General features: G+C 51.1%; 2 protein-coding genes and 1 long non-coding RNA gene across 7 annotated transcripts; all 3 read right to left on the bottom strand.

Moving 5' to 3' along the window:
* Nucleotides 1-1,150: 1,150 nt before the first annotated feature.
* FAM174C (family with sequence similarity 174 member C) lies at nucleotides 1,151-9,671 on the bottom strand. The gene is made up of 3 exons (XM_005302338.4): nucleotides 9,326-9,671; nucleotides 7,482-7,598; nucleotides 1,151-5,386 (listed from the first exon to the last, which is right to left on the bottom strand). Exons 1-3 carry the CDS (start codon nucleotides 9,589-9,591, stop codon nucleotides 5,383-5,385), a joined length of 387 nt encoding a protein of 128 aa, XP_005302395.2. The 5' UTR covers nucleotides 9,592-9,671; the 3' UTR covers nucleotides 1,151-5,382.
* A 9,095-nt stretch (nucleotides 9,672-18,766) lies between these two features.
* On the bottom strand, nucleotides 18,767-37,977 carry CIRBP (cold inducible RNA binding protein). Of its 5 annotated transcripts, XR_006177183.2 has the most exons (10): nucleotides 37,564-37,977; nucleotides 27,344-27,490; nucleotides 24,140-24,456; nucleotides 22,863-22,971; nucleotides 22,673-22,779; nucleotides 22,062-22,203; nucleotides 21,888-21,972; nucleotides 21,627-21,691; nucleotides 19,170-19,255; nucleotides 18,767-18,918 (listed from the first exon to the last, which is right to left on the bottom strand). XR_006177183.2 is itself a non-coding variant. In XM_024101028.3 (9 exons), exons 4-9 carry the CDS (start codon nucleotides 22,963-22,965, stop codon nucleotides 21,181-21,183), a joined length of 519 nt encoding a protein of 172 aa, XP_023956796.1. In that variant the 5' UTR covers nucleotides 22,966-22,971; nucleotides 24,140-24,456; nucleotides 27,344-27,490; nucleotides 37,564-37,702; the 3' UTR covers nucleotides 20,452-21,180. The 5 variants fall into 5 exon arrangements, 2 of the variants coding, with proteins under 2 accessions (XP_023956796.1, XP_005302393.1); XM_024101028.3 differs by lacking the exons at nucleotides 18,767-18,918; nucleotides 19,170-19,255 and adding an exon at nucleotides 20,452-21,197 and having other exon boundaries at nucleotides 37,564-37,702; XR_006177181.2 differs by lacking the exons at nucleotides 27,344-27,490; nucleotides 37,564-37,977 and having other exon boundaries at nucleotides 21,627-21,694; nucleotides 24,140-24,275.
* A 1,390-nt stretch (nucleotides 37,978-39,367) lies between these two features.
* Nucleotides 39,368-41,284, bottom strand: LOC135977423 (uncharacterized). The gene is made up of 2 exons (XR_010594908.1): nucleotides 40,685-41,284; nucleotides 39,368-39,681 (listed from the first exon to the last, which is right to left on the bottom strand). It is a non-coding gene; the product is annotated as an uncharacterized LOC135977423 (long non-coding RNA).
* Between the last annotated feature and the right edge of the window lie 19,664 nt (nucleotides 41,285-60,948).

The following is a 60,948-nucleotide window of genomic DNA, read 5'->3' as shown; positions in this document are numbered from 1 at the left end:
AAAACCGGCGGCTCCTTGCTGAGCTGATGGAACACAAAAGTGGTCTAAGAAATAAAGTTGGCACAAGGAGAGCCATGAGGCCTCTCTTACCCGGAGAGGGGATTAGATAGGCATGAAGGGGGGAGTGGGAGAAAAGAGGTAAATGATAATTGAGGAACAGAAAAACAAGGTGCAATGTGGGAGTGAGGATCTTTATAATGTGGAAAAGGTTAAGTTGAGATGTGCAAGGAAATTCCATTAGTGGAGAGGACCAATGGGCAAGATAGAGCAGGGAGTAAGCAACAGGGTCTGCATGAGGGACACTGATAAAGGCAGAGCACAGAGCAACGAGTTGTAGTAAAAGGATGCTTGGTAAAATCATAGCAAGCAAAATACATCTATAGCCTTTATACCATTTTTGGTGGCTAAAAGGCTCCTGGGGATAGGAAGGATAATCTAGGGCAGTGGTTCTCAATCTTTTTGGGCTCAGGACCCATTTGCAAGTGTTTATGGTCTGTCATGACCCAGTAAATAGGGAAAGGAGCTGCCACACGACCCTCAAACATTCTGGCAACCCAATTTTGGATCCTGACCCTCAGGTTGAGAAACCCTGATCTAGTGGATAGGAACTTGGAACACCTAGCTCGGCTGGTGTGGTGCTGGTGCGACTTTGGGTATGTCACTTAATCTACCCTGTGCCTCAGTCCCCCATATCTAATGGGGATATGGTTCCATACTTCTTGGGGTGACACATGGACAAAATCGATGTGTGATTGGGAGGTGTCATGTCATGCTATGGAGATGACAGCTAGTAGCTAGACAAAACAGCAGTGCTCTCCCCTGCTTTAACACGTCACTCACTCTTACACCAACATCCCTAGGCCGTCTCGCTTGCAAGACATCTTTTAGCCTTAGAGTAGTCAAGCAGAGAGAGAGTTTGAGAACAGAGCCCCTGGTGGATCAGCCCAGCACTGGGCCCGGTGTACTGGGCAGTCTTTCAGAATAACCACGGTCACAGTCACCGTCGCTACAAAGGAGGAATCTGTTGAAATGGAATGTTTTATTTTATTTGTTTGACGATACGAGGGGTGGAGAAAAGTGGTGACCAAAAGGAAAATGAACGATCAATACAGGATTGGCTGCTGTTTAAAAATAAACACAATCCAAGGGGGAGGGAAAACACTATGCACTAGAGTGCTTTTTTATTGACTACCTAGCAATCTGTTCAGACCACAGGTCCATCTCTCAGCACTTCAATGCTACAGATCACATTCAAGTCATGTGCAAATGAAATAAAACAGGAGTACAGCATTAACAGTAGTGCACTCCAGCCCAGTATCACTTTGAATCAATCTCATTAACCGCAGCAGAAGCCCCAGACAATTCGCCTATTAGTTCAGCGGTGAGTAGTTCGATGCCAGTACTGGATAACTCGATACAAACCCCCAAACAGATTAGAGAGAATTATGTAAACTTTGTTAATTAGCCTTTGGCTTAAACAACCCTAACAGTTTCAAGCAGACTCTACAGTGGTTAGCTGGAGCATACGCTGGTCCATGTCTGCGTGAACGTTATGGAGGATCACACAATCTTGGTTCTGATCATCCTCAACTCACGTCGACTTCCGTAGTGCTCGGTGTCCGGAGAATCAGGCCCTCTGTCAACATCCAAGTCAGCATCTGAAGCTCCAGGGTCTGGAGGGAGCAGACTGGGCAGACCAATGGCAAGAGGCAGCAGCCAGAGCGAGTGGCCGCTCACATTCACACCCAGAACAGGAAGTCGGACACACACCAGATCCGTTTTTCAGAAGAGGAGGTGTTACCAGTGGCACTCTAGGAGGGCCGCGAAAGCTTTGCCTGAGGCATACTGCAGAGTAATCTACCAGGGTGTCCATCCGGAACCGAAAACATGCTTTAAAAAAAAAAATCATTCACATAACCGTTGAAGGCGCCTCCCAGCGTGAGCGCCTCTCTTTGGGGGAAATAAAAGCCAGGATTTAAAAGCCACCATTATTAGCAATAGCCCTACCAGGGCAGCGCTGGTCTCACTCCAACTGTCCATGGCCAAGCCGTTTCCACCGCTCTCAGAAGCGGCTCTCGCCGCAGTGCTGACTCTCCCGTGCTTCTTACGGGTAGGCTGGGGGAGGCACAAGGCCACATGGAGCAATAGATCTGCACTGAAAGGAGTCTTACATTTTTGTCGTCATCAATTTTACTTCCTCCCGCAAGGTATGTGAACAATAATTTAGAGCAATCAAAAGCCCAAGAGCAGGAATGTGAGGAGAAAATCTTGGCTTGTGACGTGCAAAGCCAGACTGATGTACTAACTCCAAGACACAGAATTTAAGGTGTATTACCCATCCTTAAGTGGAAAAATAGCCTCCACAGGTCAGCTTTTAATATGGAATCAGCTAGAGGTCAGATCTGTCTCCAGTCAGAACAGACTCAAATCAAAAAGAGACTTTTGAGACTTTTCCTAGCTAGCAAGCGTCCCCTTTACACCCACAGAAATATTGCTTCTATTCTCCAGGGGGCAAAATTCACCCTTGCACAACTTATTTTGAGGGTTTAAAGTGGGGCATAGGCATCATGCCAGCCCTCTGCAGTGGGGTAAATTTAGGCACCTACTCCACCTACTTAATTTACTCCACCTACTTAATACCAGCAGAATTGGCATCTCACAGATTACATGCTACAGTGCTATCCCCACCTAGATTTTTAATTACTACTAAGGGGACATCAAACTCCACTTAGAACATTTTCATAATAGGCCCCTAGTTTGTACCTGAATAATTGAAAATATATATATATACAAAAATAAAATAGGTCCCATTTTCTTTCACCAGAATTATTAAACCGTTAACACATTAAAATCAATACTGTCTTAGAACCGTTCATTCCAACAGACCCAAGAAAATCAAAGATTGCAAACTCACTCTGTCCAACAGAGAAGCAGAACTTAAGGGATGAAAAAATAACTTGCCTCAGCTAATGCAAGGCCGATGAACATTAAGTCAAAGAGCTGAGCCAAACAGTTAATTAACTGGACCGCGATGCAGCGTCTGACTTAAGTGACTTGTGAATGATGCTTTACAGGAAAAGAGGTGTGATGGGAGCTGGAGGGTTAAGGCAAGCGTTACCAAGTGTGTTTATGGAGTACCACCCTAGAAGGGATGAAGGCAACACCATTCTAATGAATCAAAACAAGCTAACTCTCTGCATCACCCAAGGGCAGCAGTGGCCAAACTCAGCCATTACAGCTGTGCTCAGGTAACACGGAAAGCACAGTCATCTCTCCATCAGTTAAACACAAAGGTACTAAAATGGACATTAACAGACACAAATGAGATGAAATCCGTGACTATCAAGATGCTGTTTGATCATAGGGAAGTCGTCCTTTCAAAAATATTTTGTTTTTCAATCTTAAACAAGGACGCACCTCTTTCAGCAGGCTGGGGAGCCTACAGCTAAGAGCTAAGGTATCTGGGGTGGTAGAGGAAATCAACACTTCTAATCAGGACACCTTGGTATCAAGAAATACTGCCTGTTGCCTAGATGACCCCAAGGGACATGATGCTCTCTACATTGGTTTGGTTCAGGACTTCAAAGCTCAGGACAGCTCAACTCCCAGAAATCACTTCTACTGCCTGGCTGGTAGCAAACGCATTTAAGCATTGTCAATTTTTATCACTCTCCTTCCCGCTCTTTTTGTAACAGGTCAGTTTCTCCCTCGTTAACAAGACCGAATTCATTTCCGAGAGAAAGGAGCTGCTATCCCATATTTCCCTCCCAAAGCCGCTTCACGTAGTGTCCAATCTGCATCGAGAACAACACAGTCCTGCAGCCTTAAAGCTGCACCTCTCCAGTAGGAGATTTTCTAGCTTACAGGGTGACTGTGCTGGGATTCTTGTAGCAATGGCTCCCCCCCCACCCCCAAGGAGAGGGGGGGATCTTCAGGACTGCAGAGCTGTATGGCCCTTAATTTGCAAATAAACTGCACCCTGCATCTGCACTGTGGCTGAAGCCACATGCTTGCAAGAAGTGTGCTTTAATCAGGATTGTTGCTAGCACAGTTTCCACCAAAATACAAGCGGGGTCTGTACCTGATGAGGGTGCAGGGAAGGAGATATTTGCTGCACACTCCTAGTACATTCACATATGGCCCCTACACCACGGTTCACTGACCATCAACACAACCAGGCTACACCGGGACTTTTCTGCGGCTCACTGGGCTTATTCCATGGCACAGCCCAGAGCACTAATGCATGAACTGAAACTGCTCCCCCCACGCAAGAAGAGTTATTTTTGAACCAGCACTTCCTCAGCTTAAGATTTGCAGTCGATAGGGATCCGGCTTCAACTCCTCTTCAAGGTTATTCCGCTTTTTCCAGCCAACAGTTGTTCTTGGATGCGTTGCACTGGGGACAAGCACTTCCGATTTTCTACGCCTGGCGACCTTGGACAGCAATGCCATCTGTACTGAATCTAATAGCTTGGTAGATATTAAACAGCTCTGCGGTGAAGGGATCTTTTGCAGGTACTTTGGTTTGCAACTATACAAGAGAGTAGAATCTGAACATGCGTTGATCCCACAGTCTAGCCAAACAAGTTATTACGACTTCAGCCTCTCCTCCTGCCTCAGTGATCTCTCTTAGCTGTAAACACATTTCTTCATTCTCTAAGTCAGGCAATGACTTGTATTGTCACGGTGTCACGTCCATCTTTGGGTTGCGGCATTAGCACTAATAGCAACTGCAAGAATACTGATGCACTTAACCCGCTCCCTCCACCCCACAGCCGTTCTCCAGCGGGCTGAACTAACGTAATACAGTACAGATCCATTACCTAACGCAAAGGATAGCTCCAGACCTCAGAGACTGATATCGCTTATGTGGAGTCAGTTATAAAGGCAATTAGTAAAAAGTAATCCTATATCAACACTGCAAGAGCATTGTGTGGGCTACAAGAGAATCCAACTGCCTGATACCACTTCAGTTTCATTGCAGTAATTGCTAGAGAGTGGGATATAAACATATACAGGATATTGACTAGATTTCGTAGGCAGACTGACATGGCTGCAATACTTCAGTCCATCACTAGGAATGTTAGAAACCGAAAGCCCGCCTTAGATAGTCTCATTTTCATTATCAAGAGAGTTACAAAGCTTCCTGCGTGAGCGATACCACCTAGTGCAGTAGGACTTGTCATTTCATCACTCCGCCTTCTCCTACATAAGGGAAACCGGTTTAGATCCCTCCCCCACACACCTGTAAAACTGTGTGCTGTTAACTAGCAGTCATCTTAAGCAGTTAGAAAAAATAAACCCAAGAACTGGTGAGGCGATTCTGCTGGTGAACTTGCACCTTCTCGGTCAGTCTGTGCAGTTGGAGCCATTGGTCCCACATCACCTGGAAAATAGAAGACATCCAAGCACCAGAATGAGCGTTTACGGTTTGACAGATCTTTAGCATGCCTTGAAATAGCTGGGGGGGGGGGGAGAGGAGGGGAGATGGAGTGAGGGGGAGATGAAGGAGGGGCATGGGCATGTGATTCTCCTCCTCTTTGAAAATACTTTGAAGGAATCAAACCCACTTATCAAGACTTCACTGCAGAAAAGTATGCACTAAAATTAACATGTGTCCTAATGGGATAAAGACAGCTATGAATTAGGACACCATTGGTTCCTCCACATAAGACTGAGAAAGCTTTTAGAATCTCTAGGGGAAGCAAATATACTGTACACGTTTCTGACTCTCTGAAGGAAGTGTGTGTTTGGGCTATCTGACTACTAACGGCTTCCAGTCCGTAAGGAGGGAGCGTGGAACTCAGGAGACCTAGCTTATTCCCCGCTCTGCTAGGAAAGTCACTTCACCTCTGTGTCCTTATTTCCCCATCTGTAAAATGGGGATGATACTGGCTTTCCTTGTAAAGTGCTTAGAGCTACTGATAAAAAGCTAGGTATTATTATTACTACCCTGTATGGGATCAGAAGAAAACATAACAAAGGGAAAGCGATATCTGAACGAAGATAGAGGTGCTCATGTGCCTCCAAATGTAGAATTGTACAGAGCTGAGTTCAGTGTTAAAAGCCAAGTTTGCTTTATTAGGTGTTCAGTCAGCCATATTCGTCTACCCGGCAAAATTCCAAGTACCAGAATAACACTTAACTTCAAAGTGCTTTACAGACATTAGCTGATTAAATGCAAAGGAGTCTGAAATGTTTAATTTAGATGCAGCAAAAAGATTGCTGGGTTCTCAGAACAGGGAAGGTAGGAGGCAAAATGAACAGCAGATTCCTTGATGTGGAAGGCGATTGGAAGACAATGCAGAGACGCCAGGAGGGTAGGGAAGATGATTTTAGGACATGCAATGCCAGAGCTGTGCAGGGAGAAGCTCACACGCAATCCACCCACAATATGCCTGCCTCTAGCCACTGTTCTCAATCTCCCGCTTTCAGGAGCTATAACGTTAAACCAGAGACAGAGAACATGCAGCACTCTTTGCTCTCTTACATATTCTTGTACAGGAAACAACACCTGCACTCCAGACACTTCTTAAATACTGCCCAAACTTCCGGGCGATCAGTCCCTTCATCTCCTTTACTGTGTGTGTCTTTCACTGTGTTCCACATGCTTGGAACGGAATCTGAGAGACGTGCGCACCAAACTCCTTCCCTTTTCCTTCTTTATAAAGGACCGTTCTATGATAAATTCCGTTCTAAGTGACCCTGGGTCGTTGTGTTTGTTCTGAATTGCAACCTCTCTAGGAGAGCAACATAACTATTTGACACAGATCACCTATTGTACTGCACTGTGTCCATTGCAGAAATAACCATAATAAAAATTATTACAGAAGAGACAATTCAGTTTTGCAGAGTGGAAGGAGGCAGAATTAGAATAACTATGAGATGCAGAGTAAAGGGAATTATCACATCAAAAATAATTTGAAAGTCTTATCTTATAAAAAGCCTTTAGTAGATTCTTAAAACAAAGGATTTGAAATCTGTTTACTATTTGTGTTTCACTCAGTCCCAGGAAGAAAATAACCTTGACAGTTTCATTTAGGGAAGGTGTTAGTATGCTTCTATTCAGTTTCACTTGCTGGTTTTCATGCACTAGCACCATGCTACAAAGCCGAGGCAAACAATAGGAGAAACCTTGTTACAAAAAAACATCCCCCTCCCCTTCCCTCCCCAAATTAAACAAATAAATATTTCTATTGATCTCAGGTTTTGTAAAAGCTAATTTTTAATTCATGTCTCTAATAAATTCACATGTATAAAGGCCCTTTAGTATCCCAAGCAAGACCATCTATGCAAGGTTGTTCTCTTGAGACTGTTAGCATTAATGGAACCCAACGGCCTGACACTGCAACCGGATCCACACAGTTGGACCCTTGCACCTGCACAGAGTTTCAACTGTGTGGATCCAATTACAGGATCTGTGCCCAAGCTTCAAGCATCTTTTCAAAGAGATATTTAGCCATTTGTAAACATCCACCTACCGTCTCAGATTTCTTGTTTCAAACACTGTGTCTTCATCGCTGTCGAGAGAACCCAACTCCATATTTTCATCATAGTTTGAAAGGAGACCATATTTCTTCCGCTGAGGTTTCTTCAACCTGAAATCAGTTTTGAGCTCATTCACAGGTTCTTCTGATCTAGAAATTTCATTCACAGACCCTGATGTATGCTCCCTTTTGCATACAATGGCATGAGCTCATAAGGACAGGAGGGGCCTGCTTAGCAGAAAGGGCAAAGTGAACAAAAATAGGGGATTGGGATGTTTTGTCTGTGGACTATTACATACTCTCAGGTTTGCTGCTGGATAGCACATAGTTTGGCTTCAGTGGTCATCACCTGTAGAGTAGCTCAAAAATATCACCCCTAAGTCTGCATACCACTGCCAATGGGAGATATTAGTCAGAAAGATTGTATCGGAAAATTTCTTTGGTGCTTTCTAAGGAGTGAATTTTGACCAAAATAGTTATACTAGTGTAACTCCCTGTGCATGTACTCTTATTCTGAATTCAGAGTGCCTTTTTTTCAATTCAGTTTCCATGTCACTTTGGCCAGGTCTACGCTTAGGACTTTTGCTGGCACAGTAATGCCAGTTAGGGGTGTGATTTTTTTATGACATTTCTATACCAGTAAAAGCCATAGTGTAGGCAATCATAACAGAAAAATGTGCTTTTATGGGTATATGCTGTGTCTACATCAGTAGGGCTTGCTAACAAAGCTATATCAGCATAGCTATACCAGCAGATCTCTTCTAATACAGGCAGCCATCCAAAAAGGGGCTTAAGCTAAACCAAAAAAAGCCACTCTCATTCCAGGATAAGAATGTCCATATAGGCAGTTAGACTGGTAAAACTTTCCTGTGTGGACAAGCCCTAAAACAGGAAAGGATTTCACCTGCTTCAGAGAGGCAACTGTATGAGGATAAAAAATGTTACAACTCGTTGGGATAACCGGGTGGAATGCTGGACTCCGTCTCTCACCTCAGGGCCTGAGGCACAAAGGACAACCAGTCTGTCCCTGCTACACCAGTGTGGGGCTAAAGAATATCTCCAGAGAAGGGGATGGCAGAGTCTCAGGGGACATTTTCCCCAGACTCCTCTCAGCTTTTACAGCAGAAATACAGAGCTACCTTCACTGAGCCCACACTCATCAGAAGACAGTGGGGTTTTGGAAAAGCCGCTTTCTCATTAATTACGGGATGTCTTAAGCAACAGGAGAAAGATGTCAGAGTTCCCAAGAGAAACAGAAGAATGTAGGCATGTTTAAGGGCATGGCGTAATCTTTCTAGGGATTGCAAAAGGCTCCAGCATTTCCTCACCCTGACTAAAGCGTCCAAAGGGAAAACAGAAAATCCACAAAGGATGACATATGCATGGGAGAGTTATGGCTCTCCCAGAAGCCTTCCTATGGGTGTGTGTGTGTTTATTTAAGGGAAAAGTGAGTCTAGGATGTTCCCAAGTCTGTTTCCCAGGAACATGGGGTGGGGAGAGGAGCCACGGAGGTTCCCAAGCCTACCTCCTGGGGAGACAGCGATAAGGACCCCACCCCTGTTCATATCCCCCCAAAGACACTCCATGGGGTGAAGGAGGTGCTCCAGGGGATGGGGGTCTAGGGGACCCCATAGACGGTCCCTTGGAATATAGGGGGGAAAGAAGAGACGGTCTCATGACCAGTTTCCTTCCACTGGGATGGGTCCCTAATATGGGGAGCTCCATGTCTGCCGCCCGGGGCCGCCCCAGCCCCCCGCCAGCCTCGCCCCCCGGGTGCGCCCCAGCCCCGCCCCCCGGGTGCGCCCCAGCCCCGCCCCCCGGGTGCGCGCCCCACTCACCGCAGCGCCCGCACCAGGAAGTAGAGCGCGGCCAGCGCGCAGAGGCCGGTGAGCACGTAGAAGCCCCGTTGTACCGCGGGGAACCGCCCGCCCAGCAGGTCCAGGCCTCGGATCCCGCTGTCGCTGTGGTTCCCGGCCGGCCCCGTCCCGTTGGCGGCGGTGCCCGGGGGCGGCGAGGTCCCCGCCGGCCCGGGGGAGCTGGACACCGCGCAGGCGCCGAGCAGGCAGAGCAGGAGGAGGAGGCAACCGAGCTCCCGCGGGACCATGGCGGGCGCACGGCAACTACCGGGACACGCGCACTTCAGACTCAGAACGAGGCCAACCCACCGGAAATGGCCCGGTCCGGCGCAGCGCTGGCTGGGGTCCGGCCGGGGACTATGGAGCCCGCACACGGGGTTCCGGGAACGCTGGGTTCCGGGTAGGGTACAGAGTAGGGTAGGGGTGTCGGAGCAGTGGGATTCCAGGGTGCAGAGGGGAACAGGGGGAAACAGGGTGCAGAGGGGAGAAGGGTATGGAGCCAAAGGGGGAGCAGAGAGTATCAGGAAGCAGAAAGGAGGTGCAAAGGGATTCCAGGGTGCAGAGGGAAACAGGGGGAAACAGGGTGCAGAGGGGAGAAGGGTATGGAGCCAAAGGGGGAGCAGGGAGTATCAGGAAGCAGAAGGGAGGTGCAAAGGGACTCCAGGGTGCAGAGGGGTATGGGGCCATGGGGGAGCAGTAGGGTTGCCAAGTTTCTGGTTTTTTACTGAAATGCCCAGTCGAAAAGGGACTCTAGCGGCTCCGCTGGGTGGCGCAGCGGGGGGCCGGGGCTGGGGCTAGCGCCGCACGACTCCCAGAAGCTGCCGCCAGATCCCACAGCCTCCACTGGTCGCGGTTCCTGGCCAATGGGAGCTGTGGAGCTGGCACTTGGAGCAAGGGCAGCGCACAGAGCCTCCCTGGCCGCCAATACGCCTAGGGGCTGCAGGGCATTTGAAAGAATGGACCACGGGTATCTCCTGGGCACTCTGCAGGCGTTCGGCTTGTGGCCCCAATTTGTGGGTTTTCTCCAGGTGCTATACACCTCCGCGGAGTGTTTGGCTAGGCTCAACAGGACCCTGACGGAGCCACTCAGCTTCGGGCGGGGGTGGGGGGGGAGCAGGGTGCATCAGGGGTGTCCACTGTCGGGCCAGCTGTATAATCTGGCAGTCGAGCCCTTCCTCTATCTCCTCCATCGGAGGTTGACGGGGTTGGTGCTCCGTGAGCCGGAGTTGCAGCTGGTCCTGTCGGTGTACGTCGATGATGTGCTCCTCATGGTCCAGGACCCGGGCGATCTGATGCGGGTGGAGGCCCGCCAGGCAATCTACTTGGCGGCCTCCTGTGCCCAGATCAACTGCGTCAAGACCTCTGGCCTGATGGTCGGGGATGGGTAGCAGACGAGCTCCCTCCCACCCGCGCTTCAAGCCATTCAGTGGAGCACAGGTCCACTGCTCTATCTCGGCGTTTACCTTTCCGCCACACATCCTTCTCCACCGGAGAACTGGCAGGATTTGGAGGCCAGGGTAGGTCAGCGGCTGTGGAGATCGACAGGGCTCCTCCGGTGCCTCTCCCTGTGGGGGAGGGCACTGGTGCTGAACCAGTTAGTTCTGTCCATGCTCTGGCACCAGCTCAAGACCCTGCGCCCGGCCCCAGGGCTCCCTGCCTGGCTCCAGAGGGTAGCTCTGGAGTTCTTCTGGCCAGGACTGCACTGGGTCTCTGCAGGGGTCCTGAGTCTTCCCCTGGAGGAGGGAGGACAGGGCTTGGTCTGCCTCCACAGCCAGGTCCATGTCTTCTGCCTCCAGGCCCTGCAGAGACTCCTTTATGCTGCAGGTAGTCCGGCATGGAGCACTTTGGTGCATGCCTTCCTCCACCACCTTCAAGGGCTCCAATACGCCAGGCAGCTCTTTTTTCTCCACCTGGGGGGTCTTCCACAAGACCTCTCCAAGCTGCCGGTCTTCTACCAGGACATCCTCCAGACCTGGAAGCAGTTCTCAGCGACCGGGTCCGTTGTGGCCACCGACAGGGCAGACCTCCTCGCAGAACCCCCTGCTACACAACCCCCACCTCTGTGTGCAAGTGGTGGAGTTCCCCTTGGTGCGCCGGTGGTTGTCCTGGCAGAAACCACCAGAATCAGAGTCCTCCTGGAGTACGACTGGGGGGACCCCTGAACACTTGGTCGGCGCATGGGGCTCTCCACCCTTCTGACCCCTCCCCCCCCGCATGTACTTCAGGAGGTGGGGGCAGCCTTGTTGCCCTCCTCTCAGGTTTTCCTTGAGTGGGTACTGCGAGAGGGTGCTCCCCGCCCACCCCTCACCCTCTGAACCTTTTCATCGGGTCCCTGTCCCGTGAGCTCTCCCGGCCCCCTCCCTTCCACAATCCGAGCCAGCTGCATGCCCTGCGGCCAGTTCGCTTCCGAACCACGCCAAGTAAACACCTCTACACGCTCATGCTCCACACGTTTTACTTCCTCACCCTCGTGTCCCACCCTGATACCAAATGGCAGGACTATTTATCACCTGTGGAGGTGAGGAACCCTGGTGGGCCAGCCTCTATTCCACCCTGGTCCCACGGCCCACCAGGGATATCGGTTGGCGGCTCCTTCATGGATCCATGAGCACGGGCATTGTACCTGGCGTTGTTCACCCCATCCCTGACGCCTGCCCCTTTTGAGCCATTAGGGAGAACCTGGCGCACGCTTAGCTTGAATGCGCCAGGTTGTAGACCTTCTTCTGGCTCCTCCAGAACCTCCTGTTGAGGTTCTGTCTGTGCTTTTCCCCACACCTGTTTATATTTGCACACCCTGACCGTGGCCCCACGAAGTCGCAAGACCTCCTCATCAACCTCCTCCTGGCCCTGGCTAAAGTGACCATCTTCAACGCCGGGAGGAGGATGCAAGACGAGGGGGTGCTCTGCGACTGTGGGGCCTATTGCCGCTCCTCCCTGGTCTCACGCATCCGGGCAGAGTTCCTCTGGGTGGCGTCTGCTGGCTCCCTAGACACCTTTGAGGAACAGTGGGCGCTGTCCAGGGTTCTCTGCTCGGTGTCCCCCTCTGGATCCCTAGTTTTGCACCTTTGACCTTCACTCCTGATTCTGTTATTTCTTAGTTGTCACCTGAACTCATTTGGATCCCGGGTCCAGTGGTCCCTCCTGCAAGGCTGGGGGAGGGGTCTTTAGAAGCAGACGGGCTTGTGCCTGCCCGTCTCTCGGAGCTTTCCAATAAGGCCTAGGGGCTGCAGGGACTTGGCAGCCACTTCCTGGGAGCTGCGGTAAGCGCCACCAGGACCCTGCACCCTAATCCTCCGCCCCAGGCCCTTTCCCGCACCCAAACTCCCACAGCCCACACCCCGAACCCTGCACCCCCAGCTGGAGCCCTCACCCTCCTTCCGCACCCCAGCCCAGTGTGAGCGAGCAACGAGGGAGGGGGGATGGAGTGAATGGGGGCGGGGCCTTGGGAAAGGGGCAGGGCAGGGATGTTCGGTTTTGTGCCATTAGAAAGTACGTAACCCTAGGGGGAGCAGGAAGCAGAGACGAGGTGCACAGGGACTCTAGGGTACAGGGGAGCACTGAGATAAGGAACAAGGACCGGGGGAGATCGGCCACAATTCCTGGAGACCTCAGGGCAATCCTGGAGGGTTGGCAACTCTAATTAGGACCCCCATCCAGACCACTGGGATTACTCACATGCTTAAAATTAAGCACATGACTAAGTGTTTGCAAGACAGGGAGACATTCTACTCCCATGTTTTAACCATTCTCAGCAGAGCAATCTCTGACCTCCTGGTGCAGTGACTGGAATCACGCTCCTTTCTGCCTAACCTCAGGTCTCATTTTCACTCTTTAAAAATCATTCCTGATTATGCAGGTCAGAAAGGGCGACCGTCTGTCATTGGAAGATTTCCTGTCAGCTGGATCTTCCCCTTCCAGTTATGATTCAAAACTTTTTCCATACTGTGGCCCCTGTTACACAAAGTTTCATGATTCCCCCCTCCCTTCTAGCCAAAAAGAAAGGGAAGGTTTGTACACATCCCTTGGACCTGTTAGCAATCTCCAGGTGGAGAAGCAAGGCTTTGCAACATTACAATACTTGTTAAACATCAAATGTTCTCCACATATTTTTGAATGTAATGTGTGATTTTAAAACACACAAATATGAAAACCTCTCCATATTTCCCTGGAATTCTGTCACTACTGCTTAAAGAACTCTCAGAGGATTCGTTTGTCTCTTTAGAACCAGTAAATATTTACTAACCAGGAATAAACATTCTGGTTTCCCATGTGTGTGCCCATGACATTGGAACTTCTCTAGGCCACTGGTCTGAATTTGACCAAGACCGGACTAATTAAAAGTTGTTACCAACGACAGCTTAAAGGGGTTGGCAGGCTCAGCTCAGCTTCTGCTGAACAAGCCACCACATCACAAAAGCCACCACTTCAATCTACGTGAGGCACCGGCAGATCCCAAGATGGCATCAACTGTCATAGTTCCATTGTGCGGCTATGTCAGTTTACACAAGCTAAGGATCTGCCAACTGGTTTTCCAAATAGCTCAGCACATGCGGTCGGTGCTAGATTTTGAAAATTGCTCAGCCGGTTAAGATGCAGGTGTCTTGGACATCTGGGTTTGTCATGATGGGGCGCTGTTTAGTGCCAAGCTCTTTTGGAAAATCTGGCCCTAATTGTTTTATTGGAAATCTCAGTGAAGTCCATTGAATGAAAAAATGTTTCACTTTAGCAGTGTTTCCCCCCAGTAATTTTTAAGAGATTTTGCTGGCTGGTGTTGGTAACATTGTGTTGTCAATAGTAAACCTTTAAAGGACACACACTTCAAAAGAGTGGAACTTCTGAAGATTACAGAGTGCTCTTTCAAAATGCCCTAATTCAAGATTTCTCTGGGGAAGTTTCTGCCACTTTTATTAGTCTCCTTTTCACACTGGCCATTAGGTGTCACTATAGTTCCACATCTCAAAACCACTGCCTGGGAGTCCTTTGAATAGGGGATTCTCTATTAAGTCTGTTCATCCCAAACTGATTCTGGGAATCATTTCGTTAATCCGTTCGCTGTAATCTGTGAAACCAGTAATGCCTTAGATCAAATTTAGTCAGGCCTCCAGTTTTGCATTTACAATTATTTGCATAAGTAATTTAGGGCACAAAGGCCTCATCATATCAGGAACTTGTCAGGTTTTTCATATCATACTTTGTGTGTGTGCATTTACTTCATTTTAACTTCTGAGATGGTATTTACCATTAAGGGTTCATATGCTGCACTGCGCTCAGTGGGCATGCAGAACACCCACTATCACCAACAGAGAAATTATTAAATACATCAGGCAACATTCTGATTGAAGGTTTGTTTTGTTTAACTCTCGTTGGGGTCAATGAGTTTGATGGGGGTACAAGATAAGTAGACTTCAGGATTTCCCTGCTGTGTATACACATAAATCCTTTCATTGTTCCTGTAAGTTTTCATAGCTGTCCAAGATGCAGACATAGAAAAGTGACTTTCCCAAGGTCAGACAGCAGATCAGTGGTACATTCAAGAATAGAAACTATAGCTCCTGGCTCCTAGTCTAGTGACCTATTCACTAGCCCATCATGTTGCAAACTCTTGCACACTTTCTTGGAAAGGCTGATCTTCAATGGGGTTTAATAACTGGCAGTACCATAAATTCATAATAGAGAGATAGATGAGGCAGCATGTAAAGAAAGGCTGGGATATGATCAAATGCATTTTGTTTATTAATATGAGACAGGGAAGGGGGTTTCCTTGTTAGCACCTTTGTAAATCTGGTGTACATAGGGAATTCAGGAACCCTCTTCCTTCAATTATCACCTGCGCACAGCATTCTGCTCCCTTTGTCAAGTCTCAGAAACCTACTTGGCAGCTGTAAACTTACAGAGCTACATGGTTTTTTGAGAGTTAAACAAGGAGCCCAGGGCCTGATTTTCAGTGTGGAGTAACCCCAGAACCAACTGAAGCCAATTTGATAGGTGCTCAGCACACCTAAAAAAATCAGTCCCCCTGGCTACTGAAAAGGCATTTGAAGTCCATATATAGCAGAATGAAATTCTAACTCAGGGATATTTCAAGAGTATGGAAAGTGCACAGCATAAGGCTGCTTCAGATCAATATGGGTAAAACTGCATTTCTTTATTTCCAGCTGTTTGCTCTCAGCTTTAGTTCTCATTTACAACTTTTAAGCATGACAAGGCACTGGTGTAACATATCAATGATGACAGCCACAAGGGCAGAGACTTAGGGGAAGTCTGAATTACAGAGGGATGTATTGGAAACATTCACAGCCAGTTATTGGATATCAAAGTTCTTGAAACCAGATGACATCTCCTTGTTTCAGTGAAATGAGACAATGAGGTAAGCCAATAGTTGATGGAAAGGAGGCTTTGATTGAGGGGTAGAAGTATCTTAGAGCAAGAAATAATAAACTAAGAATTTAACTAAAGGAAGGGATTAAACAAGGCACCTGACTTCATTAAGTTAATTAGCAGGGCTATATTAATACAGTGGAAGAAAGTAAGAGGGGAACAAAAGCAGAAGTATGCGCTCTATGCCCAGACTGCTAAGAGCGAAGTAAGGGAAATGAAGACAATGTGGCTAAATGACAGGATAATTTTCTTAGCAAAAGTTTCTGAAGCCTGCCTCCGGACATCACATTGTAAAGGCGGACTTGTCTCGTCAAGTTGGTTTGATCTAGAAACTGAGCAAGGGAGTTTGGATCCACTTATATTTGAAAAAAATAGTATGACGAGATGAGTCAGATCCTATGAAACTAAGGCAATTAAATCTACTTGAGGCAACTTTCGTCAAATGGTTGGCAGCCAGTTGCAGATTAGAAAGTGTAATGACAGTCTCTGGTCAGAGTGCCCAATGTTAGGTTAAGTATGGGACTGAAGATTTCAGATGTTGGGGCGTTCAACTCCAATGCTCTGCACTGTGCGTTGTCACTCACACCTGTGCAAGGTGGGTGAAAACTATCAATTCTGAGCTGGTAGCTTTTCACATCCACTTTGCACTGCTGTAAATAACTGCACAAGGTGCAAGGCACTGGTAAATCAGAGTCAGTAAGCACCAGTGTAAGTTCTTCAAGGATGAGGAACAATGTACAGAGCAAGCTACAAACTGGAGGATTCACTTAAGTTTCAGTTAGGGAAACCACACTTGAACCCAAGTTCTCAGAGCAGCACCAGCAAGATGAAGCTACAAGGGAGAGAATAAGTTGGAGTTATGTTCATGCAGCAGAAGTAAATGACTTTAGCATGCAGATCAAATGACAGCAAGGCTATGGTTTTTACCCCCACAGGGCTTTAATTTTGACCTTGCTATATAAACAAGTACAAAGAAACAAAACCAATGAGTGCATAAGGTAGCCATTACATGGAATTTGGGAAAGATGTATAGGAGACACCTTTATAGAATAGCACAAAGCTGGTAAGATGAGAAGTTGAGTCAACACATTCGAGGAAAGATAGGTAGGTATTGCGTTGGCTGACTTTAGGAGCTGGAGTCAAAATTTTCAATATTTTGTTCAAGATGGTGTTTATTATTGGCTGTAGCCAATGTATTCCTTTTGATCCTATTTTGAGATACTTTTAGACAAATGTTTCTAAAGCACTTGTACATGCCAAGTATGAAAACTGATGCACTCATAAAAGCTTTGAGAGAAATGGATAGTTAAGCCAAATCCTAGCTATTTCTCCCACAAACCTTCAGGCTTTTGGGGGAGCCACCTCTTATGCATGGAATGTCCTCCTGGAATGCTCCTTTAGGAAGCCATTAAAACCCACTTCTATGCCATCTATGGCAAGCTGGTAGAAGGCAACTGCCAAGGTGGCCACTGGCATCTTTTCATTTATACATTTCAAACAGTTGTAAACCATTTTTCCTCACCCTTCTCCTCTCCTAGCTGTAGCATTTGGTCATCCCTTAAGCTGGTCTAGTTTTTCTACAACTTTATTTAGATAAGGGAATTGCACTGAGTAAAATAAACTTTTATCTATACATGGTATGTGTCTGTTTTCATAACAGTAACTACAACTGCATTAGGTTGTACTCATGAATAGTACAAAAACTAGATTAGTACCTATTCTAAACTTTTGTACAAAACTAGGCATTTGTACAGCACCAAAACTAGGGGGCTTCAAAGTAACTGAGGCTTCTGCGCACTATTGTAATAAAAGTCTTCTCCAACATTAAAGTATCTCTGAAAAGCTTGTCTGACTGCAGTACTTAAATGCAAGTTAATGGGTCATTATTGCTTCAACATACTAGTTTCATTATTAAGTCAGGACTCTATAAAGCAGCTAGTTCAGTACCAGGCAATTGCCCCAATAGACAATTTCATATTGTGGATATAGAGGATTGGCAGAAAAGGTTTTGCTAGAGCTGAGTCACCTTCAGCAGCGCAACTGCTAAATGATGATTTACACAATAGGGTTAGGAGAGATCTCTCTGAGCATAAACTCAAGTTAGAAATATTTAATCAAACCCAAATGTGAATGTTTTTCTCATAACAGTATGAGAAGTCTCAAACAGCCATTTATGGTAAGCTGCAAAGAAACATTCCTTTTACAGTTGAGAAATCTAAAAGCAATAGGCGCTACTTAGGTAGAACTTTTTTTGGTGCTGGGAATTGGTAAATGGCAAAAAATTAGTTGCAGAATAGTGAGCTCCGATTTGCCACCCAATATGGAGGTTTTGTAGAAAAGCTTTTAAAAAACTATTTAGTGTAATTTTGACACTTTTCCCTAGCATTGTTTTAACATTTATCAGCAGAGGGTGCAAACCAATTATACCTGTAGACTAATGTACATGAACCTTAATCTAGAAGACAAATTTCAATATGTAAATTTGATTGCTAAAATTCCAAGTTTTATTAGTCTAATAGGTTTGGAACAGATAATGTTTTCACCCCTCAGCTCATAGAGAGCTGACTGACCACTAGTGTTTATGTAGTTGCTCAAATGACCATAGTGCCCCTTCAAACTCAGTCATCAGAAGGTAGTAACATTTGTGAATGCAAAATAGGTAGAATACCCAAATACAAGCTTCCAATGGTGTTTCAGTGACTTTAGGCTGTATTTTTTTGAACTTGGACTTGGTCATGAAGGGGTAAAACCACCAAATCATTACCCGCTCAACAGCCATTAAAATGGCAAGATCCTAAAGTATTTTAGAAAGACAGCCTTCATTCCCTCCAGTCAAACAAACCTCTTAGAATCCTACACAGGGGCTCACTCAATGATCTTTAACCCTTTACTGATCAACTGGACCTTCATAAGTAGGGACAGATTTCCAGTGCTAACGCTTTAAATTATATTGGGTTATGCATCAAATAACCCCAAATCTATCAAATCGTGCCTTGACTACATCCATCTTTCTTGCATTTATTTATAGAATTAAAAAATCATTGCTTTTTCCAGTCCAATTATTTATTCTATAAGTTATAACCGTTACAAGTCAGATTGTTCACTTGATCTACATCAGATATTATACACTGCTCAAAGCTCTTGAACTCCATTGCTCAGTCAACAGCTGTATCAATCCTCTTCAATGCAGCTCACTGCTGAAATAAAACAAGACAATGAGTTCTACAAATAGCAGATCCATACGTACATTAAATTATCTAAAACTGCAACTACTGATCAAGAGTTAGTCAAGTTATCAACACACACTTATTTCTCACAGGATATTAGCACAAGGCAAAACGTTAATTCTGGTACATGTACATATGCCAAACCTAAAATCAAATTTCTCCAAAAAGAGCTCTGTTCTACTCCAGTAATTTCTTACAAGGGAATGCACTGTAGATGGTACCTGCTTAGAAAGTTGATTGTTGGTACTGCTTTCATGAAATGCTCAGGAATGCTGTTTCAGGCTCAAATGTCCATCTTCTCTTCAACCTGGTAAAGCAAATGTGTGTTACTAGCCATATCCAACCAAGGTGTTTACACTGCCACCCACCTCCCCAAACACAAGTCACATCATATACAAGGGTTTCACAAGCCATTCGCTGAACCCTATCACATCACAGAAGCACAGTCTGGGAAATTCCAGGGCTGGCTGATGCCTTTGATATACCAGCCAATATATATCATTTGATCCTTAAGCAGAGACAGTTAACCACTTTGACATGGCTGCTTAGGAACAGTGTGGGCTAGGGGAGAAAGTTAATGGCAACAAGTAAGATGGTAAAGAAAGCTACAATTAAGTGACTTAATGAGTCTAGGAAGAGTCTCAATAGATGAACACAAATCAAGTCAGGGAATTCTGTTTCCCATCTTGCTTCCATACCTACTAGGCAAGACATGACTGTATGCCCAACTCTGACCTGTGGAACTGAAGTTGTGCCACAAACCAAAGATTGCATAGGCATGGATTTAAAATTTTTCCATTAGTTGACCAAAACTGTCAGAGGAATATTTCACAGGTACATTAGACTTTCAAATGAGCTCTCAACAAGAGGAAGGATGCGGACATGAGCAAAAGGAGTTACCTCGAATTACAGGACTATTTCCACATATGAACTAGCCCAGAAAGCAGCTTTCGTCTCAGAGGTTTCTGTTGGAGGCACAACACTTCTTTTCTCCAAGGACACTGCAGTTTCCATACGCTAGCAGAGAATTCTTAGAACTTGTAAGGCAATGACAAAGCTAGCTAATTAAGTCAATTTGTCTACCTTGGAACACTGTGTCAAACCAGTAACTACTCGTTCTCAAAAGACTGATTCAGACTACAAATTTCAATGTCTGCTTATTTTATGAAAATCCTGAACTGTCCTCTGACTAAACTGGCCAGCTAGTTTTTTCCCTCCACTTTTGCTGATCTAAATATAACAAGTTAGTCATTACAATTCCCTAGAGTATACTTTTAGTAGTCTGCCACTAGATAATTTGACTATTTTTGTGAAAACATCTCAACAGTATTCACATGTCAAGACCAGTTAAGATTACATTCTCTCCAATGGTCAGTAAGTCTAGCTTGCTTTAATACCCCTATCACTAGGCTCTCTTCTCTAGAGTCCTCCTTATTACTTGGTTTGTTCACAAGATCTTCAAGGACTGTGTTGTGCAATGAAATGTAAATGTCAAGAGCAGAGTTCATTTCAGACGGTCTTTTAATAGGCTTCGTAAAGCCAAAGAAAACTGTATACAAGAATCCTTTACCACTTCAAATACAATATCAATGGAATATGCATATTTCTTCCAGTAAAAAAAGGACAATATAAATAAACATTTTCAAGAACCTCTTTTATGGTAAGTTTGCGAGAGTCTATTTCTGGGTAATTTACATCATACAGTAAAAATACCGTTATGCAGGTTGAACATACAAGCAAGTTTCTCTTTAAGTATATCAAGGTGGTTTGCCTTCCAATTTACACCCAGGCTGCATGCCTACCTTGCTACACTAAAGGAATGTTACAAGAGACGAAGGTAATGCACTTTAAAAAAAATATAAAGTCCACAGCTTGTTCAGCTTCCAGTGAACATTGAATTAAAGGTCCTTTTCTATCTCAAAAAACTGAATTAGGGCCCCAACTTCACAACTTTTAAAAAAACACCTTGGCTTATCACAGAGGATAAAATAAAATCCGTAGTGCTTTCAAAAAAGATTAAAAACACTTGGAAACAGAGCTTTCTTAAAGAAAAGTCTAATCAGACCATCTTATATCAGAAGCTGTCAGGCTGTGTTTGACAAGATCAGAACTGATAATACTACAAAAGTGAAAATACAAGTAGATGTACTACACAATAACGATTTCAGCGAAGCTCCAAAAATCTTTATAAATACAGCCATTGGAAGGACGATCTTGAGTCAGGAAGGATTTTTACTCGTTGTGTGTAGCTGAGGACAAGAAGCAGGCACAATTGTAAAGGCACCGAAGCATAGACAAGTTCCAGCATTTTACTCCCTGTATTATTTCAGAGGCTAGTGCTAGTTCACTAGAGCTTAAGAGAACTTCCCCCACCCTTGATTAAAGTTTGTTAGAGGGCATTTGGAGTTTTGCTTAATTCTCGAACTTCAAGTATGTGAGTATTTACTACTTGCTTGCCTTAAGATCCAAGCAAGTCCTACACATGCATTAAAATTAGGAATTTAAGTGGCAAACATTTCCAAGGCCTGGTTGCAAATAGACTGGTTCTTATGGGCAAGAACAAAGAGTGTGATACGGTCCAACTGAGCCTTACAGTATTTCCAGACTTCAACAGGTCAATCGATTTAGAGAGCTCCCAAGGCAGTGTATTCTTCGTTCCCTTTTGAACTAAAACTTACCGTAACTGTCATAGTTGTCTCTGTAGGACCCTCCTGAAGACCTGTCACCATAGCCACCTTGATTCCTGCTGGTAAAAATAACAAATGTTTGTTTTATGAAACATGCTGCGATCGATACGCATTACACTTTTGCTGTGCTATTGTGACTGAGCCAATTTACATCCCAGTCAAGTTGTTAACCGAGTTATTTCAGGGCTGGTGTGACAAAAACCTCAACCGTCAGCAGTCTGAACTCTTACAGTCTACTTTCATTGTGTTTACCTGCTGCTATAGTAGTCTCTAGACCCATTATATCCACCACTTCTGGAATCGAATCTGCTTCCTCCATAGCCTCTGTCTCCACCTCCTTGAATGGACACAATAAAGGACCAATTAACACATTGAAAAATTTCTCAGTGTCAAGTCAGTTATTGAAAACCAGTTACACTAACTCACCTCTAGAGAAGCCACGGCCCCCCCGACCTCTGCCTCCACGGAAAAAGCCTCTGCCACCTGATGAACCCCCTCTGTATCCACGGGATCTGTTTTCGGATGATTTACCTGCCTGGTCAACTCTAATCTGACGCCCATCAACAGACTAAAAACAAAACAGGAAAAAAAAATGAACTGTACCAGTATTTACGTGCTTTTAAAACTTAACAGCAGTTGCCAAATAAGCTGTCCAAACTTAAGGTACAAATTGGAAAAAGTTAGTTTTAGTCATTTGTGTCCATAATGGTTTGCCCCCATATCCAAAATTACAATCAAGTCACCACCATTAAATAATATTTACAGAGCATTCAAAAATAAAAATATTGCTCGAAATAAGAAAAATGTCAAGTCTGCCTATCTAGGTTTCCTTCATAGTTGTAGACTTGCACATTACTTTAACTGCTCCTAAAAATTTTAATATTCCATTATGTTGCCAAAATATTTTAATTCTAAACCCCCAATGGTTAATTCTGCTTAATAGAAAAACAGAATATTACTACTCCGGAGATCATAGTATCATGATTCTGCAGCTCTGTACACAGTCTCTGAAAAAATGGAACACAGGATCGCCTTACCTTTCCATTCATAGCCATCATTGCATCTTTAGCATCATCTATGTTCTCAAAAGTGACAAACCCAAAGCCTCTGGACCTCTGGGTCTCTCTGTCTTTCACCACAACCACTGAAAAGCAAAGACACTATTGGCACATATCCACTCTATCAGAAAAAGATAAAACTCATCACAACCACTTAATTTGTTCTTACCTTCAGATATCTGTCCGTATTTAGAAAAGACTTGCTCCAGTGACTGTTCATTGGTATCAAAACTCAGTCCACCAACAAAGAGCTTTCCCTCATCTGATGCCATTTTGTTCTGTAAACAAAGACATTACATCAACTGTTAAATCCCACATGAAACGTTCTTTTTGTTGCTTCAGTATATCAGAATCACACAGGACCAAGGGATTAATTCACTAGACCGGTGTCACCAGGACCATAATTCTTGTATATCAATACCACAGCTGCTAGTACTAAGCTGCCATGTGCAATTCACAGAAGAGAACCACAGCTTTGTACCTAGAGATGTCCATTTGATAGTCAGCCTCCATGTAAACACAAAGTTGATTCAAAGTGGTTATTTCAAGAAATTAGCCAGATTTCAGAAATGAGGAGACCACAGAGAATGTAATTTATCCAGCAGCATGATTTATCCCTGCAGCCAAGCAATATCCACCCCCCCCAGACCAGAACCCCTATGTGTGTACGCCAATACACAGTATCACAGCAGGCCTGGCGCTATCACCCAGATCCATCTGCATGGTCCATTTCCTTACTCTCCATCCATAGAGAACAAGCACCAGTGGGTCCCTATCAGGCACCGCCCTTCCCACCCCGTTCAGGCTCTGAATAGCGATCATCAGGCCAGAGAGCAACCGGCTGCCGTAGTGTGTGGTAACATCGCCCAGCGCACGGGGAGTGTGTGGGTCTAACGACTCCCCGCAGCTCAGGAGCACGCCGCCAGGGCGGGAACCAAGATGCCCTGCCGCACTACACCGACTGCGTTCCCTCGCACGCACGCGCGTTGTGGAAGCGCGCGCCAGCTTCACGGCATTGCCGGCACCCGGGGAGACGCATGCGCAAACGATCCACTGTCTGAGGCAGGCGCGCACACATCCTGCGCCAAGCAGCCACGCCTTAGCGCCTCCCACCTTGCCCCGCCCACTCGGCGCATGCGCGCTACTAATATGGGAAGCCATTTTGCGCCGGCCGAGACCGGGCGCCATTTTGTTTCCGAAGGGGCGTTGTTGTTAATTGCTCGCCCTTCCCCCTAACAACAGCCCAAGCGGTGCGCTTCGCCCTGCTGGGGACTCCAGCGGTTGACAAGGGTGAATACGGAGCGGAAGGCGGACAGATCGACCCTATCCGTTTCTCCCTCTAGGGAAAGCATCTGCTCCTAAGGGGCACCGCCTTGCAGAGCGCGCCTCCGCCTGAGGCAATATTGCCGCCCCAGGCCCTTCCCCGCCTCTCCCCGGGCTCCTTACCAGTCCTCAGTGAGTGCAAACGCAGCACAACCCTTCAAAGTCCCAGCACGATGTACGCTGAGAGCTGGCGGCGCAGCTGCTTATATAGCCCCTTGTCTGGCCCCGCCCTGGTCCTGAATATGCAAATCGCCACCCGCCGGGATGAGGTAACTCCGCGTCTGTTCGAGCACCGCCTCGACTCCTGATTGGTCGCAGCCTGGTTAATATTCATAAGACGCTGAGAGGGAAGTGATGCACGCTTCGCATTCCCCACGTGGGGTGGAGTGTGGCGGAAAGTGCTGATTGGATGGGAGGGGAGAAAGTTTGCAGACGCGTTCCTGTGGGATGAGAGAGTGGAAGATATTGATTGGCTACGGCCTCCCCAGGCGCAGCCCTCCCTCTTTCCCCTGCACACAGACTCACCCTTGGCCGGGAAGGGGGCGGGGCCGTGATGCCCTAGTTTCGCGCCCTTCGCAGCAATGCGGCGCCCGCTGCCGCTGTTGGAACAAAGGGGCCGCCTGAGGCGGCGGCGCCATCTTGGATGGGGGAGGGCCGCTTCGTGCGTTGCCATGACCCACCATGCCCCGCGGGACAGAGCCTCGTCTGGCTGGGCCCGCCTCGCAAGGGCGCCCGCAGCCCATGTGACGCTTGGTCGTCCGCAGCGTGGCCCCAGCACCGCCCGACCAGCCCTGTATCCCCAGTGGACGCCATAGCACAGCCTGTCCGACGTCCCCCGGGGGTCCCCTCTGTGACCCCAAGCACAGCGCCCTACACAGCCCATGTCCCCCATAGCACAGCCCAGGATAACCCCATGTGCCCCCAGACACTGCATGTTCCCCCCTGCACAGCCCCCCCAACCCCCACATCCCCCCAAACTTCCCATGTGCCCCTGACACCCCATCTGCCCCAAAGCACAGCCCCCACATAACCCCATGTGCCCCCAGACACCCCATCTGCCCCAAAGCACAGCCCCCACATAACCCCATGTGCCCCCAGACACCCCATATTCCCAGACACCCCATCTGCCCCAAAGCACAGCCCCCACATAACCCCATGTGCCCCCAGACACCCCATATTCCCAGACACCCCATCTGCCCCAAAGCACAGCCCCCACATAACCCCATGTGCCCACAGACACCCCATCTGCCCCAAAGCACAGCCCCCACATAACCCCATGTGCCCCCAGACACCCCATCTGCCCCAAAGCACAGCCCCCATATTCCCTGACACCCCATCTGCCCCAAAGCACAGCCCCCACATAACCCCATGTGCCCCCAGACACCCCATATTCCCAGACACCCCCATCTGCCCCAAAGCACAGCCCCCACATAACCCCATGTGCCCCCAGACACCCCATCTGCCCCAAAGCACAGCCCCCACATAACCCCATGTGCCCCCAGACACCCCATCTGCCCCAAAGCACAGCCTCCACATAACCCCATGTGCCCCCAGACACCCCATATTCCCAGACACCCCATCTGCCCCAAAGCACAGCCCCCACATAACCCCATGTGCCCCCAGACACCCCATATTCCCAGACACCCCATCTGCCCCAAAGCACAGCCCCCACATAACCCCATATTCCCTGACACCCCATCTGCCCCAAAGCACAGCCCCCACATAACCCCATGTGCCCCCAGACACCCCATATTCCCTGACACCCCATCTGCCCCAAAGCACAGCCCCCACATAACCCCATGTGCCCCCAGACACCCCATATTCCCTGACACCCCATCTGCCCCAAAGCACAGCCCCCACATAACCCCATGTGCCCCCAGACACACCATCTGCCCCAAAGCACAGCCCCCATATTCCCTGACACCCCATCTGCCCCAAAGCACAGCCCCCACATAACCCCATGTGCCCCCAGACACCCCATATTCCCAGACACCCCATCTGCCCCAAAGCACAGCCCCCACATAACCCCATATTCCCTGACACCCCATCTGCCCCAAAGCACAGCCCCCACATAACCCCATGTGCCCCCAGACACCCCATATTCCCTGACACCCCATCTGCCCCAAAGCACAGCCCCCACATAACCCCATGTGCCCCCAGACACCCCATATTCCCTGACACCCCATCTGCCCCAAAGCACAGCCCCCACATAACCCCATGTGCCCCCAGACACTCCATCTGCCCCAAAGCACAGCCCCCACATAACCCCATGTGCCCCCAGACACCCCATCTGCCCCAAAGCACAGCCCCCACATAACCTCCTTGTGCACCCAAAACAGCCCCTGCACACAGCCCATGTGCCCCGACACCTCATCTGCTCCAATGCTCAGCCCCTACCTACTTCCCATGTGCCCCCCACAGTTCCTTCTGGCCCTTGATACCCCTGTACCCCCAAACTGCAGCCTACCGAACACGCTTACACTGTTCATATCTCACTTGTCTGTTTAGCTTGTAAGGAACCCAGGGTGCAACACAATGGGGCCGGATCCTGACTGGGGCCTCTAGGCACTACCGTATAAATAATAATAACTGGACTACAGCTTCCCTCCGTGCGGGACTGGGAGGGTGGCTGAGAAGAATCAGTAACAGGGTAGGCAGGGTAAGAAGATGAGCTCCAAAGTGCCCTGCCCTGGCTGTCATTTTAAATCACCACAGAAATTGGGTGTTTTTATGTTGATGCCTGTGGAAGGGAGACATAATTGCTTTGGGTTCACTTTAAACATCATGCATCTCCCACACTGAAGCATGGCACAGGGAGCTGATTTATAAAGCAGTGTCTTGGTGGTGTCCCCTCCTCACAAACACACACACTCTGTTAACCATCCATATCTGAAAACTGGGAGTGTCCCTATTTTTAGGGCATGCCCTTGTGTCCCTGTCTAAGCACCATAAAGCAATTCCATCTCCCCAGTCCCATCATGGCAGTGCCTAGGTAGATAATTTATAAAGCAAGTCATCCCCCTACACTGAAGGGTTATGCTGATTCATAAAGTGATCCTGCCTGGGCCACTTAAAAAACAGAGCAGAGGCAGAGACATACAAGCAAAAGGAAAAAAGAGAAGGTGTTCAGATGTGCTTTAAATGAGATGGAGATTGTTATTGCAAAGGAAAGACTCAAAATCATTTTACTTTGCCATTCTGATCAAGACATACACACAGAGTCCCCCCCCCCCCCCATCCCCTAACCACCCTCTGTTTGTAATGTTAATAGCATTCCCAGTCAGAGCAAAGAAAGGAGAAAAACATCTGAGAGGCTTTCTACTTTACATTTAGATCAGGGCTGCTGTAATTTGGTTGATTTCCTAATTGACGTGGAAACAAAAGCAGCAATAGGAACCACAATCAAATCCAAAGGAGTCATCTGCCTGCCGTTGTTTTGTAAAAGTATTGGGTTATTCCCACCCATTTTTGGATCTCTGGACAGAGGAAAAGGGAACTCATCTGACAACTGCTTTGATGTCCCATCTCGTAAACAGATTTTCCATGTTGGTACAGTAATAATAAAATACAGTAAAAAGCAACAGAGGGTCCTGTGGCACCTTTAAGACTAACAGAAGTATTGGGAGCATAAGCTTGCATCTGAAGAAGTGAGGTTCTTACCCACAAAAGCTTATGCTCCCAATACTTCTGTTAGTCTTAAAGGTGCCACAGGACCCTCTGTTGCTTTTTACAGATTCAGACTAACACGGCTACTCCTCTGATAAAATACAGTCAAATCTCAAGTATCAGGAGGTAGCCGTGTTAGTCTGTATCCACAAAAACAACAAGGAGTCCGGTGGCACCTTAAAGACTAACAGATTTATTTGGGCATAAGCTTTCCTGGGTAAAAAAAATCACTTCTTCAGATGCATGGAGAATCTCACTAACTCTCACTTCCCTAATCTACACACAAAAATATGGTGGTTTCACTACTTTTCAACAAAGCTTTCACAGTAAACCACTGTCTATAGGTCTCATATGACAGTACTAAGAAAGACATCATTGCTTCTGCAAAATATACACCACCAATAATATATTGTACTATGAAGTATTCAATAAAATAACTACAGCTAACCAAAAATGTTTAGTGATTCATCAACCTTGCTTTATTATTGTGTTTTGTTTGTTTACTGATTAATTTGCAACATTTATTAATCTCCAAGTAATTCATGCAAACTAATAAAAATAATAATATATTTTATATACCCTCTCTTAGTGCTTAAATGTATCCTAGATGCTTTGCAATAAAACAACATAGATAATAATACCAACAAATAAATAAATACAATTAAAGCAACGATTAAAAAGAACATGATGAGATATAATTATATACTTAATAAATTACTAAATAGCAGTAACAAGTGGTACAGTATTGCAGACAAAGAACTCATTCATTTGTTGTTGATTTTAAATGTCATGTACTTCCTTTTTAATACAGTGATGTCAAATCTTGGCTTAAAATATGGAACAATCATGGATTGCTTTTAATTCTATCTAATATTGCATAAGATTTTGCATTCATCAGAATTAATGATCATTTAAAAAGTTGTCGGGGTTGGGGAGGGTAGACTTGTGTGGATTTGGGATTGCAAATCCATTTTTGCCCTTGGAGGGGAAGAGAAACAAAACAATCAAGCTGGCCCTGAGCTTGAATTCCTAGCATGGCTGCTTTGATTAAATCAGAGACACATTAACATCCGCATTCCTGGTTTGTGGTGAGAGCGAATAAAGTGACCTTGAAGTGTGGAGCAATTTTATAAGTGGAGATATAGAACATTTTACTGTATGTAGGACACTGGCGCTCTGGCAGTGGGGTGGGGGAGGGAGAAGAGCAATGCTCTTGTTCCTAGGGCCTTTGATATGGGGAATATTAAAGGGGAACAAACACTTTTATTTTTGAAAGCATTTTTTGTTCCTGACACAAAACTGACACAAGTTAAATGTTTCTCACGTAACACAGCTGATTTTTCATTTGTAATTTCAGTCCATTTTTTGCTTTAAAATGCTGCTACCCAGGCTCCAAGGGACAGATCCTCAGTTGCTGTAAATCAGTGTTGCTCTGTCCAAAGCTGAGGATCTGGCCCCTAAGGTCTGATTCATCTTCTTTTAAAGTCATTGGAAAGACTGCCACTGACTTGGGATTGGGCCTAAAGGCAGAGGGCCTGACTCTAATCTGATTTATATCGGCGTAAATTAAGATTAATTCCGTGGACACCCGTGGGGTTATACCAGTCAGTGAGATCAGAATCAGGCTGGTTCTCATAGCCCCTCATCGTTTCCTTGTCCCACATCTTGCACTCCCAGGAGGCTTAATTTGCTCCACAGCCGTTTATTCCACCCAGTTTATCCCCAGGGCATTAGTAACAGCATATGTCACATTGGTTCATAAACAAGGAGAATGCACCAGTGGCTCCCTGGAGTACCGTATTTTCCGGCGTATAAGACGACTGGGCGTATAAGACGACCCCCAACTTTTCCAGTTAAAATATAGAGTTTGGGATATACTCGCCGTATAAGACTACCCCTCTTCCAACGCACACCAAAAAAAAAATTAAAAAAACATCAGATTTGATTTCAATATGGTAATTTTAATTCAAATGCTTATGACATGCAGGTACTTAGCAGGAAAACTGTCACTTATAAACATAAGGCTGTTTGTCATCAAACATGTAAACATAAAACAGTGCAAGTGGATTAAACTTTTCCTAATTCACTCTAAAGCTGAAAGGAAGGATAAGACAATAAACCCATGGGAGCTTCCATGCTGTTTGTTTTCTAAGCTGTCAACCAAACTGGAACTGATGATGATAGGAGGAAGATAACAAACAAGAGAGAGAGAGCAAGTGCCGGGCAAGTCCCTGGCGAGTTAGCAACGCCCATCATAACTGCAAGCTACGGTATTTTTACAGGTTTTGCTGGCATGACAGTTTCCCTTTAAAAGCCTTCAAAATCCTACTGTTCGTCATCTGATATCATAAGTACATCAATGACATCTTGTGATACATTTGTAAGGCAGTCATCGTATGGATCGAATTCCGTATCAGATGGTGTGGTCTCAGCTTCGGCTTCCTCTTCATCTTGCCACAAGTAGTCGTCCTCCATACCATCTAATGAATTTGATATGCCACACTTCTTGAAAGACTTGATTACTGTTTCTGCATCAATATCATTCCAGGCTTTTATGACAAACTTGCACAAAACATCCAACTGTGGAGCACGCATGTTTCCTCCTTTTGTGAATGACTTTTCGCCGCTAACCATCCATTCATTCCACTGTTCTTGAATGCGATCTTTAAATGGCTTGTTTAGGCACACATCCAGTGGCTGTACCAACGATGTCAATCCTGCAGGAATAACTGCCGCATCTGTGTTTAGTCTTGCAAGCATTTGCTTGGTGCTGGGAGTTAAATGAGCCCTGAACATATCCCACACCAGTAGACTACATTTTTGAATAAGTCCACCTGGTCGCCTGCTCCATACATTATCAAGCCATAGCTTTACCCCTTCTTCATCCATCCAGCCTTTTTCATTCACATGTACAAAACAACCAACAGGGAACTTGAATTTCGGCATTGTTTTTCTTTTAAAAATAATCATTGGTCTCAGTTTGGCACCATCAGCTGTGCATCCTAGTACCACTGTAAAACTGGACTTCTCATGTCCTGTTGTTTTAATTAAAATTGTTTTTTCACCTTTTTGATGGACAGTTTTATTTCCAACCATATCAAAATTCATTGGAGTTTCATCCATATTTCCAATACTACTTAACGCATAGCCATGTTTAGTGCGCTGTTGTATTACGTATCGATGGAAACTATTTACTTTGCTATCAAGATCTGCAGGTAATTTTGGGGCAATTTTCATCTTTTGCCTCAGTACCATATTATGCCTTCCCATGAATCTAGTACACCAGGATACAGTGGCCTTAAATCTGTTGCTGTGATCTGGGTTAGATTTGGCCCACTGAAGTGCAAACAAATGTATTTTATTTCGTGTCACTACATAACCGTTTTGGCGATGCTCATTCACCATGTCTGCTACATGTTTTTCGAGTTCTGGCCAATGTGGAGTGCCTCTTCTTAATGCACACTTACCCCTTGGCATACCCTTTAATGCTTTTTCATTTGCTTTCCAGTCCCAAACCATCTTTTCTGTTACTCCATATTGTCTTGCAGCAGCGCAGTTATTATGTTCCATGGCAAAGTTTACAACTTTAAGTTTGAAACTGGCTTCATATTTCTTTCTTCTTGCTGGTGGAGCCATGATGGGGTTTTGACTGTTGGACATTTGTATACTGTACTGTATGTACTGGTGCTATACTGTATGAACAGGTACAGATACTGGTGCTGTACTGTATGTGGTACCCAGTATACAACAACCAGCCAATCACGGCAAGCGATGTACCTTACCGGCGATTGGCTGGTTGTTGTATACAAAGCCTGCTTGGATTGGTCAGCTCTCCCTGCCTGCCCAGCCCTCCCTGTCTCCAAGACTATCAGAGCGGTAGCGCAAACACGCCTCTTTCACCCGTCTGGCCCGCCCTTGTATCCTATTACCTCCTTCTCTGCCTCTCAGATCTCGCACATGCGCGCCTGCGGCACTTCACTGCAGTCCTCAGGAGCGAGATCTGAGAGGCAGAGAAGGAGGTACGGTAATAGGATACAAGGGCGGGCCAGACGGGTGAAAGAGGCATGTTTTTCTGGGCACAGCGCCGCTCTCTCTCTTTTTTCCATACCCCGGGCGTCCCAGACGCCTGCAGCTTGCTCCGCCCTTCACTTACACCTTCCCGGTGAGGCGCCCCCTCACCTCCTCATCGGGCGGGGATGCGGCCGCGGCCGTTTTTGAGCTCCCCCCACCATATGCGGTGACCGCAGATTCTCCAGTCCGGCTCGGAAGTTTCAGCACCCGCCCTATAAGACGACACCCGGCGTATAAGACGACCCCCGACTTTTGAGAAGATTTTCCTGGGTTAAAAAGTAGTCTTATACGCCAGAAAATACAGTAATATTCTGTAGGCAAAGCTTTCACCTGCTTGGCACTGTAACGAGTTTGTCTGTTCCACACGATTAGCACCTTGAGCTATTCATATCAGGAAATTCTCTTCATGTGTATCAGCGATGCATCGCAACAAGGTGATCGATTTTTATCACACGACAGCTGATATCAGGACGAGGAGAATATCTCAGTAATTGACTGGCCGGTGGCCCAGTAAACTTCCCATGTTGTTATAGAATTAATTAGGCAATGAAACACAACATGTGTGCTGGTAATATGGAATTAGATATGTTTCTATGACAATGGCTGAGATTTACAGCACTTCTCGTTCCAGCTTCCCAACACACTGTACAAACTGAATTGAAGATACGCCACGCAAAAAATTGCAGTCTGTCCATCTCCCGGGTGAGCAGCCTTTGAGTAGCACCAGCACACAGGGTAGGACAGACGTTAAGCATATTTACCTTACCCTGCTGAAACAAATTGTAAATAGAATTTTGTTTTCCCAATGAGAAATTACAATAGTTACAACAACCCTAATATGATGAAAAGTGCCTTATAATGACTGCAGGTGGTCTTCTTAGACTATGAGCTCTTTGAAGCAGGGACTGTATCTTCATCTGTGTTCTTACAGTGCTTAGCACCATGACTTCCTGATCCAGACTGTCTTTGGTACACTATTAATAAATAATCAGTCCAATTAGAATACTCTAATAATTAAGCTTTCATCAGTAAGACACATCCTCCAGAAGCTCATCAACCATTAATGTCATGATGGAACATGTATAAAGGGTGTTGGCACAAAGCCATGCTAGTAAAAGACTTGCCTTTATTTCCTAGCCTTAGTTACTAGGGTCACAGATACTAAAGATTAATACAACAGTAGCCACTGGCTACTTGGCATTGCTTCTGTATGAGCTCAGAAGGAAGAGCATTACCTACTGAAGCAAAAACACCACTTCCTGTAGCACTGAAGTTTTCCCTGGAGGCAGTGGGGGATCTCTTAGTAAAGCCATTTACCACTTATATGGTGAGGCCTATCATCTGAAGATACCAAGGCCTTTAAGACTTGCAACATCCCTGGTATGTCCATTTGACGGAGGACCTGAGCAAGTTTAGCCACTTGCCCAGACTCACACAGTGGCCGAGTCATACCTTGCTCAGGGGTCACGGCATCCATTCCATTGCTCTTCCCAGTAGACGGCCGCTAGTAACTGCTGAGTTCATTGTTTTAATTCAGGACAGCGTTGTGACAGCAGGATGCTTCCACGGTTGGAGAGAGAGGGAAAACATAGTCCACTACTTAGCGTGGATTTCCCCCACACTGACCTCCCCTACACACTAGGAAAGTGCTCGGAACCTGCCCTACTGCAGATACTAGGTGCAGGGTCATTCTTGGGGTGGAAGGCTAGGGAATGTGAACAAAATATGCCTTGATCTGGCGTGTCTATTAAATACATGAACAGATGAGCCTGGTTATTTTTCTTTATTGCTTGAGCCCTAGGGACATAGGAAATGCTGGACTGGATCAGACCAATGATCCATCTAGTTCAATATTCCATCTCCGACAGTGACAAGTTCCAACCCCTCCTCCTCCCCCTATGAAATATTCCCCTGCCCATCAGGGACATTTCTTCCTGATCTCCATCTGGTAAAGGCTGGCTTATACCCTGCTGCATGAAGGCTTCTCCCTTCATAACAGTGGGCGTTCTCAGCTCCAACTTTGGATTCAGAATCTAAGGCACCATCAGTTAAATATTCAGTCAGTTCTGCATGCTGTCAGGTACTAAGCACACCGAGAGAAACAATCCCTTATCTCTCCCCATTTCTCATAGTGGAGCTGTTTACCCAGCCCTGGTGAAAATCCCTGATGCCGTCACATTGTTGCTGTAGCAGGAGAGGTTGCTGGGGCTGCATTTTCTCTGTGATTTACCCAGGAGCGGTGCTTTACTAAGTTACAGTACAAAGCTACAGTTCAGTAAAGGACACAGACCCACAGCACCGCTCAGAAAAAGCTGCAGTAGATCTGGGCCATCTGTCTTTTCATCGGAAACGCCATACTTGCAACTTTCTCCATAAGGACAGAAAAACAAAGAGTATGGAGAATATTCACTGGTATCTGGAGCAATGTAGGCTCGGGTTTTTACAGAAGCCTGAGAGCACTAGGCATCCAAAATCTCAGCCTTAGCAAATAAGTGCATTTTCCAATCAACACAAAGACCCACTGGCTTTGGCCAGCTCCGGTTTTATTTCTGTTCTGCTTTTCATCCATCCTTGCCTGTTTAATACATTGTTCCATTGCTCCTGTTAGGGTCCCATGTTACCTCCAAAATCAGTTTCAGGACTCTCCTCCTACCTAGCTAGGAATTTTGGTTGTACTCCATCCCTCAAACCTTGGGTCATCACCCCTACACTGAGAATCCATTGTCTGACCTCCTGCATTATGCAGACCATAGAGTGTCACCCTGTGACTCCCACATCTAGTCCAAGAAACAGGTCCAAAGCTTCCAAACGCCCCAAAGTTCTGGGGGTGATCTGACTTTGGATTCCGAACCCCTGTGTTGAGCAGAGATTGAGTTTGAGCTCAACTTGATTTTAATTTCAGCACCACAGGCAGCACTGGTCCAGAAGGGCTGGTATAAGTCCACTACCGTTACTCGCTCCAGTAATTCTATGCATAGCAACACAAATCCTGCCACAGACCAGCACCGATCTCTGGGGCTTGAAAAGAGCACAAGTCAATAATCTTCCCCAGTTGTGTCCGAGGACTTTCTGAAGGGTGAGGTGCAATAACTGTTGTTCTTTCCTAGTGCGCTGAGTGCAGGCGTCAAATCCCCTTGGGAACCCTGGAAACATCTGGCAGGCTCCAGGCTTCCTGCAGAGTCAGACGTCATCTTATTTCATCTTGGTAAACATCCCACGCTCTCTTTCTCCAAGGCTCTTTGTGTAGTTAGAGCACAGATGCCTTGCAGCGCACTGAAGTTCTGGCATTAGGGCCTCCCAGGGAGGCGACGCAGGTTATTGTCTGTAGCCTGCATCTGGGCGTGTGTCAATATCTCTTTTAGAAGTGCCAGGTTGCAACATCACAAACATCAGCCACCACTCATCCCAACCTTGCGCCACCATCTAACCATTTATCACATTTATTTATATACCACCTTTCATCTGAAAAGGCTTTTGAAACTATGTACAGCACATCCTTTGAAATGCAGCCACCTCTGGTGTGGAGGTCAGCAATCACCCAGTGTACAGCATAACAAATGTTAGGGCAAGGAAATTTTGACCAAAGACACCAGACGCAAACTTCAATTGTTATAAAGACCACCACAGGGTTGTTAGTGTCCATGCAGTGGAAATAGGATCTCAGGTTAAGAGGGTGCTGTCTGAAATTCTCACACAGTAAACTGCGAGGAACACAGCTTATCTGCGGTGGAAGAATGAAAGGATGAACGGATGCTTCTGTGAGTTGAATCTGGCATCTCGGGAAATGTAGGGGCCCAATTCTCCAATGCCTTGCATCTGGTGCAGTCACTTGCACCTGTGCAAAATGAATGATGCTCTGCACTGGTTTCGCAGCGCAATGGAGAATCCAGCCCACCGCAGTGCACTCTGGCGTCTAAAGCACCGGAATGGGATTCAGGACAATGCAGTTCAGTTCCTAGCTCCGTCACTGGGCTGTTGGGTGACCTTGGACAAAAGCCACTTCCCTTTTCTGTGCTTTGGCCTCCCCATGTGTACATATGTAACATTTGCCTCCTTTATAAAGTGCTTTGAGATCCACAGATGATCATGGCAAGGTATCATTAGGGTTTATAAATTATGACTAATTACACAAATGCAAATGACTATACAAGGAGCAGAGCAATGAACTGAGCCCTGAGGTTCTGCAGATAGCATCCACAATTGCAGTGAACCTCGAAGTGCAGAGAATGCCCAGAATGTTCAGTCCCATAAATGTTATCTCAGCCTGCACCATCCCCATTCCTACGCCTCCTCGCGTCTCCATGAAGCGAGGCCCAGTGGTAACTTACATTCTTTTGTTTATCTCTGGGTGTTCTCCTCATTACAGAGAAGGAATTACAAAATAGCAACCAAGGATCAGATTCTTGGCTGCACCAAGGTGCCTCTGCACTAACATCATTGATTGCCCTGTGTCCCTGCAGTCAACTTTCTGATGCAAGCGCCTATGTCGGAGAAACAGGCTGCTTGTGTTTGCCTGAAACGCCCCACCTTGTGCCCAGGTGTTGATCCTGAGCAGAGCTGTCTGAGCCTGTCACGGTTGCTGCCAGTGGAGATGTGCCCGTGGGAAATGAAAGGCTAGATTCTGATGTCAGTTACTCCATTGTAAATCCAGGCTAGCCATACTGGCTGACATGCAGTAACTCTGGACGTGCAGCAACGGAGCTGAGATCAGAATCTTGCCCTACAAGTCCGGACAGCGGGGGGTTGCTGTGTGCGTGCATGTGTGTATAGAAAGCCAAATGGCGGGACTGGAATCCCTTTATCTTTCCAATTGAAAGACCTTGGGCCTCATTCCCCACTCCCCTGTGCCTTGTGCAGACTTCTACACTAGTGCCAAGTGGATGGAAAACATTCCTAGATCCGACCCGTGGTATCCTGCACCAGCTTCGCACTGGTGTGAATGATCCTGCAAGGTGCAATTCAGGGGAAAATCAGGCCCGTTCAGTGAGCCAACACCTGAATTTCAATGGCTTCCTTTGCCCACTTGTGCCTCCTAACCTTGTATGAAAGCCTTTGCATTGTGATGCTATTACTGATGCCCCTTTCACTACAGATTGTGCCTGCCAGGACCCTAACCCTAATGTTACCTGAAATTGGGCCAGCTAGTAAGCTTAGGGAGGACTAATGACCCACCAGAGTTTGGCAGAAAGCAGCCCGTTTATTATACTGATAGCTAAGCTCAAAAGAAGGGGTGAGGGAAGGGGGTCACACACACTCACGCTCCCAATGCATGGACACTGCATGGACACTGTCCGAGGTGGAATGTGACCAACCAGACGCGGCCAAGTCATCTCTAGTCACATGCCATGAGGATCAGGTCCTTAAAAGGGGAAGGGGCCATGTGCTCGGCAGTGCACTCACAAGATTGTACCTCCCGTGAAGACCCTTTGCCCGCACCGCCCGGCCAGTGATTCGCCGCGTTGCAGTCCATCGTGCCTCGGGAAGACTTACCTTCATCACCCCGTCCATCGCTGTGCTGTGGGACACTTACCTTGAAGGATCCTGACATCTCCAGTGCCGTGCCTGTCCTGGGAGCGTGAGTATGCAAGTGTGAGTGTGACCCTCCTCCCCCTTCTTTTGAGCTTAGCTATCAGTATAATAAACGTGCTGCTTTCTGCCAAATTCTGGTGGGTCATTAGTCCTCCCTAAGCTTAGTAGCTGGCCCAATTTCGGGTAACAATTCCAAGTGAAATGGCAAATGGCAGACCTGGCCTGCAGTCGTAATACAGGGCCCCCTGCAACACGTTTGGGAACTCAACCCCCAACCCTACCTGGAGCTGTATGTTGGGCTGTTTTTCCATGGCATCAAGGCCCTGTTTGTAGGCGTGGAGTAATGCAGGATCTGATGTCTGTGAAGAATCCCCACTACCCAGAGGAGACCAGTGGCTTGATTCTGTTATCTTGCTCCTTGTGTAATTATCGCACCAGTGCAAAACAGGTGTGACGCACTCCCATTCTGATTAGCACATCCCTTTGCAGGTGTGACCGACTGCACAAGGCCGGAGAATCGGGCTCATGTTATCCCCACCACGGCCGCCACTCCCATTAGAAACAAACAAACTCTCCCCCTTGGCAAACACAGAGAGCTTTCCCGGGGGCAGCCTCCCTTTGCCCCTGGCTTCCAGTGGTTGGTCTCCCCCCTTCGCTAGCTGCCTCCCTCCATCCCAAACCTTTGGCCTTGTGTCATTATCCCTCATGTCACAGGATCTGTCTGCCTTACGAGCTCCTTCCCCTGCAGGGCGAGTCGAGTCATAAATAATAACGAGGCTCTGCGCCCCTGGGGGGCCGAGTCCTCGCTGCTGTTTCCATGGAAGTCGCGCGCGCACCTAATTTGGCACGATGGAAATTCAACCCCTCCCCAACTGGGGCGCTTTTGTCAGGGCCTCCTAAAGCCCCGAAACCCTGGGCTGGCCTGCTAATGACACAGACTAAGGACGCTGAGCTCTCCCTCTGTCTCGCTGCCATGCAGAGAGGCCCTGGCTCTGCGCTCTACGTGACCCGCTTCACAATCGCCTTGGAATGGTGCTGGGGGGGGAGACGCAGTCAGAGCATCTCCATTGGCTAGCTCACCCCAGAGTATTACGCGCTACCTCTGCCTGGATACAAGGACCAGCCATTTACACGCCTGATGGGTTGTCAGGGCAGGCGTGGTGCGGGTGGGGGTGCGGAGGAGCAGATGAGAGAGGAAAATTGAACCTTTTAGTGGCTACAAATCCCCTCCTCCCATCCCCGCACTGCTGTGCTGAAGAGCAACGCAAAAACCAAAGCCACCGAGTCTGGTTTATTTCCTTCCAGCTGCAAAGGTGACCAGGGACGGGTTGGGGGTGCATTGGATTTTAAAAGGGATTTTTGCAGCCATTCCTTCCTCCCCCTCGTGCAATCCCGTGGCAGTTTGCGTGGATTAGGGTTTGGCCATATATAGCATTAAGTAGGTCAAGCGGGCGGCAGGCCTGGAGCTGGGCGGATAGGCGCGCTCTCACGCTGTTTGCTTTCACTTGAGATGGCGTTTGGCAGGAGCCCAGGAGCGAGGAGGCGGAGGGAGAGAGCTGGGATTGTTTGGGCCTCGCAGCTCTGTAGACAAAGAGGGGGTTTGTAATCCTGGCGGTGGTTTGCACAGAAACGCTATGCGAGGGGAATGGCAGTGCCGTGGAACTGGGATAAAGGGGTAAATCTGCGCTAGGAGATATGAAAAAAATCGACAGGGCACTGTCTCTTTCACACACATACACAGGCGAGTGTCTCTTCCAGCTGTATTCCACCCTCTGCAAAAAGAAATGAATCCATACAAATCCCTCCCCTGCAAAAGCAAGCTGAGGGTGAAGGGAGACGCATAAAAGGATTGTTTTATGGGTTCTGTCTAGTGCCAAGAATTTTTCAGTGATAGAAAAGCTCTGGTGCTAAATGCTTTTTAAAGCTCAAATGTCATGGATTTTTGCTGTTGGGAGGGTGGCTAAGGAGGTTTTATAACCCCCGAGAACTGCTTGGGCTGCTGGACGAAATGGCAAGTGAAACAAACGCGCAGTTAGCTTGTGGAACTCCTTGCCACAAGTTCTCACTGAGGTCGAGGATTCTAGAAAGGATTATACGTTTTTATGGCTAATGAGAAAATCCACAGCTATGTTAAACAGGATCAAAGAAATTAGAACAGACATAAACCTTCATGCTTCAGGTCTTGAGCCAACCACAAACTATCTGGGGTTAGGAAGCAATGTCCTCTTGGGGCCTGTTCTTCCATCCTGGCCTCCTTTCAGGTCTCTTGCACTGAAGCAGCTGGCACTGGCCATGGTCAGCAATGGGATATTGGACTCGTTGGATCCTGCCCTGCGCCAGTCTGGCCATTCCTGTGTCCCACAGGCCCTGGTCATTCTTGTGGATCAGGGTTAATGGGCCTGCAGAAAAAAACAAATGTCTGAGGAGGGGCCCTGGCAGTGAACTAGCCAGGAGAGCCAGCATCAGGCTGAGTTTCGACTTTAGGGTTGGTCTCTGGATCAGGGTGCTGCTGAGATGCCAGAGGCCAAGGGTGGTGAGTTTCGGTGTGATGCTGGCTACACATTGCAGCAGGAGACGGTGTGTGTACTGCATATCTTAACTGATGAGAGGGACCCAGAGCCCAAGGTGATGGGCATCCATAGGGAGATAAATACATTGCCCCACACCTATCTCTGCTTCACTCCATCTCTGCTATATTCTGGGCCGTGATCCCCAGGCGCAAGACTCCAGGATGGTCCAGCTCTCCAGCAGGGGTGCGGACAGGGTTAGACACACCCTTGAACTGGCCCCATCCAATCTGGGTTTGCTGGAATCACACTGGAATGCGGACAGCTCTGGGGTGGAGGGCAGCACCTTACACAGCAATGTGGGGAAGAGGGAAGGAAACGGGGGCATGAAGGGGAAAGCGTTGAGTGGCACCCAGGGGCAAATAGACATATATAGGTCAGACTGCAGAGCCAGCCCAGAGAGAGGACACATTAAGCAGCATTGGGACAATGAATCATGCATGGCCTTGGGCAGTGCATGGCTAGGCGGAGAGTGGATAACACGGTCCCTTGTCTTCCCCTCCTTTCCGAGGGCAGCTGCCTCACTGTGGCCTCTGCTGGGGCTTGGTGCCTCCCTAGTGCCGCAGCCCTGGCTTGGATGCAGCGATGCCAGGGGTGAATGTGACATGCTGGTACCTTGGCACTGGGATGGGCAGCCTTTTCCCTCTCTTATCTCCCCATGGGGAGAGCTCAGAGCTTAATCATGAAACAGGTGGGCTCCAGGTCGCTGTTAACCCTGCCGCTGCTGGATGGCTCCCTGCCTGGAGATAACTCATTAACCAAGTGCCCACGTGGCCTGGTCAGGTATGAAACTGGGTCCCAGGACCCCGGTCCCTGGAAGACGATCTGCACTTACCCCGCAGAGCTGCCCCCGATGTTCCCGCAGCTCATGCACGTATGTGGGTCACTCAGCCATGTCTGAGCCAATCCCTCTTTATGGGCGAGGACCATCACTCCCAGGGCACTGAGGAGACGAAGGGCAAAGCCCCCCACTGGGGATGGGGCTAAGGCCTCGTGGGCACGGCTGTGAAAGCACTGGCCCAATTCTGCTTTGGAAATGCCCAAGGCTGTTCTTCGCCGGCAAGCAGGCTCCATCCTCCATCGCCCAGCAGCACAAGGGGGCATGAACGTGACGATATCAGAGCGCGCGGGGGGGGGGGGGGGGGGCGTTTCTCACGTGACAACACCGGATGCAGGGCGAGGACGAATCAGGCCCCAGGGGTATTTAGCAGGGTTGCTCTGCCTCCCTGACGCCGTCACTTGATTTGGTAGTTCTTCCTCCGGTCACTCCTTCGTGCTCCATCCCCAGCGCCAATGTGGAACCAACGCGAGCTGAGGCCTTGACTCCGCCGACCCAGTGCGAAACCAAAGGGGCTGCGTGGTTTGCTGGTGCGGCTCTACGTGGCTCAGCGAAGCCCCCGGCTGTGACCTGACCCTTTCTTGCTGTAGCTGCATCATCCAGGCTTCCTGGGGCTTCCCCTATCCCAGCTGACGCACAGCTCCAATGTGCAGCGCGGACGGGGCCTTGCTCATGCCCAAAGCTTTGGCTTGGCCCATCTGCACTAGATCCCAGGACCAGGATGTAACCTGACTCCCTGCCTCCAGCTCTATTTGTGTCACAGACAGATCCTTAAATGACCGTCTGTCTGCCCCAGAGAACCATGAGGACCTGACCCAACTGCCTCTGCTCAAGCCTTGTTCCAGCTGCCTGAAAACCCCTCCCGCTTCCCCTCAGTCTGGGACTCAGTCTGTCCTGGAGCTGTTCTGTGTGTATCTGGACCAGTCCACAATGCAGGGCCTGCTTCTCCTCTTCCTCCAGCATGAATTAGGAGCAACTCCATTGACCCTCACGGCGAGCATTACATCAGTGTCAAACCAGTGCGAGTGAGGGGAGAGGTGGGCTCTAGAAACCTGATTCTATGTCACACTATACCTTGTAGCATCTGTCACACCAGTGGAAAGTGAAATCCAGGTCTTGGTTTCCCTGGGGAACTCTATGGCAACTGGACAGCTGGTGAAATAGGGATCAGCTAGGAGGGGGAGGGATTTTTAGACAGACTATTTGAAATTATTTGGGGCTATTTTTTGTTGTTGTAACTCTGATGCCTAATAAACATCTGGGAGAAAGATGATTTTTGCTGAAGTGTCAATACCCCAACCCCCTCGGCATCAGAACTCACATCTCCAGGGTCTGCAGAAAGACCCTATTTCTATTGCTGAAGAAAAAAATACAGAAACAAACACCCATCTTTAAAAAAAATCTTTCATTCCTTTATCCACCATAAAACAGCAATCAGGTTTTTGGGACCGGGACTATGTTTGTGCAGCGCCTTGCGACGGGGGCGCTGCCGCAGTACAAATAATAAATCACAAACATGACTACAGTACTCATACTCATGATGAAAGACCACACGCTCCACTGTCTGACCCATGTTGCAGGGCCCCTTTAAGGACCTGCTGTTTAGTTCTGATGTTTCTCCGGGCCAGAGCAGACTTCCTTAACATGGTGATGATGGCACCGTTCCATCCTCACCGCCAAGGCAAGGTGAAACCGTGTTAGCCCTCCTGGCCTGAGCCTAGCTTTGGTAGCCGAGACCCCGCACTTGGACGGAGAGAGAAGCAAAGGCAGTTGCCAAGCGCCACCTGTCGGACAAACCCTGCTCTTTGCAGTGACTGTACATGCAAGGCTGGGAATTTGAGTTTGGTTCCTGGGAGGGCAGATGCCCAGCTGGTGTTAATTGTCACAACTCTGGGCTTTCTCCCTGGGCCGGCAGGGGAGGGGCGGCCTGTCGGGATAATAGGACTAGCCACGTGGGCTGAGTATGGAGCTCCCCAGAAGCGTATCTACCGTTTCTCAGGCACATCCATCCGTCTGTCCTCACCCCCTTCCTCTCTTCCCGTCCACCCCCGTCTATCGCCCTGCCCGCTCCAGCTAACCATGGAGATGGGAACTCTCAGAATTCCCACAGTCCCGTGGGAGCCCCTCCCGTAGCTGGGAGCAGACGAACACTTGGGAGCAGCTGACGCTTTGCCCTGATACACCCGCTGGGCCTCTTGTCTTTCTCCCGGAGAGCTGGAAATTCCCCAGGGGCAGCAGGCGTGGGCTACCACCAGGGCAGTCAGGAGCCCCTTCCATCTGCCCTCTGGGGCCTTTCCCAACCCTCCCTCCACGGGGCACAGCCCTGAGCTGGTATAGGGGCCTGGTAGGGACCACTCGACGGGTAGTTTATTCAGGAGGCTCAGAGTTGGTAAGGTGAGGGGATGAGGGACCCATCTTCAGTGGGGAGGGATCAGACCTGCCCTTCCCACCCATGGGCTGAGCGCTTGTGAAAATTCACCCCTAAGCGACACGCCCGAGGTCCCACGACAGTCCCGTGAGCACCAGGCCCTTCCCTTCACTACAGTCTCCAGAGGAACGTTGTCTGGTCACTGTGAGACCCAGGGCTTCCCCGCAACACGATGGTTGTTACAGACAGTTGTTCCTTCCCTTCCCGTGCGTTTCCAACATTCCCAGCCAGGAGGCCAGCAGGGGCAGCCATACTCGGGGCCAGCCCTGGGTGTGGTATCACTCAGGGAATGTGTGTCCCCCGCCCCCACCTTCCCAAATGGTGTGAGCAAAAAAACCCCAAATCTCCCCAGGGATTTGGCAACCCTGAACGTTGGCATCCGATCGCCTGCCCCGCAGGCCGGCCCTCCCTGGCTACCCTGGACAGGGACTGTGCCTGTGCGAGGATCCCATGGGCACTGACCAGGATGGTGGCGAGCAGACAGAGGGCAGGGAGGAGGGTGCTGTCCCCCTCGGCTCAGTTTCTGCCTAGCTGGATTTTCAGGCCAGCCTCCTGCTGTCACCGAGCTGTTCAGAGAGGCCTCTCTCTCCCCATCCCCTCTGCTCCCCTCCTGCAGCCATCCCCTACCCTGTTTTGTTCTGGAGCAAGGCGGGTGGGGGGGGGGGGGGGAGGACCAAAAAGGTGACCCCCAGCTGGAATGCCTGCTGCTGCCCCTCCCACTCCTTCCCCTCCTGCACAGTGTGTGTTTCGGAAAAAACATAGAGATCAAGGGAAATGGTGCGACGGTTCCTGTTCTAACGCCCACGGCCCCCGCGAGCACCCGTTCCCTTGCCTCCTGCACTGCACAGAGACAGCCGCAGGGTCGGGGCAGGGGACAGCTGCACAGGCAATGGCAGAGGGGTTTGTACAGCTCGGGTGTCGTGGGTGCAGGCGGTCAGCCCCTCCGCCACTTGTAGCAACTCTGCGTCCCTGTGAGTGCGCTCAGGGGTGTGCGTGCCCATAGCTACGTGTGAGACGGGTATGGGTCACTGCATGCACACGGATGCTGCATGTTTTGAGGTGTGCACGAATATATATTTGTGATGCACGTAACTGCGTGCGTGTAGTGTATTTTAAGTGCATGTGCTGTGTAAACACACAGCAGGGCCTTTGTGATGTGCACATGCATACATGTGGGGTGTGTGTGGGAGTGTGTTGCAGGAGAGGACTGTCCAACCCAGATCACCCCCTTGGGCCACCAAGTCCAGTAAGCTCACCCCAGCAATGCTCAGTTCCCTGTGCTCAAGAGGAAACCAGCGATCCCCTGGCCAGTAGCCCAGTGCTGTGTGGGGCGGTGAGAACACCTTTCCTGACTCCACAGCGTGCCAGCCACGGATGCCCTGAAGCATGAGAGCTCGTCTCTCAGCACATCTCGTCCAAGTACCCGGCCCCTTTCTTAACGCCTGTCCCAGGGTGTGACTGGCTGGGGCCAGGAATCCCGCAGGCCGTGTGCAGCTGTAGATGTAACTGCCATAGGGAGGTTGCCCGGATAAACCCTGCAGAGGGGATTTCAGAAAGGTTTGGGGCAGGCAGTGCCGTTTTTCTTTCAGCTCATCCCCCTACCAAGGCTGGAGAAGAGGATGCCGCCCGTCTGTGCCCAGCCCCAGTGGCTAGATTGCAAGGGGTATTGAGCATCAGAGCAGGAGAAGCAGGAGGAGAGGGGTCTGTGACCAGAGGTGCATATAAAAAGTGGTACCGTTGAGCGGCATGTTGGGACAATAGCCTCTGTTGCAGGACAGACCCTGTTTGCACGGAGTCAGTTGCAGGAACAGGGCAGGGGATCTGGCCCTGGAAACGCAGGTACTTTGGCCCTTTCTCCAGCCTGGATCCCCCCCCCGCCCCATGTCTACTTCATGCGAGCTCCCACCCTGTGGCTGCTGCGTCTTCTGGGTGCTGCATTGAGTACCCACCCTGCCACAGTGAGGAAACCCCCCACGGCCCTTGTGCCCGGCCTGCTGCTCAGAGGGGAACAGCGTGAAGGGGCGAAGAGCTGGTGTCCCATGCCGAGGACGCCAGCATGAATGGCTAAGAGTAGCTGGGGCTGGCGGATGGGGCTCAGCCCAGGCACAGACCACAGACTGAGGCAGGGAACGGGCAGCAAACCCTCCGTCCTGACCCCCACTGGGCATGAGGCCTGTGGGGAGGAGGATGGGCAAAGGCAACTCTCCCCAGCCCAAAGGCCAGACTGGGGGTCCCCCTTCCCCTTCAAGTTTGGCTGCTGGAGGATGAATCGTAGCCGGGGGCGGGGTCCTGCTGCCCTGGTGTGTGGATGCGCTGGCCACAGGCTGGGCACAGCTGGAGCCCACGCATCTCAGGCCTCTAATGAGTAGATCCAGCTTCGTTATCCGGCAGCCAGCGGCCTGCAGGGCTGAGCCACGTCCGGCTGAGCTCTGTAATCGCCGCCTGCCATCGCGGCTCCGGGAACACACGCGCCTTGACCTGCTTTCCGACGCCCACGCTCCCCCCAGCCCCTTTCCTCCCGCTCCGCTTTGCTGTGAGGCCTTCTGCTGCCTGGCAGCCCCCACACGCCGCCCCCCTGCCTGCAGAACGTGCATGGCCTGCCTCAAAACCTCAGCTGCAGACCAAGGCAGTGCCTGCCAGCAGATCAGAGCGGAGCGGGGAGGTGTTTGGGGGCAGTAGTTTTCGCTGGCTGTACAGGAGGCTGCAGGGACAGGAGTGTGGTTTAGTAGTTAGAGCAGGGGGCGTGGGAGCCAGAACTCCTAGGTTCTGAGCTCTGGAGTTGGAGACCCGTGGGTTAGTGGGTAAAGCAGGAGACTGGGCGGCAGGACTCCTGGGTTCTTTTCCCAGCCTTGCGGTGGGCGAGTGTCACGTAGTGAGAGCAGGGGGCTGGGAGTTAGGAATTCTACATTCTATTCCCAAGCTCTGCCACCAACCGGCTGCTTGACCCTGGGCAGGTCGCTTAAGTGCTCCATGTTTCTCCATCTGCAGAATGGGGATAAGCTGGACCTACCTTGCAGGTGTCTTTAAAGCCCTTTGCCGAAGCAAGGTGCTAAGTAATCTTAATTGCTCTTAAATACCAGAGGGGTAGCTGTGTTAGTCTGAATCTTTCTGTTAGTCTTAAAGGTGCCACAGGACCCGCTGTTGCTAATTGCTCTTAAACATCCTGTCTTACCAGCGAACTCTCTCTCACCACACACACACCTCAGCCTCCCACCGGCCCGTCAGTCACCCTCCTCGCTCACCCCTCGCCCTCCACTCTGTTTGTCTAAGCTCCATACGCGCCCTCTCCCAGTCCTGCAGCACCAGCTCGGAGGTTACGCAGGAATCTTAAATCCGCGACACTGGTGGCGTATGGGCAGCAGGGGGCAGCCTTGTGTCACTCAAAAGCTTGGCTCTGTTTCTCCACGGCAAAGCAGTCAGTCTAGGCAAACCCCCACCCCAGGGTGCGCGGTGCCCTGGGATGCTATAACAGAAACTCCCTGTGATTCAAAATCACTGGCTAATTCTGCCCTACTCTGGGGGCCAGCTGCATGAGTAGCAACTCTCCCTTGTTCTATCCTGTGATCCCACTAGGCTGTCCGCGTGTGTCCTATACCGATGGAGCTCTACCGGGGTCCGGGGCCCCTTGGGGGGCTGCAAACAGGTTTCGGGGGGGGGCTAAGCAGGGCCAGCATTAGACTCACCGGGGCCCAGGGCAGAAAGCCGAAGCCGTGCCGCATGGGGTTCAAGCCCGGGCCCTGAGCCTCGTCACCCGAGGCCGAAGCCTGAGCAATGTAGCTTTGCGGGGGCCCCTGTGGCGTGGGACCCCAAGCAATTGCCCTGTTTGGTACCCCCTGACGCCAGCCCTGGCTTTTATATGCAGAAAGCCCCTTATTGTGACACAGGTGGGCCATGGAGAAAAAGGTTGAGACCCCCTGTCCAATACCACAGGCGCTTTGATCCCTTGGCCCCGTGACCCTGCCAGGGGGTCTTCGGTCTTCGGCGAGTTATTTATCTGGGCAGAGCCAGAGGGCATGGGGCACGCTCTCATCTCTGCTGGCCCCATGCCCCTGGGGCTGCAGGGTCGTGGAACGGGCTGCGAGGAATGCCACTGAACTGGCTGCCTTGGGCAGCCCAGGATGGAAGCATGGAGAGAGTTTAGTGGTGACACACACACACCCACACACCCGGGGCCCCATGCACGCGTCGTGATGCATTGTGCACAATCTGGACTACATCTGGTGAAGGGGACACATGGGATCTTCCCCCCACTTGCCCCCTCACTAAGATGAGAGGCTCAGGGGCGCTCTACAGCCAAACGGATTTGAGGGCTAGCTGCACTCATCTTTGGAGGCCTGTGCACATGTGTATTCCCATATGTGTATGTGCATGTGTACATGTATGTGCTTTGCGTATGTGAAGGGGTACATATATGTGCAAACGCTTGTCTGTGCATGCATGTATGTGCACGTTCACACCTGTGTTCACATGCAGGCGGCCGAGTACGTGCGTGCACGTTCACACAGACGAGACCGAATGTGTGTGTGCGTGCACACAGGCGAGCCTGCTGGCCCGTGCACGCGCTGGGTTACTGGGGTGATGCGCTGCAGCTGTGGGCCAGGTGGGCGTGGGCGTGAGCACAATGTGTAGGTGTCAGTGCAGAGACAGGAACCAAAGCGCAGTTGTAAATCATTCCAGACTCAGCTCGGCCTCCCCCTCTCACAGGGAGCCGGGTCCCGGCTGCCTATCGCCCGCCCAGCAGCTCCGACCTGCCCAGCCTGAGCCGAATCCTGGAGCAGAGCCTTTCCTACCCATGGGGGTCTCCAAACCAGAAGTGGTTCAACCAGGGGCTGGTGCTGGAGCGGCCTGGGGCGTCGGTAACAGCTCCCAGGCTGCCTCCGAGGTGGCCTGGATGCAGGGGCTGCCCCATGCTGTTCAGGAACCTTATCTCTGTCCCAGATCAGGCCCCCTGCTCTGAGCCCAACCCCCAGCCTAGAGCACTGCCCACCCAATCAGACCCACAGATCTGTCCCAGCAGCGAGAGGGTTAACTGGAACTGGTTCTTGACGCAGCCTGCAGCAAGCAGGAGCCAGGCTGCTGGGAGGAGAGGGGTGGGTGGGAGCCCCCCACCTCCCTGAATCACTCATCATCATTCACAGAAACAGGTCAGCGCCTGTGCAAGGTGGCTGGGCTCCAGGGAGCGTGATTAGCTGGGAACCAGGCCCCCCGGGGCCCAGGGGGTACCACCTGCCGCAGGAGGCTCCTTAGCAGGGGGGCGGGGGGGAGTTAACCCTAGCTCAGTGCTCAGCGGGAGCAGGAGGTTGCGATATTGAACTGAGCTGGGGCTCCGGACTCCTGGGTTCTGTTCTTACCTATAGGCGGGAGTGGAGTCCAACGGTTAGAGCAGCAGGGCGCAGACCCACAGGACTGCTGGGTTCTGTTCGGGGAGGGGGGGAGTGCTGCCTAGTGGTCAGAAGAGCAAAGGAGAACAGAAGACAGGACTGTTTCCAGTTCTGCCCTGAGTCACTTTTGCCCCCGTGCAAGTGGCCTCCCATTCCATGCCTCAGTTTCCCCATCTGCACAATGGGGCCGATGACACTGACCCACCTTTGTAAAGTGCTTTGAGGCCAAAGGCTAGAGGAGGGGGTTAGTCGGCGGCCTTTATTTAAACCGCAGCCAGGGCTGAGGTCTGTGGGGCCCAGATCCTCCGCTCCTCCCCCGCCCTGGAAGGACAGGGCCTGGCCTGTGCCTGCCACATTCCAGCGGCTTTGGCCCAGCCAGGGAGCCTCCCCCCTCCCCTGTGTTTGCCCTTTGCAGCAGGGCCGGGGCCTGGCCAGTGGCAGCGGGAGGGGCACTCTCTGACCCGCCCAACCACAAACAGAGTGGGGGGGTTGGGGGAGTGAGGCAGAGCCCAGGCTCCCTGCAGGCCCACTCATCCCGTCTGCCCCCAGGGCCCGAGGCTGTCAGCAGCCCCTCAAGGGGCCTTGCAGATCATGTTCTGTAGCCGTACACTAGAGTCAGGGCTCCTGGGTTCTGTTCCCAGCTCTCCCAGAGGCCTCCAGTGTGACCATGGGCAAGTTGCTCTCTGCCTCAGTTTCCCCATCTGTAGAACTGGGAGGCTCTGGGGGTTAAACTTCCCCGGCTGGACCCTCGGCTCTTGCTGCGGAGAGTTCGCGTCATCTCAGATTGGCCTCTTCTCTCAACTTCTGGCAGCCCTTTCTCTGCCGCCTGACCCCTAGGCCCCGAACGGAGCCACCCCCAGAGCAACGGGCCACCCTGAATGCAGAGGGGAGAGAGCTTGATGCTCCTGGGACACCCCTTGAGCCGATCCTTGCACCATTCAAAATGATCCTCAGCTTCTCTGCTCAGGAGAGGGCTAAAGCCGCGGCAGGGGCTGTGGGTCCGGATTGAGCGGCACTGGCAGAGCTGGGGGCTATAGGAAGGGACTGCAATGCATTTGAAGTGCTGCTGGGGGGTAGAGCTGGAATAGCAGGGGTGCTGCCAGCTAGTGGGGTGCTCTGGCAGAGCCGGGGGGGACATGTCTGTGCTTTGAAGCCAGCACGCTTGGCTTCTCCCTTTCCGACAGACCTGCAGCCAGATCCAGGGTTCAAAGACTAAGTCGCCCTCACCCTGTGATCCCCTTCAATCCACATCCCCCTCTGCCCCCCGGAACCTGCCAGCCGCTTCGGCTCCCACGCTAGCCTTGACGAGCAGCTGCGCTGGGGCGACGGTGCTCGTGGGCGAGCATCACCGCTCTGACAGCTGCAGGGCACTGGGGCCCTGCTCTCTCTGAACCCCATCCGGGGTTACCCAGTGCTCCGGGCCCATCAGCTTGCTTGTAACCCCAGACGACTGAGCCACCAACCCCCTAGCCCAGAAAGCCCCTCTCCTGTGTCAGCCCCTAGGTCAGGTGATCCAACGGGAAGAGGCTGCCCCAGAGAGAGCCCCCTGGTTTGGCCAGGGCTTTGCTCCGTCCCAGGGGAAGGCCGAGGCAGAGAGGACGTGACCTATGAAGCTCAGAGGTTTGGGGTTCCCTGTGAAGGGTCAAGGCCTTGGTTTAAGGAGCTCCCAGTCCCCAGGGACACACACTAAGGTGACCAGATGTCCCAATTTTATAGGGACAGTCCCCATATTTGGGGCTTTGTCTTATATAGGTGCCTATTACCCCCCACCCCATGTCCCGATTTTTCACAGTTGCTGTTTGGTCACCCTAGCACACACTCACATGGACACACACATGCATGCACACACACACGCAGGCACGCACACACGGTGGGGCCCATCTGCCCTCCCCGAGGCTGCAATCCAGCCTGAGTTGCTCCGTCCCCGCTCTGCCCAGGCCGGCTTGTTTTGCGTTTGGAGCCAGCACCAGCGGATGAACCGTTCTGCTCCAGAGAGAGCCTGACGTCAGCAGGGGAACTCGAGGGCGTCAGTAGTGCAACAGCGTCGCCTTCCCAGCCTCAGAAACACACCCGCAGCTGCTGCCACCCTCAGCAAACCGGCTGTGTCTGCCTTGGTTTGTCCTCTGTGCATAGCAACCGAAAGGGTGATGAAGGGTACGCACACACCCACACCTGTGCACCCTCACACAACTCTGCAGGCAAAGTGCATGCTCACGTACACACCTGTGTGCACAACCTCACACACGATACCAGTGCACACTCACACAGTTCTGCACACAGTCGTACCGGTGCACACAAATGCATATTCCTTGGCATGCACACCTGTATGCACAAACACACACTTGTGCATGCCCACACGCAACCATGTGCACAAATTCACACACCTGTGCACTCTCACACATCTCTGCACAGACTCATACCTTTGCACACACTTGGAATGCTCAGGCACACCTGTGCACACTCACACACCTTCCCTCTGGTCTTGCCTCTTCTCTTTCCTCTCCCCTTTGCCCAGTGCCTCTCAGTGGGGAGCTCTGCACTCATCCATTCTCCTAATTCCTCATTTTACTCTTCTGGCCAGGCCGGCAGGCTCCAAGCCAGGACCGCTTGTCTCGCCACCTGTTGTTACAGTGACAGTTTATTCCTCTTTTCTTTCCGCTCTGGTTGCCAAGGAAGGTGTGGTCGCCATAGAAACAGCTCAGATTTATCAATGGAAGTGACTGAAGGAAAAAGCTTCAAGGAGCGAGAGGAGGCATTTGGGTGGATAGCCAGATCTGGAGCCAGGGGATCTCCCGCTTGGGTCTGCCCAGCTTCAGCAAGTCGAGCCAGGGCCTGACCCAGTGAAGGGATGATGGCGAGGAAGAATGATCCGACTGTAGCCTGGACGTGTGCCTGGGGTGTGTGTGTGTGTGCACGGGGTGTGTGTGCACAGTGTGTGTGTGTGCATGGGGTGTATGTGTGCATGGGATGTGTGTGCGCACAGGGTGTGTGTGTGCATGGTGTGTGCACAGGGTGTTTGTGTGCACGGTATGTGTGTGTGCACAGGGTGTGTGTGTGCACGGGGTGTATGTGTGTACAGGGTGTGTGTGTGCACAGGGTGTGTGTGTGCACAGTGTGTGTTTGTACACGGGGTGTATGTGTGCACGGGATGTGTGTGTGCATGGTGTGTGCACAGGGTGTGTGTGTGCATGGGGTGTATGTGTGTACAGGGTGTGTGTGTGTGTGCATGAGGTTCATGCGTGTACGTGTACATGGGGTGAAGGTGTGTGGGTGGGTGTGCATGGGGGTGGGGGTTATGCCTGTGTCTGCAGGGTGACGAATCTATACAGACCCAGCCCAGGCACTCTTTGCAAACAGGCCCCAAGGCAAAGGCGCCCAGCGCACGGCCCCAGGACCACACACAACCCGAAAGCCTCCCCCCTCCTCCCGTAACCACAGGTTGAGCTCAGAGGTGATCGGCTGCAGGGAATTGAACGCAGTGGGCACCTGCTTATCCAGCAAAGAACAGTGGGGCCGGGGCTTTGTAGGCAGTGATGACGGTGCCTAGATACTACAATGAGGGGCACATTAGAGACAGAGAGATAGATGGGTGACTTTGAATGATCAAAGAGCGGCCTTAAGGCCTGGTGTGAGATTCCCCCCGGTGCCCAGCGCTGGGCACGGGGGTTAGTGTATTCCCTAAAGTGCTGCTCCTGTGATGTTCGCCTTGCCAGCCCGCCTGGTGCTCCCCCCTCCCGCCCTCTGACACTGCAGAGCCAGAGGGAAAGGCTGGGGCAGACTGTCTCTATCAGCCCCCCCGCCAGACGGGAGCCTCTGTGAGGAGCAGCCCCAGGGGTCCGGCCCCCCCAGCAGCAGCAGTAGGGTGTTGGTGGTGGAGGGAGAGCAGATTGTCTCTCTAGCCCAGGGCTGGCTGGCTCCCAGCCCCGGTCAGCCAGCGGCGCTGCCCCAGCTGACTCATCCCCTCTCCGCCCGCTCCCACCCACAGGCTGGGCGGGGGCGGGCGGGGGTGTTTACCATAGAGACGAGGTTAGGCAGAGTTAAAAGCCTCCCGCCTGCACTTTGCCAAAGGGAGACCCACCCTGCCCAGGCTTCCTGGAAACCGGATTTCAGTGCCAGGGCAGCATGTAAACAAAGGGGTCAGTGGAGGACAATGGGCAGCCTCGTGCAGGGCACATCCTGCCACGGGTTAGTGGCCCAGCACCTCAGGATTGGGCCACCCAACCCCGCCTGTCCTATGCCCTGGGTGCCCCCGGGCCAGCTGCTTCTCAGGCCCCTAGATCCATCGCCACCTGGCCTGAGGCCCCTATTGCCCTGAAATGTGTCGTTCAGCTTTCACCTGGTGGGTGTCAGGCCCCATATCCCCCCCGCCCGAGCTGGCTTTGAGCACCACACCTCAGTCAGCCCCCACGCGCCACTTGGTTTGGAGCTGAAGCTGCAAAGCTGGCACCAGGTCGACTCGGTCGGTCCCAAACTGTCCGAGAGGCCGGCCAAACCCCGAACCGGTGCCTCCCCCAAGCACCATCCGTGAGCTCAACCCAAGCGCCTCCCCACTCTCCAGGGTGGGGCGACAGATAGTCTGTACTCACTAGTGCAGCCTACTAGGGCACTGGCCTGACTTGGGGGACCTATGTTCTAGTGCCAGCTCTCCCACTGCCCTGCAAGTATCTCTGCCTCAGTTTTCCCGTCTGTAAAATGGGATCATGATACAACCTCCTTTGTAAAGTACTTGGAGATCCACAGGAGAAAAGAGCTAGGAATTATTATTATAACTGGGGGGTCCTCAAGAGGATCACAAGGGGGGGGGGCTGGGATCCCCATCCCAAAGCCATCCTGGATTTTGCAGATTCTGTCTCTGCATTAAGACAACTCCCACCCCTGGTGAGGAGTGAACACCCGGAGCTGGGTCTAGACATCAGGCTCTATGCCTAATTCTAGTTATTAACAACACCCAGTCTTTCATCCGAGGCTGACAAAGCTGGCTGCAGACATCAGCAGAGTCTCACGACCCAGTCCTGGGAGGCAGGGCGGTGTTATTATCCTGGCGCTAGAGTTAGGCAAACTGAGGCATGCAGCGGGGAAGTGACTTGCCCAAGAATAGAATCCTGGCCTCTTGATTCCCATTCTTCTGCTCGAAACACAACGCCTCAAACCCAGACCCACAGCGAGAACCCAGGAGTCCCCAGCTCTAACCACTTGGCTAGCACCAAAGCCTCCCCGCCCCCCCGCCCCCCCGCCCCGCTTTAACCTCTCAACTTCACAGCCAGAGAAAAGCAGCCTGTGAGTTCTGCCCCCTCCCAGAGGGACTGCAGTGAGCGGAACGCAGCCTACCCTCAGCCAGTCCAGCCCCTGGCCAGCCCCGGGCATATTGCTTAGGGACCAGGCACAGCCCAGGAGGGCCTTGTTTGATCTCCGCCCCCCAGAACCCCCATTCAGAGGTGGCACTGGCCATTCCAGTTGCCCCAGTGGGTGCCTTGGAAAATGCCACCTCCAGGAAGCAACCTACCCTGCCCAGCTGGGACCAGAGCAGCAGGCTGTCCCTGATACGGGCCCCGTCTCTGCAGCCAGCATTGGCGAGCTCGGGGCTGCAGTGACACTGCTCTGCACCAGCAGGGTGGCATGGATCCGGGAGAAGCTGGGCCCGATTCCGGGGTTGAAAGGTGTCTGTGCAGCAGCCCTGAACAGGAGCAAGGCACTCCCTCCCTCCCTCCCCTGGCCCTGGCCCCGGACTCCCCGGGATTCTGCACCCACATCCTGCTCAGAATCCCTCCCTGCACCCCCAGCTTTCTGGGGCAGGTTAAACCAAAGCCCGGATCCGCTCTGACCCTCCAGTTCTTCCCATTGCTCTGTCTCCCAGCGACAGGGTGACTGGCCTTTTTAAGGTCCAACCTCTCTGTGATGGGTTCCCAGGGGCAGAAAATGGCAACATCAGGCCTGCTGGGGGGCCCCTAAGAGGGAGCCTGCAGCCAAGCAGAGAAGGGAGACACCAGGCCAGAGGTCCTGGGGGTTGCTGCTTGGTAGAGAGAGGGGAGTGTCTCACACAGGGCGACCTTGAGGAAGGAGGGGCCGGCCCGAGAGGTGGAAGATTCTTTTGTGTTTGTTTTTGGTGGGGATCCCCTGGAAGGGGTGAGTGTTTCCTTGAATGGCTTAGCTGGAGGACCAAGTCCTGGCAGCATCCATGCTGGATGTTTGGGGGAGCCAAGTGGAGTGAGGGGAAACTGAGGCAGTGTCTAGCCTGAAGGCAGACAGGGCAGGTGGCTCTGCTATACTCCCCCTGCTGGCCCATGTGGTTCTGTCTCCCCCTCTGTGCACTGATTCCCATGGGAATTGCCCCGGGGGGTGGGGGGGTGTTAGCGCCTTAAAGGGCCCAATCCCACTCTCGCATGGGCATGAATTGCCAGCATGGAGGGAAATTCAGGGCATACCAGTGTGGCCAGCTCTCATGATTTCACAGGGCAACTTGTGCTATGAGATATTTTCCTTAAAGCACCAGCTCCTGGAGTCCGGTGACTCCCTGAGAATCTCAGCTTTCATTTTAAGAAGAGTGAGCTTCTGGTTGCAGAGGAAAGCTTGAAAAGGTGACCCGAGTGCATCCTAGAGGCACAGAAACCAGGGAGCAAACGAAAAGAACCCGCTATATATTTTTTAAGTCAATCTTGTCGTTGTTTGGGTGGCTGGGTCTGGCAACATGGTTAACAGCCCTATGTTGCGGATGGGGCGCTCGGGCAGGGGTGTCTCAGATCTCCAGGCCGGGCAGGGCTGGGCTGTAATGCTTTCCCCAGGCCTGCATGAGCCGGGGGCAGCCTCGGGCGCTCTCCTCCCCTCTCCGGGGGCCAGCCTGCACCGGGGAGTGGGTGAGTCAGCAAAGTCCTGACAGGCAGTGACCCCAGGAGCCGGAGCAGCGGGCTGCACAGCGGGTGTGAACAGGGAGGGGGTATTGCCCCACTCGCACGCCCTGGGCTAGCGCCCGCCTGCCCCCGAAACAGAGCTGAACCCTGAACACCCTCGAGAGACACGCTGACACACATACACACACCCTCCGATCCTCCTATGTGCCCTGGCGCGCTTCCGCCCAAGAGGCATTCATATAGTGAGCCACCGCCGCCCAGGCACACACGGACACACTCACTCGCTGACACAGATACGCGCCTCGACACACCCGCCCTGACTCAGCTGGTGACACACAGACCCAGGCTGTGATACACTCACGCCTGCGCACACTGATTCACGCCCAGACACACTTGCACACTTGCCCACCTCCCCCCGGAGAGCTCCAGCCCTGATGATGCGCGTTCATGCGCAGGCAGACACATGCTATCCATTTCCCAGTCCTCTTTGGCTTCATCTGTCTCCATTATCGCTGGCTGCCCCCACCCCCTCCCTCTGCTGATCCGCACTTCCTATCTGCGCCGAGCCCAGCATCCCCTGGGGGCTTGGGGCTGTGAGTCAGATCCCAGCTTGGCCCTGTGTCTGTGCAGCTGGAGTTGGGCTTCCCTCCCGGTCCCAGATGCCCACAGCCGGGCGCTACTCTGGGTGCAAGGGATAGAAGTGGTCCCCACAGACTCTCCTTTCACCTTTCAGGTTCCTGTAAGCACCAAGACCCATCTCAAGGGCCGAGAAGGCGCAAGAAGCCAGCTGGGCCCAGAAAATCCCTTAGCCTCACACTAACAGCTGGTTCTGATTCTGCTCCAAGCAGCCCTTTTCCAGGCTTTTCTGGTTTCCCCAGCCCCCGCCTTCGGTGCTCCCGGGGCACCGTGCACCATTGCCCGGCGCCATGGAGCGTGACCGGAGCGATCCGGACGGGCAGGCCGGGGCCACAGGGAGCGATGCAGCTGTCTGGGCTGAAACGTGCAGCGGGTCTGTCACAAGCATTGGAGCTCTGTGTAGTGCGGGGCTCACTGCTGGAATGGTGATCGGCGTAAGAGCTGGCAAAGGACGCCTCTGTCCTCTGCTCCCCGGCGGTCACCCCCTTTCCGTCCCGCTGCAGAAGACAGTGCCCGGTGCTGCCTTTCGGCTACAATCCAGCGGGAGGCAGAGGCTGACTGGGCATCGTCGTACTCCTGCTTTGCACCGGTGGACATGACTCCCCAGGGTGCAGGGCGGCTGGGAACGGGGCCTGCTGTGTTAGGGAGGAGACAAAAGACAACAAGCCACTGTTGCAACTGGTGTTCTAGTCGGCACCTGCAGTTCCAGCAAGCAGAGCCCTCTCTAAGCCCCTTGCCTCGCTGAAAGGGGAAAGCCCAGGGAGTCTCGCGTTTAGCTGCTGCCCCGTGGCACTCCCAGCAGCCCTTTGTACAGGCAAGGCCCAGCGAGGTAGATTAACTTAACCAGGCTCTGCCTGTAGCTCCGGGTGAGTTACTTTCAGGGTCCTTTACTAGCTGGGTGTCCCATGACTTCCCCCTGCCAGGGGAGCAAGGGGACCGGAGCAGGTGCTGTGCTGCCTTAGGATGAAGGGTGTTTGCCTGGCTCCAAAGAGCGGGGAGTTGCCCGGGACGCCGAGGTAGCTAGGGAGGGGCTGCAGAGCTCAAGGGAAGGTGTGTGTTTCTGTATATGCCCAGACGGCTGTGTACACCCGGGGCGTGGGGCTGCGTCCCTGCCCCGTTCACAACAGCAGCCCTTTGACTCTAGATCCTGATGACGTGGTAGCCAAGGTGATATGACTTATTCAGGGGAAAGGGATGAATCCAAGCCAGTGCCTCCCATGGGGGAGTTACCCCAGGTCTGGGCTTGGCCCCAGGAGCTCCATTTTAATCCCACAGCTCCAACGAGGTGTTCAGATACCCCAGTGAACCCCTGAATTAGAGGGGACCTGTGCCTGTGTTTGTCCTGGTGTGAGGCAGAAGCAGCCTGTTTGGGTTGGATAACAAAGACGCAGGAGGGCCGTGCACTGTCCACATGGCTCCACAGATGCCAGGTCACTTCCCCCTCACTGACTGATTAAACTGCAGGTGCAGCCTAGAGCACCAGGTGCAACAGTGCCTCTGAGTATCTTTAGGGTCTCAACTCCCTGGGGAGAGAGGGATTGCTCAGGTTGGGTAGGAGGAATGAGAGCTCTAGGGCCCACTTGATGCCTAGCCGCCAGCAGCCAGGAAATGAGCCCTGCAAGAATCCGTTTCTTAACCCCCACTTGTTGGTATTTTTGCAAACAAACACTTGTCTGGCTTCTCTTCCCCTCGCTGGGTGCCTGCCATGCCCAATGTTCCACAGATCTGTTCACTCTTGGCCCTAGCGATAGCCAGCTTGGGTCAGTCATTCGGAACCCGCTTCCCCTCCCACTGCATGATGGTGCTGGGGTTCCAGACCTGCCTGGCAATGTGAGACTGAGAGCCAGGGGAACTGTGCCCGATGGAAACCTCTGAGCAGCACCATATCCCACGGGGAAGTCGGAGTGGGGCTGGGGGACGGGATGCTTGTGAGGCCCCTACGGATCTTCCACCTTGGGCTGGCCAATCAGCCATTGAAAGTCTGTCCCGATGACACCCTCGCGTTTCATTGGCGGGTGCTGTCCCGGGGAGGGCAGTGCGCACCCAATGAGAGTTTGGCTCGGGAATGCAATGCTATTTCCTGGCGTTTCATGGGCGAGCGTGTTGTTGCTTTGGGGGAAGCCACTCGCTTGTGTAGTGGGATGAACCTCTCTTGACCAAAGCCCGTTGTTATCGCTCCCCTGACCCCCCTCCGTTCCCTTTAGTGCCGTTCCTCCAGGTGCACTGGCCCTCCCTGTGTGTGTGTGTGTGTGTGTGCGCATGTCAGTCCAACAGAGCAAACCCAGCCCCGGCTGCTGCTGGCCAAGAAGCAGAGAGGGGCCTGGAGCTCCTGGCCTGAGTCCCATGGCAGAGGGCAATGCCAGGACAGAAGGAGTTGTCTAGAAGTGGAATAGGCAGGATGGGATTGAGTTCTGTGTGGGTTGCTGTGGGGGGCTGTGGGTTGAATCTGGGGGGGCATCAGCAGAGTTGTGGGGGGAGGAGGGAGCCCTGGGCTGGGACAGCAGGGAGGGGCTGCAGGTCAGGAGGGAGGGGCGCCGCATGCAGGCAGGACCCGAGGGCGCTCTGCTGACCAGCATACCTGGGTCCTGACTTTCCTTGCTTGTTCACAACACTTAAAGTGCAAATGAACCCTTGAGGGGGCCAAATCGCTCCCTGGTGTAACCCCAGTGTAGTTACCCCCGGGATGAAACCAGCCCCCTGGGATGATTGGCAGAGGTGCCAGGCAGCTATGATTCCAGCAAGTGCCAATGGGAGCTGCAGGCTCTCAGCCTCCCCGCCAACCAGGCCTGTGGTGTCCCGAGCGTTCCCGGCTGCTGGGCTCTGGGCTGGGCTGTGCCAGGCACCACGTTGGCCTGGAAAGTCCCAGCCATCCCTGCGCACCGTGACAGGATTGGGCCCATAGGTGGCTCATTCCCTGGCCGCACAGGGTCCCTGCTGCTGGAACGGGGGATTCCGCTACAGAGAGGAAGCTGTTTTCCCTTCCTCCTCCGTGGCTTGTCAGCTCACTGACAAGGGAATTGTGGTCTAATGGTTAATGCACAGGCTGGGTTCTATCCCTGGCCCTGGAAGTGGAGTGCGGTCGAGTGGCTAATTCACAGGATTAGGTGTCAGGACTCCAGGGTTCTTTCTCGGGGAGGAAGTGTTGCCTAGTGGTCAGTGCACGGGTGGCTGAGCCAAGACTCCTGGGTTCTATTCCTGGCTCTGTCACTGACTCACTGGGTGGCCTCAGGCAAGTCATTCCCCTTCTCGGGCCTGAGCTTCCCCAACCACTGAATGGGGGGGGCCAAAGAGACTTTGTGTCCGATTACCGGGTGGGGGGCAGATGGAAGACTCCCTCCCCAGGCTCTGGTAAGGGCAAAGGCACGGGACATCCTGGTACCCTGCCTGCCCTTGGGCTCAGGGCGCTGGGGGGACTGGCTTGCCCTTGCAGCACGGCCGGCCAGGATCCTGGCGCTGTGGCATGCTGCTGAGTTGTCACCTTCCCCGGGGAAGTGACACCACCAGGCGCTGATCCCCGGGGGCCTCTGACCCTGCAGACTGCACCGTGGGCACATTGCTGAGCTGGCGGGGGGGGCGGGGGGGGGGGAGAGCTTTCCATAGGAGAGAGACAGACTGAACTCTGCCTCCTGCAACAAGGAAAATCCTGTCATCCCTCCCCCTCCCTTTCTGTATCCCTCTTTCACCCGCCCCTCTGCCTGGCTCACTTCCCTTCTTAGCTTGTGTTGCATTCTCCCCTGCTATGGCCTGCCCCAGGGTCCCACTAGGGGGCGCCACTCCTTCAGGAAAAAGAAGCACATGGGAAATTTATTTTGGTGGGGGCGGCGGGAGAGGAAGAGTCTGAACCCAGAAGGCCCCAAATCCCTGATTTCAATCCCCAGCAAAGCGACCGGACAGACACTGGCTCCTGCCAGGGAGCCCGGCAGCCCCCAAGGATGGAGCCACCGCTCTCGGCAAAGTCCAAGTCTTATTTCCTTTGTCTGGAATCTCTGCTTTTGTCCAGATACCAGCGCAACCTGCCGTATTATTCATTCAGCCCATGTCCCCTGTGCTCCTGCCTGGGACGGGGAGATCAGGCCCCTTTCTCTTGTCGTAGCTGCAGGTTTTCCTTCTGGCCGGCTTTGTCGTCGTTTTCTGCCCTCATTCAGTTCCGGGGACTGCTGGCTAATAATAATTATTATCCCTAACAATTAACAATAGCCACAGATGTGCGTGAGCCCATAATGGCTAATTAAGGTTAATAATATAAAGAACTGTGAACAACAGGCGGAGATGAGCTTGACCCGATAATTAATGGCTAATAATGTAACTAACTACCAATATTAGCTAGAGATGAATCTGATTTCCCCTCCGCCCCCAAGCTGAATTCCCCCAGAACTGGGGCATTTCAGGACGTTTCGCAGTCCGGATGCAAAGAGCTGCACTTTGAAATTTTGCACTGATCCTTAATAAATAACGTCACGGAACCTTCTCTCCAGCTGGGACCTCCAGATCCTGGATGGATTCTCACCTCCTGGGCACCAGTGGAAGCCACAAGTGCCCTCGCTGGTGCTGTTCTGAATCCCTGTGCCACCAGACGTCGCTTGGGGCACCAACAGGGCTCCGTTGTCCCAGTCCATCCTGGGCCGCTCTTTGCATGGCCCCATGTTATGGCTCATAAAGTCTCTCTAAATGTTGTTGGCTGTGTGTGTGTGGGGGGGGAGATTCTCTCGGTCACCCCCTTTGTGTGTTCCTCCAGCTGCCCAGTGGCATGCCTGCTCCAGATTTAGGCTGGTGTCAATGGCAAGGGGTTCGGGCCCTTTCACATAGCTGCAGCAACTGGAGCATGTGGGGTCAGAAGGGAATTCTCCGGGTGAAACTTTGAGGAGGAACGTAGGGAACGTAGGCTGTCCTGGCCTGAGTTGGGGTCTGCCCAGGGGAAAAGCACCTGGAGGAGTCAGGGCTGTATAATCTTTATGGCTCAGGACTTTGGTT

This window comes from Chrysemys picta, chromosome 25, assembly GCF_011386835.1.
Source record: "Chrysemys picta bellii isolate R12L10 chromosome 25, ASM1138683v2, whole genome shotgun sequence".
Classification (NCBI taxonomy): domain Eukaryota; kingdom Metazoa; phylum Chordata; order Testudines; family Emydidae; genus Chrysemys; species Chrysemys picta.
Note: the sequence above shows the minus strand (reverse complement) of the source record. Positions and strands in the feature narration are given on the sequence as shown.

Coding starts and splice junctions, on each gene's coding strand:
- FAM174C (XM_005302338.4), bottom strand. CDS start 9,591: ATGGTCCCGCGGGAGCTCGGTTGCCTCCTCCTCCTGCTCTGCCTGCTC. Junction 7,599..9,325: donor TTCCTGGTGCGGGCGCTGCG/GTGAGTGGGGCG, acceptor AACTGATTTCAG/GTTGAAGAAACCTCAGCGGA.
- CIRBP (XM_005302336.4), bottom strand. CDS start 22,965: ATGGCATCAGATGAGGGAAAGCTCTTTGTTGGTGGACTGAGTTTTGAT. Junction 22,780..22,862: donor ATACGGACAGATATCTGAAG/GTAAGAACAAAT, acceptor TTTGCTTTTCAG/TGGTTGTGGTGAAAGACAGA. Junction 21,973..22,061: donor GGGCCGTGGCTTCTCTAGAG/GTGAGTTAGTGT, acceptor TGTCCATTCAAG/GAGGTGGAGACAGAGGCTAT.